The sequence below is a fragment of the Spinacia oleracea genome, chromosome 6 (genome assembly GCF_020520425.1).
Source record: "Spinacia oleracea cultivar Varoflay chromosome 6, BTI_SOV_V1, whole genome shotgun sequence".
NCBI lineage: Eukaryota > Viridiplantae > Streptophyta > Magnoliopsida > Caryophyllales > Amaranthaceae > Spinacia > Spinacia oleracea.
In genome coordinates this window covers 130,358,550-130,430,638 of record NC_079492.1, presented here as the reverse complement: position 1 = coordinate 130,430,638, position 72,089 = coordinate 130,358,550, and the positions used below count along the sequence as shown (strand labels likewise).

The 72,089-nt window shown below is 38.9% G+C and overlaps 3 protein-coding genes across 4 annotated transcripts; 1 reads left to right on the top strand and 2 right to left on the bottom strand.

Moving 5' to 3' along the window:
- Positions 1 to 40,728: 40,728 nt before the first annotated feature.
- On the bottom strand, positions 40,729 to 43,870 carry LOC110796953 (inositol polyphosphate multikinase beta). 2 transcript variants are annotated; one of them, XM_056833155.1, is made up of 3 exons: positions 43,438 to 43,870; positions 42,195 to 42,250; positions 40,729 to 41,873 (listed from the first exon to the last, which is right to left on the bottom strand). In XM_056833155.1, the coding sequence occupies exon 3, from the start codon at positions 41,796 to 41,798 to the stop codon at positions 40,980 to 40,982; it is 819 nt and encodes a 272-aa protein (XP_056689133.1). In that variant the 5' UTR covers positions 41,799 to 41,873; positions 42,195 to 42,250; positions 43,438 to 43,870; the 3' UTR covers positions 40,729 to 40,979. The 2 variants fall into 2 exon arrangements, with proteins under 2 accessions (XP_056689133.1, XP_021857745.1); XM_022002053.2 differs by lacking the exon at positions 42,195 to 42,250 and having other exon boundaries at positions 43,438 to 43,866.
- Positions 43,871 to 50,977: 7,107 nt separating this feature from the next.
- LOC110796938 (guanine nucleotide-binding protein-like NSN1) lies at positions 50,978 to 59,622 on the bottom strand. The gene is made up of 9 exons (XM_022002026.2): positions 59,399 to 59,622; positions 59,065 to 59,309; positions 54,073 to 54,172; positions 53,796 to 53,969; positions 53,084 to 53,307; positions 52,675 to 52,939; positions 52,100 to 52,279; positions 51,792 to 52,009; positions 50,978 to 51,692 (listed from the first exon to the last, which is right to left on the bottom strand). The coding sequence occupies exons 1-9, from the start codon at positions 59,415 to 59,417 to the stop codon at positions 51,321 to 51,323; spliced, it is 1,797 nt and encodes a 598-aa protein (XP_021857718.2). The 5' UTR covers positions 59,418 to 59,622; the 3' UTR covers positions 50,978 to 51,320.
- Positions 59,623 to 64,912: 5,290 nt separating this feature from the next.
- LOC110785121 (uncharacterized) lies at positions 64,913 to 68,440 on the top strand. Its single transcript, XM_056832789.1, has 4 exons — positions 64,913 to 64,972; positions 65,135 to 65,189; positions 65,444 to 68,145; positions 68,236 to 68,440. The coding sequence occupies exons 1-4, from the start codon at positions 64,913 to 64,915 to the stop codon at positions 68,437 to 68,439; spliced, it is 3,021 nt and encodes a 1,006-aa protein (XP_056688767.1). The 3' UTR covers position 68,440.
- Positions 68,441 to 72,089: the final 3,649 nt, after the last annotated feature.

Genomic DNA, 72,089 nt, shown 5'->3' with positions numbered 1-72,089 from the left:
GACATGAATTCAATTGATGGGATCGGGTCTAAAGTTGGCATTATGTGGGCCCGCCCTATCCAAGTTGAGAGTTGGTTCATGTGGGTCTGGCGAAAGCTTGATCTTTATGGGCCCTAAAGTGGAGGGGACCGCGTGAGGCTGGTTTCACAGAGCAACGAAAACCTCCCGCTCTTGTCAGTGGAAGGATAACGGGCTTGCGCCTCTTAGGCCCAATAGTATCCAGTTGAATGATCCTCCATTGGACCGTCATTTTTTATTGACCGGGTTTTATTGTTAAGCCTTTTTTATACTTATTCCTCGAATATTATTAAATTCCTACACTATTACGTAGCTAGAGAGTGGAACTGCAATCTTTCTAATTTGTGGCCCGATTATACACGATATAATTGGATACTGAACCGACTTACCTTTCAAAGATCACCTTTGCAGCAAGAAAAATCGGAACATTGAATGCACATCAAACAAACATTTGTTATTAGGCTCTTTTTTTTCCTGTATGCAGAATTTACTGTGCCAAATAGAAGTATTATCCCACATTGAAATAAAACTGAACTATTTTAATCTTTAAATATCTAAGCAGGCAAGAACTTGTCGTCGAGCTTAGTAACGCGTGCTTGTAACCCGAGTGGGGACACTAAGGTGACGGGACATGAATTCAATTGATGGGATCGGGTCTAAAGTTGGCATTATGTGGGCCCGCCCTATCCAAGTTGAGAGTTGGTTCATGTGGGTCTGGCGAAAGCTTGATCTTTATGGGCCCTAAAGTGGAGGGGACCGCGTGAGGCTGGTTTCACAGAGCAACGAAAACCTCCCGCTCTTGTCAGTGGAAGGATAACGGGCTTGCGCCTCTTAGGCCCAATAGTATCCAGTTGAATGATCCTCCATTGGACCGTCATTTTTTTTTGACCGGGTTTTATTGTTAAGCCTTTTTTATACTTATTCCTCGAATATTATTAAATTCCTACACTATTACGTAGCTAGAGAGTGGAACTGCAATCTTTCTAATCTGTGGCCCGATTATACACGATATAATTGGATACTGAACCGACTTACCTTTCAAAGATCACCTTTGCAGCAAGAAAAATCGGAACATTGAATGCACATCAAACAAACATTTGTTATTAGGCTCTTTTTTTCCTGTATGCAGAATTTACTGTGCCAAATAGAAGTATTATCCCACGTTGAAATAAAACTGAACTATTTTAATCTTTAAATATCTAAGCAGGCAAGAACTTGTCGTCGAGCTTAGTAACGCGTGCTTGTAACCCGAGTGGGGACACTAAGGTGACGGGACAGGAATTCAATTGATTGGATCGGGTCTAAAGTTGGCATTATGTTGGCCCGCCCTATCCAAGTTGAGAGTTGGTTCATGTGGGTCTGGCGAAAGCTTGATCTTTATGGGCCCTAAAGTGGAGGGGACCGCGTGAGGCTGGTTTCACAGAGCAACGAAAACCTCCCGCTCTTGTCAGTGGAACGATAACGGGCTTGCGCCTCTTAGGCCCAATAGTATCCAGTTGAATGATCCTCCATTGGACCGTCATTTTTTTTGACCGGGTTTTATTGTTAAGCCTTTTTTATACTTATTCCTCGAATATTATTAAATTCCTACACTATTACGTAGCTAGAGAGTGGAACTGCAATCTTTCTAATTTGTGGCCCGATTATACACGATATAATTGGATACTGAACCGACTTACCTTTCAAAGATCACCTTTGCAGCAAGAAAAATCGGAACATTGAATGCACATCAAACAAACATTTGTTATTAGGCTCTTTTTTTCCTGTATGCAGAATTTACTGTGCCAAATAGAAGTATTATCCCACGTTGAAATAAAACTGAACTATTTTAATCTTTAAATATCTAAACAGGCAAGAACTTGTCGTCGAGCTTAGTAACGCGTGCTTGTAACCCGAGTGGGGACACTAAGGTGACGGGACAGGAATTCAATTGATTGGATCGGGTCTAAAGTTGGCATTATGTTGGCCCGCCCTATCCAAGTTGAGAGTTGGTTCATGTGGGTCTGGCGAAAGCTTGATCTTTATGGGCCCTAAAGTGGAGGGGACCGCGTGAGGCTGGTTTCACAGAGCAACGAAAACCTCCCGCTCTTGTCAGTGGAAGGATAACGGGCTTGCGCCTCTTAGGCCCAATAGTATCCAAGTGAATGATCCTCCATTAGACCGTCATTTTTTTTTGACCGGGTTTTATTGTTAAGCCTTTTTTATACTTATTCCTCGAATATATTAAATTCCTACACTATTACGTAGCTAGAGAGTGGAACTGCAATCTTTCTAATTTGTGGCCCGATTATACACGATATAATTGGATACTGAACCGACTTACCTTTCAAAGATCACCTTTGCAGCAAGAAAAATCGGAACATTGAATGCACATCAAACAAACATTTGTTATTAGGCTCTTTTTTTCCTGTATGCAGAATTTACTGTGCCAAATAGAAGTATTATCCCACGTTGAAATAAAACTGAACTATTTTAATCTTTAAATATCTAAGCAGGCAAGAACTTGTCGTCGAGCTTAGTAACGCGTGCTTGTAACCCGAGTGGGGACACTAAGGTGACGGGACAGGAATTCAATTGATTGGATCGGGTCTAAAGTTGGCATTATGTTGGCCCGCCCTATCCAAGTTGAGAGTTGGTTCATGTGGGTCTGGCGAAAGCTTGATCTTTATGGGCCCTAAAGTGGAGGGGACCGCGTGAGGCTGGTTTCACAGAGCAACGAAAACCTCCCGCTCTTGTCAGTGGAACGATAACGGGCTTGCGCCTCTTAGGCCCAATAGTATCCAGTTGAATGATCCTCCATTGGACCGTCATTTTTTTTTGACCGGGTTTTATTGTTAAGCCTTTTTTATACTTATTCCTCGAATATTATTAAATTCCTACACTATTACGTAGCTAGAGAGTGGAACTGCAATCTTTCTAATTTGTGGCCCGATTATACACGATATAATTGGATACTGAACCGACTTACCTTTCAAAGATCACCTTTGCAGCAAGAAAAATCGGAACATTGAATGCACATCAAACAAACATTTGTTATTAGGCTCTTTTTTTCCTGTATGCAGAATTTACTGTGCCAAATAGAAGTATTATCCCACGTTGAAATAAAACTGAACTATTTTAATCTTTAAATATCTAAACAGGCAAGGACTTGTCGTCGAGCTTAGTAACGCGTGCTTGTAACCCGAGTGGGGACACTAAGGTGACGGGACAGGAATTCAATTGATTGGATCGGGTCTAAAGTTGGCATTATGTTGGCCCGCCCTATCCAAGTTGAGAGTTGGTTCATGTGGGTCTGGCGAAAGCTTGATCTTTATGGGCCCTAAAGTGGAGGGGACCGCGTGAGGCTGGTTTCACAGAGCAACGAAAACCTCCCGCTCTTGTCAATGGAAGGATAACGGGCTTGCGCCTCTTAGGCCCAATAGTATCCAGTTGAATGATCCTCCATTGGACCGTCATTTTTTTTTGACCGGGTTTTATTGTTAAGCCTTTTTTATACTTATTCCTCGAATATTATTAAATTCCTACACTATTACGTAGCTAGAGAGTGGAACTGCAATCTTTCTAATTTGTGGCCCGATTATACACGATATAATTGGATACTGAACCGACTTACCTTTCAAAGATCACCTTTGCAGCAAGAAAAATCGGAACATTGAATGCACATCAAACAAACATTTGTTATTAGGCTCTTTTTTCCTGTATGCAGAATTTACTGTTCCAAATAGAAGTATTATCCCACGTTGAAATAAAACTGAACTATTTTAATCTTTACATATCTAGGTAGGCAAGAACTTGTCGTCGAGCTTAGTAACGCGTGCTTGTAACCCGAGTGGGGACACTAAGGTGACGGGACATGAATTCAATTGATTGGATCGGGTCTAAAGTTGGAATTATGTTGGCCCGCCCTATCCAAGTTGAGAGTTGGTTCATATGGTTCTGGCGAAAGCTTGATCTTCATGGGCCCTAAAGTGGAGGGGACCGCGTGAGGCTGGTTTCACATAGCAACGAAAACCTCCCGCTCTTTTCAGTGGAAGGATAACGGGCTTGCGCCTCTTAGGCCCAATTGTATCCAGTTGAATGATCCTCCATTGGACCGTCATTTTTTTTGACCGGGTTTTATTGTTAAGCATTTTTAATACTTATTACTCGAATATTATTAAATTCCTACACTATTACGTAGCTAGAGAGTGGAACTGCAATCTTTCTAATTTGTGGCCCGATTATACACGATATAATTGGATACTGGACCGACTTACCTTTCAAAGATCACCTTTGCAGGAAGAAAAATCGGAACATTGAATGCCATCAAACAAACATTTGTTATTAGGTTCTTTTTTCCTGTATGCAGAATTTACTGTGCCAAATAGAAGTATTATCCCACATTGAAATAAAACTGAACTATTTTAATCTTTACATATCTAGGCAGGCAAGAACTTGTCGTCGAGCTTAGTAACGCGTGCTTGTAACCCGAGTGGGGACACTAAGGTGACGGGACAGGAATTCAATTCACTGGATCGGGTCTAAATGTGGCATTATGTTGGCCCGCCCTATCCAAGTTGAGAGTTGGTTCATGTGGGTCTGGCGAAAGCTTGATCTTCATGGGCCCTAAAGTGGAGGGGACCGCGTGAGGCTGGTTTCAGAGAGCAACGAAAACCTCCCGCTCTTGTCAGTGGAAGGATAACGGGCTTGCGCCTCTTAGGCCCAATAGTATCCAAGTGAATGATCCTCCATTAGACCGTCATTTTTTTTTGACCGGGTTTTATTGTTAAGCCTTTTTTATACTTATTCCTCGAATATTATTAAATTCCTACACTATTACGTAGCTAGAGAGTGGAACTGCAATTTTTCTAATTTGTGGCCCGATTATACACGATATAATTGGATACTGAACCGACTTACCTTTCAAAGATCACCTTTGCAGCAAGAAAAATCGGAACATTGAATGCACATCAAACAAACATTTGTTATTAGGATCTTTTTTTCCTGTATGAAGAATTTACTGTGCCAAATAGAAGTATTATCCCACATTGAAATAAAACTGAACTATTTTAATCTTTAAATATCTAAGCAGGCAAGAACTTGTCGTCGAGCTTAGTAACGCGTGCTTGTAACCCGAGTGGGGACACTAAGGTGACGGGACAGGAATTCAATTGATTGGATCGGGTCTAAAGTTGGAATTATGTTGGCCCGCCCTATCCAAGTTGAGAGTTGGTTCATGTGGTTCTGGCGAAAGCTTGATCTTCATGGGCCCTAAAGTGGAGGGGACCGCGAGAGGCTGGTTTCACATAGCAACGAAAACCTCCCGCTCTTTTCAGTGGAAGGATAACGGGCTTGCGCCTCTTAGGCCCAATTGTATCCAGTTGAATGATCCTCCATTGGACCGTCATTTTTTTGGACCGGGTTTTATTGTTAAGCATTTTTAATACTTATTACTCGAATATTATTAAATTCCTACACTATTACGTAGCTAGAGAGTGGAACTGCAATCTTTCTAATTTGTGGCCCGATTATACACGATATAATTGGATACTGGACCGACTTACCTTTCAAAGATCACCTTTGCAGGAAGAAAAATCGGAACATTAAATGCCATCAAACAAACATTTGTTATTAGGTTCTTTTTTCCTGTATGCAGAATTTACTGTGCCAAATAGAAGTATTATCCCACATTGAAATAAAACTGAACAATTTTAATCTTTACATATCTAGGCAGGCAATAACTTGTCGTCGAGCTTAGTAACGCGTGCTTGTAACCCGAGTGGGGACACTAAGGTGACGGGACAGGAATTCAATTCACTGGATCGGGTCTAAATGTGGCATTATGTTGGCCCGCCCTATCCAAGTTGAGAGTTGGTTCATGTGGGTCTGGCGAAAGCTTGATCTTCATGGGCCCTAAAGTGGAGGGGACCGCGTGAGGCTGGTTTCAGAGAGCAACGAAAACCTCCCGCTCTTGTCAGTGGAAGGATAACGGGCTTGCGCCTCTTAGGCCCAATAGTATCCAAGTTAATGATCCTCCATTAGACCGTCATTTTTTTTTGACCGGGTTTTATTGTTAAGCCTTTTTTATACTTATTCCTCGAATATTATTAAATTCCTACACTATTACGTAGCTAGAGAGTGGAACTGCAATTTTTCTAATTTGTGGCCCGATTATACACGATATAATTGGATACTGAACCGACTTACCTTTCAAAGATCACCTTTGCAGCAAGAAAAATCGGAACATTGAATGCACATCAAACAAACATTTGTTATTAGGCTCTTTTTTTCCTGTATGCAGAATTTACTGTGCCAAATAGAAGTATTATCCCACATTGAAATAAAACTGAACTATTTTAATCTTTAAATATCTAAGCAGGCAAGAACTTGTCGTCGAGCTTAGTAACGCGTGCTTGTAACCCGAGTGGGGACACTAAGGTGACGGGACATGAATTCAATTGATGGGATCGGGTCTAAAGTTGGCATTATGTGGGCCCGCCCTATCCAAGTTGAGAGTTGGTTCATGTGGGTCTGGCGAAAGCTTGATCTTTATGGGCCCTAAAGTGGAGGGGACCGCGTGAGGCTGGTTTCACAGAGCAACGAAAACCTCCCGCTCTTGTCAGTGGAAGGATAACGGGCTTGCGCCTCTTAGGCCCAATAGTATCCAGTGGAATGATCCTCCATTGGACCGTCATTTTTTTTTGACCGGGTTTTATTGTTAAGCCTTTTTTATACTTATTCCTCGAATATTATTAAATTCCTACACTATTACGTAGCTAGAGAGTGGAACTGCAATTTTTCTAATTTGTGGCCCGATTATACACGATATAATTGGATACTGAACCGACTTACCTTTCAAAGATCACCTTTGCAGCAAGAAAAATCGGAACATTGAATGCACATCAAACAAACATTTGTTATTAGGCTCTTTTTTCCTGTATGCAGAATTTACTGTTCCAAATAGAAGTATTATCCCACGTTGAAATAAAACTGAACTATTTTAATCTTTACATATCTAGGTAGGCAAGAACTTGTCGTCGAGCTTAGTAACGCGTGCTTGTAACCCAAGTGGGGACACTAAGGTGACGGGACATGAATTCAATTGATTGGATCGGGTCTAAAGTTGGCATTGTGTTGGCCCGCCCTATCCAAGTTGGGAGTTGGTTCATGTGGTCTGGCGAAAGCTTGATCTTCGTGGGCCCTAAAGTGGAGGGGACCGCGTGAGGCTGGTTTCACATAGCAACGAAAACCTCCCGCTCTTTTCAGTGGAAGGATAACGGGCTTGCGCCTCTTAGGCCCAATTGTATCCAGTTGAATGATCCTCCATTGGACCGTCATTTTTTTTGACCGGGTTTTATTGTTAAGCATTTTTAATACTTATTACTCGAATATTATTAAATTCCTACACTATTACGTAGCTAGAGAGTGGAACTGCAATCTTTCTAATTTGTGGCCCGATTATACACGATATAATTGGATACTGGACCGACTTACCTTTCAAAGATCACCTTTGCAGGAAGAAAAATCGGAACATTGAATGCCATCAAACAAACATTTGTTATTAGGTTCTTTTTTCCTGTATGCAGAATTTACTGTGCCAAATAGAAGTATTATCCCACATTGAAATAAAACTGAACTATTTTAATCTTTACATATCTAGGCAGGCAAGAACTTGTCGTCGAGCTTAGTAACGCGTGCTTGTAACCCGAGTGGGGACACTAAGGTGACGGGACAGGAATTCAATTCACTGGATCGGGTCTAAATGTGGCATTATGTTGGCCCGCCCTATCCAAGTTGAGAGTTGGTTCATGTGGGTCTGGCGAAAGCTTGATCTTCATGGGCCCTAAAGTGGAGGGGACCGCGTGAGGCTGGTTTCAGAGAGCAACGAAAACCTCCCGCTCTTGTCAGTGGAAGGATAACGGGCTTGCGCCTCTTAGGCCCAATAGTATCCAAGTGAATGATCCTCCATTAGACCGTCATTTTTTTTTGACCGGGTTTTATTGTTAAGCCTTTTTTATACTTATTCCTCGAATATTATTAAATTCCTACACTATTACGTAGCTAGAGAGTGGAACTGCAATTTTTCTAATTTGTGGCCCGATTATACACGATATAATTGGATACTGAACCGACTTACCTTTCAAAGATCACCTTTGCAGCAAGAAAAATCGGAACATTGAATGCACATCAAACAAACATTTGTTATTAGGCTCTTTTTTTCCTGTATGCAGAATTTACTGTGCCAAATAGAAGTATTATCCCACATTGAAATAAAACTGAACTATTTTAATCTTTAAATATCTAAGCAGGCAAGAACTTGTCGTCGAGCTTAGTAACGCGTGCTTGTAACCCGAGTGGGGACACTAAGGTGACGGGACATGAATTCAATTGATGGGATCGGGTCTAAAGTTGGCATTATGTGGGCCCGCCCTATCCAAGTTGAGAGTTGGTTCATGTGGGTCTGGCGAAAGCTTGATCTTTATGGGCCCTAAAGTGGAGGGGACCGCGTGAGGCTGGTTTCACAGAGCAACGAAAACCTCCCGCTCTTGTCAGTGGAAGGATAACGGGCTTGCGCCTCTTAGGCCCAATAGTATCCAGTTGAATGATCCTCCATTGGACCGTCATTTTTTTTTTGACCGGGTTTTATTGTTAAGCCTTTTTTATACTTATTCCTCGAATATTATTAAATTCCTACACTATTACGTAGCTAGAGAGTGGAACTGCAATCTTTCTAATTTGTGGCCCGATTATACACGATATAATTGGATACTGAACCGACTTACCTTTCAAAGATCTCCTTTGCAGCAAGAAAAATCGGAACATTGAATGCACATCAAACAAACATTTGTTATTAGGCTCTTTTTTTCCTGTATGCAGAATTTACTGTGCCAAATAGAAGTATTATCCCACGTTGAAATAAAACTGAACTATTTTAATCTTTAAATATCTAAACAGGCAAGAACTTGTCGTCGAGCTTAGTAACGCGTGCTTGTAACCCGAGTGGGGACACTAAGGTGACGGGACAGGAATTTAATTGATTGGATCGGGTCTAAAGTTGGCATTATGTTCATAGGCTACAAACCTTCTAGCCCAATCATCAGGGATATTGTTCAGCATGAGACTCATAACCTTTTTGAGATCCGCATCCCAGGCGTAAAATCTCTCAGGGGTCATGTCTCTGGCATAGTAGCTTGGCATGGGATGTGATAGTACATACTCAAGTCCATTGAGTTTGACTATTTCAACTAGCTTAGCTTCCCATTCAAGAAAATTTGTCAGGTTCAGCTTGACCATAAGCTCAGAACCCATGATGATGTTTTGATTGTTGTTTGCCATATTAAAACTACAATTGAAAAGAATAAACAAATAAATAACCATTCACAGTTTCTCTTAATAAACTTAAATTCTAGCATACATGCATAATTCAATGTTTATTAAGCATTTTATTCAAGTTATGTGTTCCGGCAGGTGTGAATAAAATGATTCCAAGATCCTAAAATCATTGAAGAACTAAGCACAGTTTGTCGACTTAATCCTAGAACATCTTAGGTAAGCAAAAGCCTTTTGCTAATAGTCTAGAAACTATTCTTGGTTGATAGGTACGTCTAAGAACTTATTAGGTAAACCTATCGAATTTGCCACGACATAAAAGGACTCCTTACTTATATCGTTGAGTTTCACCAAAACTAACATGTACTCACAATTATTTGTGTACCTTGCCCCTTTAGGACCAATAAGTAACACCTCGCTGAGCGAAAACTATTACTAGATTGATGTAAAGGATATCCAAGCAAGTGTATATTTTGGCATGGCACCTTTTAACTCAATTTTTAAGTTTGGAACTTAAGGCTCTTACTATGTTGGTTAGATTTTAAGTGAACTAAAATCCTTAATCATGCAACATAATCAAGCTTATGATCTCATGCATTTTAAGACATATTTAAAACAATAAATAACTTAAAACATGCATAAGATATTTGTGATCTAGTATGGCCCGACTTCATCTTGAAGCTTTGACTTCAAAGTCCGTCTTGAAAATCTCCGTGGGAGGCACCATTTTCTTCAAATAGGATAAGCTATAACTAATTAAAACTATTTGATGGTTCGCAGACCATATTTGAATTGAAAAATAACTTTGGTACTTTAGACCAATTACATTCAAATTAATGGTACGCAGACCATATTTTCTATCCTATTTGGGCCATACTAGTCACTTCATAACCTGCAAAACAGTACATATACAATATATACCATTCACCCATTCATTATCATGAATGGCCCACATAGCTGGTTAGTAAAACACATTATGCATCACGTAAACATTTGCAGTAATTAATCAAGGTCACCAATAATCTACCAATTATTCAGTCCTTATTAATTCTAATCGAGTTGTTTTAACCTTAAGGATTTGTAGACCTAATCAAGAGTTTATGACTAAAAAGCGCTCCCACTCAAACCAATAAATTCATATGCTTTACTAATTTTAAACATAAAATTGTATTTCTAGTCTAACCGGAAACATACAAATTTAATTAAAATTTAAAGCTCATATAAATTTATAATTGAATCCAAAAATTTAATTTAATTTCAGTCGCATTTAAATTAATTCATGATTTTAATTTTAGTAAAATAATTAGAATAAATTCCATTTATTATAATTATAATATTCAAAATTAAAATCCAAGAAATTAATTCAAATTATTAATTTTAAAATTAATTAAAATTACGTGAACTGAAATTTTCAAATTAAACATTCAAAACGATCTAATCGTAACGCAAACACCCTACGCGTTGCACGCCCATGGGCCGTACGCACACAGCCATTGCTGGCCATGTGCGCGCAGCCCATGCGCTCGTAGCATAGCTGCTGCTGTCCCAACGCAAGCCTCCGCATAGCGCCCATCGCACGCGAGCTATCGCTCGCAGCGCGCGCGCGCGACATCGCTCGCTGGCGCGCGAGATCGCTCGCTGGGCGCGCAAGCTCGCTCGCTGCGCGCGCGAGCCATCGCTCGCTGGGGCGCGAGATCGCTCGCTGGCGCGCGAGATCGCTCGCTGCGCGCGCGCGAGCCATCGCTCGCTGGTGCGCGACATCGCTCGCTGGGCGGGCGACATCGCGCGCTGTGCGCGCGAGTGATGCTGTGCGCAGCGCTCGTGGCACGCGAGCTTGCGCTCGCTGCGCGCGAGGCTGCGCGCACTTGTGCGAGGCAGCGCGCGTTGTGGCGCAGCTCGCTTGCTGCCCACACGCGACTGCCTTGGCTCGCCCCTCGCCCATGCCCATACGTTCATTGCTCGTGGCACACGACACAAGGCAGGGCTGCTGCCTTGTGCTCGTGCACTACGCCCTTGCTCATTGCATTCGTGCCGCACGGGCGACGAGCTCCCTTGCTCGTCGTCGCATGCCCGCATTATACAACACCCCTTAAGGGTAACACGAAGCGTCCATTGCTTCGTGCGTGCAAGTTATTTGAACGAATCGCATAAAAATTTAAAATTTATATTTAAAATTAATGACAAATTAATAAATATTATTAATTTCATAATTTTAGGGCGAAAAAATCGAAAATTTATTATCCAATTGATTTCCGATTGTTATGGATTCAAGTCTAGGTCATAAAAATTTAAAATTTATCGTAAATTTACAATTTTTATGGTGGTTTTTAATCATAGGTTTCTAATTAAATTACAATTAATTATGAAAATCAAATTAATTCTAAATTATTCTAATTTTCAACAAATTAATCATAATTACAAATTAGATTGCATAATTAACAAGACTAGGCATTCAAACTTGTTATAAAACTGAACCTTGAATCGGAACATTGAATGCACATCAAACAAACATTTGTTATTAGGCTCTTTTTTCCTGTATGCAGAATTTACTGTTCCAAATAGAAGTATTATCCCACGTTGAAATAAAACTGAACTATTTTAATCTTTACATATCTAGGTAGGCAAGAACTTGTCGTCGAGCTTAGTAACGCGTGCTTGTAACCCGAGTGGGGACACTAAGGTGACGGGACATGAATTCAATTGATTGGATCGGGTCTAAAGTTGGAATTATGTTGGCCCGCCCTATCCAAGTTGAGAGTTGGTTCATGTGGTTCTGGCGAAAGCTTGATCTTCATGGGCCCTAAAGTGGAGGGGACCGCGTGAGGCTGGTTTCACATAGCAACGAAAACCTCCCGCTCTTTTCAGTGGAAGGATAACGGGCTTGCGCCTCTTAGGCCCAATTGTATCCAGTTGAATGATCCTCCATTGGACCGTCATTTTTTTTGACCGGGTTTTATTGTTAAGCATTTTTAATACTTATTACTCGAATATTATTAAATTCCTACACTATTACGTAGCTAGAGAGTGGAACTGCAATCTTTCTAATTTGTGGCCCGATTATACACGATATAATTGGATACTGGACCGACTTACCTTTCAAAGATCACCTTTGCAGGAAGAAAAATCGGAACATTGAATGCCATCAAACAAACATTTGTTATTAGGTTCTTTTTTCCTGTATGCAGAATTTACTGTGCCAAATAGAAGTATTATCCCACATTGAAATAAAACTGAGCTATTTTAATCTTTACATATCTAGGCAGGCAAGAACTTGTCGTCGAGCTTAGTAACGCGTGCTTGTAACCCGAGTGGGGACACTAAGGTGACGGGACAGGAATTCAATTCACTGGATCGGGTCTAAATGTGGCATTATGTTGGCCCGCCCTATCCAAGTTGAGAGTTGGTTCATGTGGGTCTGGCGAAAGCTTGATCTTCATGGGCCCTAAAGTGGAGGGGACCGCGTGAGGCTGGTTTCAGAGAGCAACGAAAACCTCCCGCTCTTGTCAGTGGAAGGATAACGGGCTTGCGCCTCTTAGGCCCAATAGTATCCAAGTGAATGATCCTCCATTAGACCGTCATTTTTTTTTGACCGGGTTTTATTGTTAAGCCTTTTTTATACTTATTCCTCGAATATTATTAAATTCCTACACTATTACGTAGCTAGAGAGTGGAACTGCAATTTTTCTAATTTGTGGCCCGATTATACACGATATAATTGGATACTGAACCGACTTACCTTTCAAAGATCACCTTTGCAGCAAGAAAAATCGGAACATTGAATGCACATCAAACAAACATTTGTTATTAGGATCTTTTTTTCCTGTATGAAGAATTTACTGTGCCAAATAGAAGTATTATCCCACATTGAAATAAAACTGAACTATTTTTGTTAGGTTATGATACATATGACATTTACATAAATCATGCGGAAACAACCATTAACCCAGGAATCATATTATTTACACATAATCATATAGCATAATTAGATGCATACTCTTTGTTGCGTGCCCTCCCTAGCTGCGCCCGAACCGAACAAGAACAAGTCTTTTAGGACTCCAAATGTCGTCCCTCCGTAGATAGTCCACAGCACGTCCGGATCCGCCTTAAGATTGACCAACTAGAATCGCCCTTAAGGTACTAGAAAATTCGGCACTTTTATGAGCAAGATGTGTTTTAATTTTCTCTCAAAAAACTCACTTTTGAATACTTTGAAACTTGTGTATAAATTATGACCCCTAGGCCTTTATTTATAGAGTTATGGAAAAGGAATCGTAATCCTAGTAGGATGCGAATTAATTGGAATTAGAATCCTACATGAATTCTATTTAATTAATTTATCCAATTAGGAATAGACATTTAATCATACACTGACTCTTGCTGATTCAGGAATCACGCATGAGCACAAACTCACACACACACGGCAGCCACAAGGACTGCCCATGCGTGCGAGCTGCAGCCCACGCAGCAAGGCCCACGCATCCGTGGCCTTGGCGCGCGCTGGGCTTGTGGCGTGCGTGCTTGCTGGGCGACGGCCTGGCTTCGTGCTGGGCCTTCGTCCGGCAGGCCTCGTCCGATGCTAATTCGTACGATACGCTTCCGATTAAATTTCCATTTCCGGAATCTATTTCCGATACGAACAATATTTAATATTTCCGATTCCGGAATTAATTTCCGTTTCGAACAAATATTTAATATTTCCGTTTCCGGAATTATTTTCCGATTCCGGCAATATTTCCGATTCTGACAATATTTCCGTTTCCGGCAATATTTCCGATTCTGGTAATATTTCCATTTCCAATAATATTTTCCGATACGTACCATGTTTCCGTTTCCGGCAACATCTACGACTTGGATAATATTCATATTTCCGATACGATCCATATTTCCGTTTCCGGCAATATCATCGTTTCCGGAGTATTCATTTCTTGCCTGTGACGATCTTAGCTCCCACTGAAACCAAGATCCGTCGGTTCCGAATATTCATAGATGGAGTATTTAATGCCATTAAATACTTGATCCGTTTACGTACTATTTGTGTGACCCTACGGGTTCAGTCAAGAGTAAGCTGTGGATTAATATCATTAATTCCACTTGAACTGAAGCGGCCTCTAGCTAGGCATTCAGCTCACTTGATCTCACTGAATTATTAACTTGTTAATTAATACTGAACCGCATTTATTAGACTTAACATAGAATGCATACTTGGACCAAGGGCATTATTTCCTTCAGTCTCCCACTTGTCCTTAGGGACAAGTGTGCATTTCCTAATTCCTTTGTCGCTCGATGCTTGCTCTTGAACATAAGGTAAGAGTTGTCATCCTTATTATGTCCAGAGGTGTTCCTCGGTTTCAGAGTTCAACTGATCAAATAAACAGATAATCATAGCCTATGATTCATCCGAGCACGGCCATGCATTTCACAGTTTCTAGCTCTCCGAGTGGCCTTGTACAACTTTTAAGCATCTCATCCCGATTTATGGGAGGACAATCCCAATCTTGCGATCTTGAGATTAGACTTCGTTTGATAGGTGATTACCTGAGCGTTGCCTTTATAGCCTCCTTTTACGGTGCGACGGTTGGTCAACGTCAAAGCAACCAGTTCTCAAACAAGTAATCTCAAATCACTCAGGTATTGAGGATTTAGTGTCTAATAATTTAATGAAATTTACTTATGACAGACTTTCATCTCTTACAGTAAAGTTTCATAGGTCTTGTCCGATACTAGTCATCCCAAAGTAAGTATCTATGCAAATGATTATGACATTGCCATGTCCACATAGTTCAAGAAACAGAACTACTAGTCATCTTGCATTCTAATCGTCTAACGTTTTCTATGCGTCCAATTTTATAGAAAACTCCGATTAGGGACCATTTTCAACCTTTGACATTCAAGTTCACTTGATAGACATTTCTTAGTCACAGGACTGGTCCTGACAGTCTATCTTGAATATATCGTCAAGTTGAAGGGACTCATCATTTAATAAACCACAAATTAAATGGAAAAATGAATTTCTTTCATTTATTGTGAATGATTAACCAATAATGTTTTACAAAGATTTAAACTCTAAAACTTTAAAACATTAAACAGAGACATCAAAGCCATTCTCCAATATGCTTGATTCCCATAGCTGCAGTGTGCGAGTTGTGCTTCGCTTGCGGCAGAGGTTTAGTTAATGGATCTGATATGTTGTCATCAGTTCCAATTTTGCTTATCTCGACTTCTTTTCTTTCAACGAACTCTCGTAGAAGGTGAAATCTACGAAGTACATGCTTGACTCTCTGGTGGTGTCTAGGCTCTTTTGCCTGTGCAATAGCTCCGTTATTATCACAATACAGGGCTATTGGTCCTTTAATGGAGGGGACTACACCAAGTTCTCCTATGAACTTCCTTAGCCATATAGCTTCCTTTGCTGCTTCATGTGCAGCAATGTACTCCGCTTCAGTTGTAGAATCCGCAATGGTGCTTTGCTTAGCACTTTTCCAGCTTACTGCTCCTCCGTTGAGGCAGAAGACAAACCCAGACTGTGATCTGAAATCATCTTTGTCGGTTTGGAAACTTGCGTCCGTATAGCCTTTAACAATTAATTCATCATCTCCACCATAGACCAGGAAGTCATCTTTGTGCCTTTTCAGGTACTTCAGAATGTTCTTGGCAGCAGTCCAATGCGCCTCTCCTGGGTCTGACTGGTATCTGCTCGTAGCACTGAGTGCGTACGCAACATCCGGGCGTGTACATATCATAGCATACATTATTGAACCAATCAATGATGCATATGGAATCCCATTCATTCGTCTACGCTCATCAAGTGTTTTTGGGCACTGAGTCTTGCTTAGAGTCATTCCATGAGACATGGGTAGGTAGCCTCGCTTGGAGTCCGCCATCTTGAACCTATCAAGCACCTTATTGATATAAGTGCTTTGACTAAGTCCAATCATCCTTTTAGATCTATCTCTGTAAATCTTGATGCCCAATATGTACTGTGCTTCTCCTAGATCCTTCATCGAAAAACATTTCCCAAGCCAAATCTTGACAGAGTTCAACATAGGAATGTCATTTCCGATAAGCAATATGTCGTCGACATATAATACTAGGAAAGCAATTTTGCTCCCACTGACCTTCTTGTATACACAAGATTCGTCTGCGTTCTTGATGAAACCAAAGTCACTGACCGCTTCATCAAAACGTATATTCCAGCTCCTGGATGCCTGCTTCAATCCGTAGATTGATTTCTTTAGCTTGCATACCTTTTTAGCATTCTTTGGATCCTCAAAACCTTCAGGCTGTGTCATAAACACAGTTTCTGTTAAAACGCCGTTTAAGAAAGCAGTTTTGACATCCATCTGCCATATTTCGTAATCGTAATATGCAGCGATTGCTAACATTATTCGAATAGACTTTAGCATTGCAACTGGTGAAAAGGTTTCATCGTAATCCACACCGTGGACTTGCCTGTAACCTTTTGCAACCAATCTAGCTTTGAAAACTTCAAGTTTCCCATCCTTGTCCTTTTTCAGTTTGAAAACCCATTTGCTTCCAATGGCTTGGTAGCCATCTGGCAAATCGACCAAATCCCATACTTGGTTTTCAGACATGGAGTCTAATTCAGATTGCATGGCTTCTTGCCATTGCTTGGAGCTAGGGCTCGTCATAGCTTGCTTGTAAGTCGCAGGTTCATCACTTTCAAGTAATAGAACGTCATAGCTCTCGTTCGTCAAAATACCTAAGTACCTTTCCGGTTGAGATCTATATCTTTGCGATCTACGCGGGGTAACATTTCTAGATTGACCATGATTCTCACCAGATTCTTCTAAAGATCTCTGAGTTTCATCCTGAATGTCATCTTGAGCATTCTCTAGAGTTTGTTGTTCGACTCGAATTTCTTCGAGGTCTACTTTTCTCCCACTTGTCATTTTGGAAATGTGATCCTTCTCCAAAAAGACACCATCTCGAGCAACAAACACTTTGTTCTCAGATGTATTGTAGAAGTAATACCCCTTTGTTTCCTTTGGATAGCCCACAAGGATACATTTGTCAGATTTTGGATGAAGTTTGTCTGAAATTAATCGTTTGACGTATACTTCACATCCCCAAATCTTAAGAAAAGACACATTTGGAGGCTTTCCAAACCATAATTCGTATGGAGTCTTTTCGACAGCTTTAGACGGAGCTCTATTTATAGTGAGTGCAGCTGTATTTAGTGCATGTCCCCAAAATTCTAATGGAAGTTCGGCCTGACCCATCATTGACCTGACCATGTCTAGCAAGGTTCTGTTCCTCCGTTCTGACACACCGTTCCATTGTGGTGTTCCAGGAGGAGTCAATTCTGATAGAATTCCACATTCTTTCAGATGGTCATCAAATTCATAGCTCAGATATTCACCGCCTCTATCAGACCGCAGTGCCTTGATCTTCTTGCCTAATTGATTCTCTACTTCACTCTGAAATTCCTTGAATTTGTCAAAGGATTCAGACTTATGCTTCATTAGGTAGATATAACCATACCTACTGAAGTCATCAGTGAAAGTGATAAAGTAGCTGAAACCACCTCTAGCATTTGTACTCATTGGTCCACATACATCTGTATGGATTAAACCCAATAGTTCATTTGCTCTTTTTCCAACTTTAGAGAAAGGTTGCTTTGTCATTTTGCCAAGTAAACATGATTCGCATTTACCATAATCCTCTAAGTCAAATGGTTCTAGAATTCCTTCCCTTTGAAGTCTTTCTAAGCGTTTCAAGTTTATATGGCCTAATCGACAATGCCACAGATAGGTGAGATCTGAATCATCCTTTTTGGCCTTTTTGGTATTTATGTTATATACTTGTTTGTCGTGATCTAATAAATAAAGTCCATTGACTAATCTAGCAGATCCATAAAACATCTCTTTAAAATAAAACGAACAACTATTGTCTTTTATTATAAAGGAAAATCCCTTAGCATCTAAGCAAGAAACTGAAATGATGTTTTTAGTAAGACTTGGAACATGGAAACATTCTTCCAGTTCCAAAACTAGCCCGGAGGGCAACGACAAATAGTAAGTTCCTACAGCTAATGCAGCAATCCGTGCTCCATTTCCCACTCGTAGGTCGACTTCACCCTTGCTTAACTTTCTACTTCTTCTTAGTCCCTGTGGATTGGAACATAAGTGTGAGCCACAACCTGTATCTAATACCCAAGAAGTTGAATTAGCAAGTATACAGTCTATAACGAAAATACCTGAAGATGGAACGACTGTTCCGTTCTTCTGATCTTCCTTTAGCTTTGGACATTCTCTTTTGTAATGGCCTATTCCATCACAATAAAGACAGCTTGATGTGGACTTGTCCTGCTTTGATTTAGCATTGCCCTTGGACTTTCCACCTTTCTTGAATGGTCTCTTTCTAGCCTTGAGTAAATCTTTGGCTTCACAGTCCAGTACTATTTCAGCCTTTCTGACAAGGTGAATAAATTCTGCAACTGTTTCTTCTCTTGGTTCACTTAGGTATTGTTGCTTGAAGCGACCAAACCCACTGTGTAGTGAATTGAGCAAGACAGAGACTGCCATCCTTTCGCTTATTGGTGTTCCTAGTAGACTTAGGCGATCAAAATATGAACACATAAGATCCACATGGAACCTCAGTGGGACGCCTACCCTCTGTTTAGTGCGAAGGAGCTGAACATGTGTTTCTTGGACCTCCATCCTATAACACCTGTTGGGAGAACTAACCTTTAGCCCAGACATTGATTCAATCAACTCATGGACGTTCAGGTCCCTGTCCTCCGTACTTCCACGACAGATATCCCTCAGATTCTTGATGAGCGTAAAAGGTTCATAGGCTACAAACCTTCTAGCCCAATCATCAGGGATATTGTTCAGCATGAGACTCATAACCTTTTTGAGATCCGCATCCCAGGCGTAAAATCTCTCAGGGGTCATGTCTCTGGCATAGTAGCTTGGCATGGGATGTGATAGTACATACTCAAGTCCATTGAGTTTGACTATTTCAACTAGCTTAGCTTCCCATTCAAGAAAATTTGTCAGGTTCAGCTTGACCATAAGCTCAGAACCCATGATGATGTTTTGATTGTTGTTTGCCATATTAAAACTACAATTGAAAAGAATAAACAAATAAATAACCATTCACAGTTTCTCTTAATAAACTTAAATTCTAGCATACATGCATAATTCAATGTTTATTAAGCATTTTATTCAAGTTATGTGTTCCGGCAGGTGTGAATAAAATGATTCCAAGATCCTAAAATCATTGAAGAACTAAGCACAGTTTGTCGACTTAATCCTAGAACATCTTAGGTAAGCAAAAGCCTTTTGCTAATAGTCTAGAAACTATTCTTGGTTGATAGGTACGTCTAAGAACTTATTAGGTAAACCTATCGAATTTGCCACGACATAAAAGGACTCCTTACTTATATCGTTGAGTTTCACCAAAACTAACATGTACTCACAATTATTTGTGTACCTTGCCCCTTTAGGACCAATAAGTAACACCTCGCTGAGCGAAAACTATTACTAGATTGATGTAAAGGATATCCAAGCAAGTGTATATTTTGGCATGGCACCTTTTAACTCAATTTTTAAGTTTGGAACTTAAGGCTCTTACTATGTTGGTTAGATTTTAAGTGAACTAAAATCCTTAATCATGCAACATAATCAAGCTTATGATCTCATGCATTTTAAGACATATTTAAAACAATAAATAACTTAAAACATGCATAAGATATTTGTGATCTAGTATGGCCCGACTTCATCTTGAAGCTTTGACTTCAAAGTCCGTCTTGAAAATCTCCGTGGGAGGCACCATTTTCTTCAAATAGGATAAGCTATAACTAATTAAAACTATTTGATGGTTCGCAGACCATATTTGAATTGAAAAATAACTTTGGTACTTTAGACCAATTACATTCAAATTAATGGTACGCAGACCATATTTTCTATCCTATTTGGGCCATACTAGTCACTTCATAACCTGCAAAACAGTACATATACAATATATACCATTCACCCATTCATTATCATGAATGGCCCACATAGCTGGTTAGTAAAACACATTATGCATCACGTAAACATTTGCAGTAATTAATCAAGGTCACCAATAATCTACCAATTATTCAGTCCTTATTAATTCTAATCGAGTTGTTTTAACCTTAAGGATTTGTAGACCTAATCAAGAGTTTATGACTAAAAAGCGCTCCCACTCAAACCAATAAATTCATATGCTTTACTAATTTTAAACATAAAATTGTATTTCTAGTCTAACCGGAAACATACAAATTTAATTAAAATTTAAAGCTCATATAAATTTATAATTGAATCCAAAAATTTAATTTAATTTCAGTCGCATTTAAATTAATTCATGATTTTAATTTTAGTAAAATAATTAGAATAAATTCCATTTATTATAATTATAATATTCAAAATTAAAATCCAAGAAATTAATTCAAATTATTAATTTTAAAATTAATTAAAATTACGTGAACTGAAATTTTCAAATTAAACATTCAAAACGATCTAATCGTAACGCAAACACCCTACGCGTTGCACGCCCATGGGCCGTACGCACACAGCCATTGCTGGCCATGTGCGCGCAGCCCATGCGCTCGTAGCATAGCTGCTGCTGTCCCAACGCAAGCCTCCGCATAGCGCCCATCGCACGCGAGCTATCGCTCGCAGCGCGCGCGCGCGACATCGCTCGCTGGCGCGCGAGATCGCTCGCTGGGCGCGCAAGCTCGCTCGCTGCACGCGCGAGCCATCGCTCGCTGGGGCGCGAGATCGCTCGCTGGCGCGCGAGATCGCTCGCTGCGCGCGCGCGAGCCATCGCTCGCTGGTGCGCGACATCGCTCGCTGGGCGGGCGACATCGCGCGCTGTGCGCGCGAGTGATGCTGTGCGCAGCGCTCGTGGCACGCGAGCTTGCGCTCGCTGCGCGCGAGGCTGCGCGCACTTGTGCGAGGCAGCGCGCGTTGTGGCGCAGCTCGCTTGCTGCCCACACGCGACTGCCTTGGCTCGCCCCTCGCCCATGCCCATACGTTCATTGCTCGTGGCACACGACACAAGGCAGGGCTGCTGCCTTGTGCTCGTGCACTACGCCCTTGCTCATTGCATTCGTGCCGCACGGGCGACGAGCTCCCTTGCTCGTCGTCGCATGCCCGCATTATACAACACCCCTTAAGGGTAACACGAAGCGTCCATTGCTTCGTGCGTGCAAGTTATTTGAACGAATCGCATAAAAATTTAAAATTTATATTTAAAATTAATGACAAATTAATAAATATTATTAATTTCATAATTTTAGGGCGAAAAAATCGAAAATTTATTATCCAATTGATTTCCGATTGTTATGGATTCAAGTCTAGGTCATAAAAATTTAAAATTTATCGTAAATTTACAATTTTTATGGTGGTTTTTAATCATAGGTTTCTAATTAAATTACAATTAATTATGAAAATCAAATTAATTCTAAATTATTCTAATTTTCAACAAATTAATCATAATTACAAATTAGATTGCATAATTAACAAGACTAGGCATTCAAACTTGTTATAAAACTGAACCTTGAATCGGAACATTGAATGCACATCAAACAAACATTTGTTATTAGGCTCTTTTTTCCTGTATGCAGAATTTACTGTTCCAAATAGAAGTATTATCCCACGTTGAAATAAAACTGAACTATTTTAATCTTTACATATCTAGGTAGGCAAGAACTTGTCGTCGAGCTTAGTAACGCGTGCTTGTAACCCGAGTGGGGACACTAAGGTGACGGGACATGAATTCAATTGATTGGATCGGGTCTAAAGTTGGAATTATGTTGGCCCGCCCTATCCAAGTTGAGAGTTGGTTCATGTGGTTCTGGCGAAAGCTTGATCTTCATGGGCCCTAAAGTGGAGGGGACCGCGTGAGGCTGGTTTCACATAGCAACGAAAACCTCCCGCTCTTTTCAGTGGAAGGATAACGGGCTTGCGCCTCTTAGGCCCAATTGTATCCAGTTGAATGATCCTCCATTGGACCGTCATTTTTTTTGACCGGGTTTTATTGTTAAGCATTTTTAATACTTATTACTCGAATATTATTAAATTCCTACACTATTACGTAGCTAGAGAGTGGAACTGCAATCTTTCTAATTTGTGGCCCGATTATACACGATATAATTGGATACTGGACCGACTTACCTTTCAAAGATCACCTTTGCAGGAAGAAAAATCGGAACATTGAATGCCATCAAACAAACATTTGTTATTAGGTTCTTTTTTCCTGTATGCAGAATTTACTGTGCCAAATAGAAGTATTATCCCACATTGAAATAAAACTGAGCTATTTTAATCTTTACATATCTAGGCAGGCAAGAACTTGTCGTCGAGCTTAGTAACGCGTGCTTGTAACCCGAGTGGGGACACTAAGGTGACGGGACAGGAATTCAATTCACTGGATCGGGTCTAAATGTGGCATTATGTTGGCCCGCCCTATCCAAGTTGAGAGTTGGTTCATGTGGGTCTGGCGAAAGCTTGATCTTCATGGGCCCTAAAGTGGAGGGGACCGCGTGAGGCTGGTTTCAGAGAGCAACGAAAACCTCCCGCTCTTGTCAGTGGAAGGATAACGGGCTTGCGCCTCTTAGGCCCAATAGTATCCAAGTGAATGATCCTCCATTAGACCGTCATTTTTTTTTGACCGGGTTTTATTGTTAAGCCTTTTTTATACTTATTCCTCGAATATTATTAAATTCCTACACTATTACGTAGCTAGAGAGTGGAACTGCAATTTTTCTAATTTGTGGCCCGATTATACACGATATAATTGGATACTGAACCGACTTACCTTTCAAAGATCACCTTTGCAGCAAGAAAAATCGGAACATTGAATGCACATCAAACAAACATTTGTTATTAGGATCTTTTTTTCCTGTATGAAGAATTTACTGTGCCAAATAGAAGTATTATCCCACATTGAAATAAAACTGAACTATTTTTGTTAGGTTATGATACATATGACATTTACATAAATCATGCGGAAACAACCATTAACCCAGGAATCATATTATTTACACATAATCATATAGCATAATTAGATGCATACTCTTTGTTGCGTGCCCTCCCTAGCTGCGCCCGAACCGAACAAGAACAAGTCTTTTAGGACTCCAAATGTCGTCCCTCCGTAGATAGTCCACAGCACGTCCGGATCCGCCTTAAGATTGACCAACTAGAATCGCCCTTAAGGTACTAGAAAATTCGGCACTTTTATGAGCAAGATGTGTTTTAATTTTCTCTCAAAAAACTCACTTTTGAATACTTTGAAACTTGTGTATAAATTATGACCCCTAGGCCTTTATTTATAGAGTTATGGAAAAGGAATCGTAATCCTAGTAGGATGCGAATTAATTGGAATTAGAATCCTACATGAATTCTATTTAATTAATTTATCCAATTAGGAATAGACATTTAATCATACACTGACTCTTGCTGATTCAGGAATCACGCATGAGCACAAACTCACACACACACGGCAGCCACAAGGACTGCCCATGCGTGCGAGCTGCAGCCCACGCAGCAAGGCCCACGCATCCGTGGCCTTGGCGCGCGCTGGGCTTGTGGCGTGCGTGCTTGCTGGGCGACGGCCTGGCTTCGTGCTGGGCCTTCGTCCGGCAGGCCTCGTCCGATGCTAATTCGTACGATACGCTTCCGATTAAATTTCCATTTCCGGAATCTATTTCCGATACGAACAATATTTAATATTTCCGATTCCGGAATTAATTTCCGTTTCGAACAAATATTTAATATTTCCGTTTCCGGAATTATTTTCCGATTCCGGCAATATTTCCGATTCTGACAATATTTCCGTTTCCGGCAATATTTCCGATTCTGGTAATATTTCCATTTCCAATAATATTTTCCGATACGTACCATGTTTCCGTTTCCGGCAACATCTACGACTTGGATAATATTCATATTTCCGATACGATCCATATTTCCGTTTCCGGCAATATCATCGTTTCCGGAGTATTCATTTCTTGCCTGTGACGATCTTAGCTCCCACTGAAACCAAGATCCGTCGGTTCCGAATATTCATAGATGGAGTATTTAATGCCATTAAATACTTGATCCGTTTACGTACTATTTGTGTGACCCTACGGGTTCAGTCAAGAGTAAGCTGTGGATTAATATCATTAATTCCACTTGAACTGAAGCGGCCTCTAGCTAGGCATTCAGCTCACTTGATCTCACTGAATTATTAACTTGTTAATTAATACTGAACCGCATTTATTAGACTTAACATAGAATGCATACTTGGACCAAGGGCATTATTTCCTTCAATTTTAATCTTTAAATATCTAAGCAGGCAAGAACTTGTCGTCGAGCTTAGTAACGCGTGCTTGTAACCCGAGTGGGGACACTAAGGTGACGGGACAGGAATTCAATTGATTGGATCGGGTCTAAAGTTGGAATTATGTTGGCCCGCCCTATCCAAGTTGAGAGTTGGTTCATGTGGTTCTGGCGAAAGCTTGATCTTCATGGGCCCTAAAGTGGAGGGGACCGCGTGAGGCTGGTTTCACATAGCAACGAAAACCTCCCGCTCTTTTCAGTGGAAGGATAACGGGCTTGCGCCTCTTAGGCCCAATTGTATCCAGTTGAATGATCCTCCATTGGACCGTCATTTTTTTGGACCGGGTTTTATTGTTAAGCATTTTTAATACTTATTACTCGAATATTATTAAATTCCTACACTATTACGTAGCTAGAGAGTGGAACTGCAATCTTTCTAATTTGTGGCCCGATTATACACGATATAATTGGATACTGGACCGACTTACCTTTCAAAGATCACCTTTGCAGGAAGAAAAATCGGAACATTAAATGCCATCAAACAAACATTTGTTATTAGGTTCTTTTTTCCTGTATGCAGAATTTACTGTGCCAAATAGAAGTATTATCCCACATTGAAATAAAACTGAACAATTTTAATCTTTACATATCTAGGCAGGCAATAACTTGTCGTCGAGCTTAGTAACGCGTGCTTGTAACCCGAGTGGGGACACTAAGGTGACGGGACAGGAATTCAATTCACTGGATCGGGTCTAAATGTGGCATTATGTTGGCCCGCCCTATCCAAGTTGAGAGTTGGTTCATGTGGGTCTGGCGAAAGCTTGATCTTCATGGGCCCTAAAGTGGAGGGGACCGCGTGAGGCTGGTTTCAGAGAGCAACGAAAACCTCCCGCTCTTGTCAGTGGAAGGATAACGGGCTTGCGCCTCTTAGGCCCAATAGTATCCAAGTTAATGATCCTCCATTAGACCGTCATTTTTTTTTGACCGGGTTTTATTGTTAAGCCTTTTTTATACTTATTCCTCGAATATTATTAAATTCCTACACTATTACGTAGCTAGAGAGTGGAACTGCAATTTTTCTAATTTGTGGCCCGATTATACACGATATAATTGGATACTGAACCGACTTACCTTTCAAAGATCACCTTTGCAGCAAGAAAAATCGGAACATTGAATGCACATCAAACAAACATTTGTTATTAGGCTCTTTTTTTCCTGTATGCAGAATTTACTGTGCCAAATAGAAGTATTATCCCACATTGAAATAAAACTGAACTATTTTAATCTTTAAATATCTAAGCAGGCAAGAACTTGTCGTCGAGCTTAGTAACGCGTGCTTGTAACCCGAGTGGGGACACTAAGGTGACGGGACATGAATTCAATTGATGGGATCGGGTCTAAAGTTGGCATTATGTGGGCCCGCCCTATCCAAGTTGAGAGTTGGTTCATGTGGGTCTGGGGAAAGCTTGATCTTTATGGGCCCTAAAGTGGAGGGGACCGCGTGAGGCTGGTTTCACAGAGCAACGAAAACCTCCCGCTCTTGTCAGTGGAAGGATAACGGGCTTGCGCCTCTTAGGCCCAATAGTATCCAGTGGAATGATCCTCCATTGGACCGTCATTTTTTTTTGACCGGGTTTTATTGTTAAGCCTTTTTTATACTTATTCCTCGAATATTATTAAATTCCTACACTATTACGTAGCTAGAGAGTGGAACTGCAATCTTTCTAATTTGTGGCCCGATTATACACGATATAATTGGATACTGAACCGACTTACCTTTCAAAGATCACCTTTGCAGCAAGAAAAATCGGAACATTGAATGCACATCAAACAAACATTTGTTATTAGGCTCTTTTTTTTCCTGTATGCAGAATTTACTGTGCCAAATAGAAGTATTATCCCACATTGAAATAAAACTGAACTATTTTAATCTTTAAATATCTAAGCAGGCAAGAACTTGTCGTCGAGCTTAGTAACGCGTGCTTGTAACCCGAGTGGGGACACTAAGGTGACGGGACATGAATTCAATTGATGGGATCGGGTCTAAAGTTGGCATTATGTTGGCCCGCCCTATCCAAGTTGAGAGTTGGTTCATGTGGGTCTGGCGAAAGCTTGATCTTTATGGGCCCTAAAGTGGAGGGGACCGCGTGAGGCTGGTTTCACAGAGCAACGAAAACCTCCCGCTCTTGTCAGTGGAAGGATAACGGGCTTGCGCCTCTTAGGCCCAATAGTATCCAAGTGAATGATCCTCCATTAGACCGTCATTTTTTTTTGACCGGGTTTTATTGTTAAGCCTTTTTTATACTTATTCCTCGAATATTATTAAATTCCTACACTATTACGTAGCTAGAGAGTGGAACTGCAATCTTTCTAATTTGTGGCCCGATTATACACGATATAATTGGATACTGAACCGACTTACCTTTCAAAGATCACCTTTGCAGCAAGAAAAATCGGAACATTGAATGCACATCAAACAAACATTTGTTATTAGGCTCTTTTTTTCCTGTATGCAGAATTTACTGTGCCAAATAGAAGTATTATCCCACGTTGAAATAAAACTGAACTATTTTAATCTTTAAATATCTAAGCAGGCAAGAACTTGTCGTCGAGCTTAGTAACGCGTGCTTGTAACCCGAGTGGGGACACTAAGGTGACGGGACAGGAATTCAATTGATTGGATCGGGTCTAAAGTTGGCATTATGTTGGCCCGCCCTATCCAAGTTGAGAGTTGGTTCATGTGGGTCTGGCGAAAGCTTGATCTTTATGGGCCCTAAAGTGGAGGGGACCGCGTGAGGCTGGTTTCACAGAGCAACGAAAACCTCCCGCTCTTGTCAGTGGAACGATAACGGGCTTGCGCCTCTTAGGCCCAATAGTATCCAGTTGAATGATCCTCCATTGGACCGTCATTTTTTTTTGACCGGGTTTTATTGTTAAGCCTTTTTTATACTTATTCCTCGAATATTATTAAATTCCTACACTATTACGTAGCTAGAGAGTGGAACTGCAATCTTTCTAATTTGTGGCCCGATTATACACGATATAATTGGATACTGAACCGACTTACCTTTCAAAGATCACCTTTGCAGCAAGAAAAATCGGAACATTGAATGCACATCAAACAAACATTTGTTATTAGGCTCTTTTTTTCCTGTATGCAGAATTTACTGTGCCAAATAGAAGTATTATCCCACGTTGAAATAAAACTGAACTATTTTAATCTTTAAATATCTAAACAGGCAAGAACTTGTCGTCGAGCTTAGTAACGCGTGCTTGTAACCCGAGTGGGGACACTAAGGTGACGGGACAGGAATTCAATTGATTGGATCGGGTCTAAAGTTGGCATTATGTTGGCCCGCCCTATCCAAGTTGAGAGTTGGTACATGTGGGTCTGGCGAAAGCTTGATCTTTATGGGCCCTAAAGTGGAGGGGACCGCGTGAGGCTGGTTTCACAGAGCAACGAAAACCTCCCGCTCTTGTCAATGGAAGGATAACGGGCTTGCGCCTCTTAGGCCCAATAGTATCCAGTTGAATGATCCTCCATTGGACCGTCATTTTTTTTGACCGGGTTTTATTGTTAAGCCTTTTTTATACTTATTCCTCGAATATTATTAAATTCCTACACTATTACGTAGCTAGAGAGTGGAACTGCAATCTTTCTAATTTGTGGCCCGATTTTACACGATATAATTGGATACTGAACCGACTTACCTTTCAAAGATCACCTTTGCAGCAAGAAAAATCGGAACATTGAATGCACATCAAACAAACATTTGTTATTAGGCTCTTTTTTCCTGTATGCAGAATTTACTGTTCCAAATAGAAGTATTATCCCACGTTGAAATAAAACTGAACTATTTTAATCTTTACATATCTAGGTAGGAAAGAACTTGTCGTCGAGCTTAGTAACGCGTGCTTGTAACCCGAGTGGGGACACTAAGGTGACGGGACATGAATTCAATTGATTGGATCGGGTCTAAAGTTGGCATTGTGTTGGCCCGCCCTATCCAAGTTGGGAGTTGGTTCATGTGGTCTGGCGAAAGCTTGATCTTCGTGGGCCCTAAAGTGGAGGAGACCGCGTGAGGCTGGTTTCACAAAGCAACAAAAACCTCCCGCTCTTGTCAGTGGAAGGATAACGGGCTTGCGCCTCTTAGGCCCAATAGTATCCAGTTGAATGATCCTCCATTGGACCGTCATTCTTTTTGACCGGGTTTTATTGTTAAGCCTTTTTTATACTTATTCCTCGAATATTATTAAATTCCTACACTATTACGTAGCTAGAGAGTGGAACTGCAATTTTTCTAATTTGTGGCCCGATTATACACGATATAATTGGATACTGAACCGACTTACCTTTCAAAGATCACCTTTGCAGCAAGAAAAATCGGAACATTGAATGCACATCAAACAAACATTTGTTATTAGGCTCTTTTTTTCCTGTATGAAGAATTTACTGTGCCAAATAGAAGTATTATCCCACGTTGAAATAAAACTGAACTATTTTAATCTTTACATATCTAGGTAGGCAAGAACTTGTCGTCGAGCTTAGTAACGCGTGCTTGTAACCCGAGTGGGGACACTAAGGTGACGGGACATGAATTCAATTGATTGGATCGGGTCTAAAGTTGGCATTGTGTTGGCCCGCCCTATCCAAGTTGGGAGTTGGTTCATGTGGTCTGGCGAAAGCTTGATCTTCGTGGGCCCTAAAGTGGAGGGGACCGCGTGAGGCTGGTTTCACAAAGCAACAAAAACCTCCCGCTCTTGTCAGTGGAAGGATAACGGGCTTGCGCCTCTTAGGCCCAATAGTATCCAGTTGAATGATCCTCCATTGGACCGTCATTTTTTTTTTACCGGGTTTTATTGTTAAGCCTTTTTTATACTTATTCCTCGAATATTATTAAATTCCTACACTATTACGTAGCTAGAGAGTGGAACTGCAATTTTTCTAATTTGTGGCCCGATTATACACGATATAATTGGATACTGAACCGACTTACCTTTCAAAGATCACCTTTGCAGCAAGAAAAATCGGAACATTGAATGCACATCAAACAAACATTTGTTATTAGGCTCTTTTTTTCCTGTATGAAGAATTTACTGTGCCAAATAGAAGTATTATCCCACATTGAAATAAAACTGAACTATTTTAATCTTTAAATATCCAAGCAGGCAAGAACTTGTCGTCGAGCTTAGTAACGCGTGCTTGTAACCCGAGTGGGGACATTAAGGTGACGGGACAGGAATTCAATTGATTGGATCGGGTCTAAAGTTGGAATTATGTTGGCCCGCCCTATCCAAGTTGAGAGTTGGTTCATGTGGTTCTGGCGAAAGCTTGATCTTCATGGGCCCTAAAGTGGAGGGGACCGCGTGAGGCTGGTTTCACATAGCAACGAAAACCTCCCGCTCTTTTCAGTGGAAGGATAACGGGCTTGCGCCTCTTAGGCCCAATTGTATCCAGTTGAATGATCCTCCATTGGACCGTCATTTTTTTTTACCGGGTTTTATTTATAAGCATTTTTAATACTTATTACTCGAATATTATTAAATTCCTACACTATTACGTAGCTAGAGAGTGGAACTGCAATCTTTCTAATTTGTGGCCCGATTATACACGATATAATTGGATACTGGACCGACTTACCTTTCAAAGATCACCTTTGCAGGAAGAAAAATCGGAACATTGAATGCCATCAAACAAACATTTGTTATTAGGTTCTTTTTTCCTGTATGCAGAATTTACTGTGCCAAATAGAAGTATTATCCCACATTGAAATAAAACTGAACTATTTTAATCTTTAAATATCTAAGCAGGCAAGAACTTGTCGTCGAGCTTAGTAACGCGTGCTTGTAACCCGAGTGGGGACACTAAGGTGACGGGACATGAATTCAATTGACTGGATCGGGTCTAAAGTTGGCATTGTGTTGGCCCACCCTATCCAAGTTGGGAGTTGGTTCATGTGGTCTGGCGAAAGCTTGATCTTCATGGGCCCTAAAGTGGAGGGGACCGCGTGAGGCTGGTTTCACAGAGCAACAAAAACCTCCCGCTCTTGTCAGTGGAAGGATAACGGGCTTGCGCCTCTTAGGCCCAATATTATCCAGTTGAATGATCCTCCATTGGACCGTCATTTTTTTTTGACCGGGTTTTATTGTTAAGCCTTTTTTATACTTATTCCTCGAATATTATTAAATTCCTACACTATTACGTAGCTAGAGAGTGGAACTCCAATCTTTCTAATTTGTGGCCCGATTATACACGATATAATTGGATACTGGACCGACTTACCTTTCAAAGATCACCTTTGCAGGAAGAAAAATCGGAACATTGAATGCAAATCAAACAAACATTTGTTATTAGGCTCTTTTTTCCTGTATGCAGAATTTACTGTGCCAAATAGAAGTATTATCCCACATTGAAATAAAACTGAACTATTTTAATCTTTACATATCTAGGCAGGCAAGAACTTGTCGTCGAGCTTAGTAACGCGTGCTTGTAACCCGAGTGGGGACACTAAGGTGACGGGATAGGAATTCAATTGACTGGATCGGGTCTAAAGTTGGCATTATGTTGGCCCGCCCTATCCAAGTTGAGAGTTGGTTAATGTGGGTTTGGCGAAAGCTTGATCTTCATGGGCCCTAAAGTGGAGGGGACCGCGTGAGGCTGGTTTCACAGAGCAACGAAAACGTCCCGCTCTTGTCAGTGGAAGGATAACGGGCTTGCGCCTCTTAGGCCCAATAGTATCCAGTTGAATGATCCTCCATTGGACCGTCATTTTTTTTTGACCGGGTTTTATTGTTAAGCCTTTTTTATACTTATTCCTCGAATATTATTAAATTCCTACACTATTACGTAGCTAGAGAGTGGAACTGCAATTTTTCTAATTTGTGGCCCGATTATACACGATATAATTGGATACTGAACCGACTTACCTTTCAAAGATCACCTTTGCAGCAAGAAAAATCGGAACATTGAATGCACATCAAACAAACATTTGTATTAGGCTCTTTTTTTCCTGTATGCAGAATTTACTATGCCAAATAGAAGTATTATCCCACATTGAAATAAAACTGAACTATTTTAATCTTTATATATCTAGGTAGGCAAGAACATGTCGTCGAGCTCAGTAACACGTGCTTGTAACCCGAGTGGGGACACTAAGGTGACGGGACAGGAATTCAATTGACTGGATCGGGTCTAAAGTTGGTATTATGTTCGCCCTCCCTATCCAAGTTGAGAGTTGGTTCATGTGGGTCTGGCGAAGGCTTGATCTTTATGGGCCCTAAAGTGGAGGGGACCGCGTGAGGCTGGTTTCACAGAGCAACGAAAACCTCCCGCTCTTGTGAGTGGAAGGATAACGGGCTTGCGCCTCTTAGGCCCAATAGTATCTAGTTGAATGATCCTCCATTGGACCGTCATTTTTTTTGACCGGGTTTTATTGTTAAGCCTATTTTATACTTATTCCTCGAATATTATTAAATTCCTACACTATTACGTAGCTAGAGAGTGGAACTGCAATTTTTCTAATTTGTGGCCCGATTATACACGATATAATTGGATACTGAACCGACTTACCTTTCAAAGATCACCTTTGCAGCATGAAAAATCGGAACATTGAATGCACATCAAACAAACATTTGTATTAGGCTCTTTTTTTCCTGTATGCAGAATTTACTATGCCAAATAGAAGTATTATCCCACATTGAAATAAAACTGAACTATTTTAATCTTTATATATCTAGGTAGGCAAGAACATGTCGTCGAGCTCAGTAACACGTGCTTGTAACCCGAGTGGGGACACTAAGGTGACGGGACAGGAATTCAATTGACTGGATCGGGTCTAAAGTTGGCATTATGTTGGCCCGCCCTATCCAAGTTGAGAGTTGGTTCATGTGGGTTTGGAGAAAGCTTGATCTTCATGGGCCCTAAAGTGGAGGGGACCGCGTGAGGCTGGTTTCACAGAGCAACGAAAACGTCCCGCTCTTGTCAGTGGAAGGATAACGGGCTTGCGCCTCTTAGGCCCAATAGTATCCAGTTGAATGATCCTCCATTGGACCGTCATTTTTTTTGACCGGGTTTTATTGTTAAGCCTTTTTTATACTTATTCCTCGAATATTATTAAATTCCTACACTATTACGTAGCTAGAGAGTGGAACTGCAATTTTTCTAATTTGTGGCCCGATTATACACGATATAATTGGATACTAGACCGACTTACCTTTCAAAGATCACCTTTGCAGCAAGAAAAATCGGAACATTGAATGCATATATAACAAACATTTGTTATTAGGCTCTTTTTTCCTGTATTCAGAATTTACTGTGCCAAATAGAAGTATTATCCCACGTTGAAATAAAACTGAACTATTTTAATCTTTACATATCTAGGTAGGCAAGTACTTGTCGTCGAGCTTAGTAACGCGTGCTTGTAACCCGAGTGGGGACACTAAGGTGATGGGACATGAATTCAATTGACTGGATCGGGTCTAAAGTTGGCATTGTGTTGGCCCGCCCTATCCAAGTTGGGAGTTGGTTCATGTGGTCTGGCGAAAGCTTGATCTTCATGGGCCCTAAAGTGGAGGGGACCGCGTGAGGCTGGTTTCACAGAGCAACAAAAACCTCCCGCTCTTGTCAGTGGAAGGATAACGGGCTTGCGCCTCTTAGGCCCAATATTATCCAGTTGAATGATCCTCCATTGGACCGTCATTTTTTTTTGACCGGGTTTTATTGTTAAGCCTTTTTTATACTTATTCCACGAATATTATTAAATTCCTACACTATTACGTAGCTAGAGAGTGGAACTCCAATCTTTCTAATTTGTGGCCCGATTATACACGATATAATTGGATACTGGACCGACTTACCTTTCAAAGATCACCTTTGCAGGAAGAAAAATCGGAACATTGAATGCAAATCAAACAAACATTTGTTATTAGGCTCTTTTTTCCTGTATGCAGAATTTACTGTGCCAAATAGAAGTATTATCCCACATTGAAATAAAACAGAACTATTTTAATCTTTACATATCTAGGTAGGCAAGAACTTGTCGTCGAGCTTAGTAACGCGTGCTTGTAACCCGAGTGGGGACACTAAGGTGACGGGACAGGAATTCAATTGACTGGATCGGGTCTAAAGTTGGCATTATGTTGGCCCGCCCTATCCAAGTTGAGAGTTGGTTCATGTGGGTTTGGAGAAAGCTTGATCTTCATGGGCCCTAAAGTGGAGGGGACCGCGTGAGGCTGGTTTCACAGAGCAACGAAAACGTCCCGCTCTTGTCAGTGGAAGGATAACGGGCTTGCGCCTCTTAGGCCCAATAGTATCCAGTTGAATGATCCTCCATTGGACCGTCATTTTTTTTTGACCGGGTTTTATTGTTAAGCCTTTTTTATACTTATTCCTCGAATATTATTAAATTCCTACACTATTACGTAGCTAGAGAGTGGAACTGCAATTTTTCTAATTTGTGGCCCGATTATACACGATATAATTGGATACTGAACCGACTTACCTTTCAAAGATCACCTTTGCAGCATGAAAAATCGGAACATTGAATGCACATCAAACAAACATTTGTATTAGGCTCTTTTTTTCCTGTATGCAGAATTTACTATGCCAAATAGAAGTATTATCCCACATTGAAATAAAACTGAACTATTTTAATCTTTATATATCTAGGTAGGCAAGAACATGTCGTCGAGCTCAGTAACACGTGCTTGTAACCCGAGTGGGGACACTAAGGTGACGGGACAGGAATTCAATTGACTGGATCGGGTCTAAAGTTGGTATTATGTTCGCCCTCCCTATCCAAGTTGAGAGTTGGTTCATGTGGGTCTGGCGAAGGCTTGATCTTTATGGGCCCTAAAGTGGAGGGGACCGCGTGAGGCTGGTTTCACAGAGCAACAAAAACCTCCCGCTCTTGTCAGTGGAAGGATAACGGGCTTGCGCCTCTTAGGCCCAATAGTATCCAGTTGAATGATCCTCCATTGGACCGTCATTTTTTTTTGACCGGGTTTTATTGTTAAGCCTATTTTATACTTATTCCTCGAATATTATTAAATTCCTACACTATTACGTAGCTAGAGAGTGGAACTGCAATTTTTCTAATTTGTGGCTCGATTATACACGATATAATTGGATACTAGACCGACTTACCTTTCAAAGATCACCTTTGCAGCAAGAAAAATCGGAACATTGAATGCATATATAACAAACATTTGTTATTAGACTCTTTTTTCCTGTATTCAGAATTTACTGTGCCAAATAGAAGTATTATCCCACGTTGAAATAAAACTGAACTATTTTAATCTTTACATATCTAGGTAGGCAAGTACTTGTCGTCGAGCTTAGTAACGCGTGCTTGTAACCCGAGTGGGGACACTAAGGTGATGGGACATGAATTCAATTGACTGGATCGGGTCTAAAGTTGGCATTGTGTTGGCCCGCCCTATCCAAGTTGGGAGTTGGTTCATGTGGTCTGGCGAAAGCTTGATCTTCATGGGCCCTAAAGTGGAGGGGACCGCGTGAGGCTGGTTTCACAGAGCAACAAAAACCTCCCGCTCTTGTCAGTGGAAGGATAACGGGCTTGCGCCTCTTAGGCCCAATAGTATCCAGTTGAATGATCCTCCATTGGACCGTCATTTTTTTTTGACCGGGTTTTATTGTTAAGCCTATTTTATACTTATTCCTCGAATATTATTAAATTCCTACACTATTACGTAGCTAGAGAGTGGAACTGCAATTTTTCTAATTTGTGGCCCGATTATACACGATATAATTGGATACTGAACCGACTTACCTTTCAAAGATCACCTTTGCAGCATGAAAAATCGGAACATTGAATGCACATCAAACAAACATTTGTATTAGGCTCTTTTTTTCCTGTATACAGAATTTACTATGCCAAATAGAAGTATTATCCCACATTGAAATAAAACTGAACTATTTTAATCTTTATATATCTAGGTAGGCAAGAACATGTCGTCGAGCTCAGTAACACGTGCTTGTAACCCGAGTGGGGACACTAAGGTGACGGGACAGGAATTCAATTGACTGGATCGGGTCTAAAGTTGGTATTATGTTCGCCCTCCCTATCCAAGTTGAGAGTTGGTTCATGTGGGTCTGGCGAAGGCTTGATCTTCATGGGCCCTAAAGTGGAGGGGACCGCGTGAGGCTGGTTTCACAGAGCAACGAAAACCTCCCGCTCTTGTCAGTGGAAGGATAACGGGCTTGCGCCTCTTAGGCCCAATAGTATCCAGTTGAATGATCCTCCATTGGACCGTCATTTTTTTTTGACCGGGTTTTATTGTTAAGCCTATTTTTATACTTATTTCTCGAATATTATTAAATTCCTACACTATTACGTAGCTAGAGAGTGGAACTGCAATCTTTCTAATTTGTGGCCCGATTATACACGATATAATTGGATACTAGACCGACTTACCTTTCAAAGATCACCTTTGCAGCAAGAAAAATCGGAACATTGAATGCATATATAACAAACATTTGTTATTAGGCTCTTTTTTCCTGTATTCAGAATTTACTGTGCCAAATAGAAGTATTATCCCACGTTGAAATAAAACTGAACTATTTTAATCTTTACATATCTAGGTAGGCAAGTACTTGTCGTCGAGCTTAGTAACGCGTGCTTGTAACCCGAGTGGGGACACTAAGGTGATGGGACATGAATTCAATTGACTGGATCGGGTCTAAAGTTGGCATTGTGTTGGCCCGCCCTATCCAAGTTGGGAGTTGGTTCATGTGGTCTGGCGAAAGCTTGATCTTCATGGGCCCTAAAGTGGAGGGGACCGCGTGAGGCTGGTTTCACAGAGCAACAAAAACCTCCCGCTCTTGTCAGTGGAAGGATAACGGGCTTGCGCCTCTTAGGCCCAATATTATCCAGTTGAATGATCCTCCATTGGACCGTCATTTTTTTTTGACCGGGTTTTATTGTTAAGCCTTTTTTATACTTATTCCTCGAATATTATTAAATTCCTACACTATTACGTAGCTAGAGAGTGGAACTGCAATCTTTCTAATTTGTGGCCCGATTATACACGATATAATTGGATACTGGACCGACTTATCTTTCAAAGATCACCTTTGCAGGAAGAAAAATCGGAACATTGAATGCAAATCAAACAAACATTTGTTATTAGGCTCTTTTTTCCTGTATGCAGAATTTACTGTGCCAAATAGAAGTATTATCCCACATTGAAATAAAACTGAACTATTTTAATCTTTACATATCTAGGCAGGCAAGAACTTGTCGTCGAGGTTAGTAACGCGTGCTTGTAACCCGAGTGGGGACACTAAGGTGACGGGACATGAATTAATTTGACTGGATCGGGTCTAAAGTTGGCATTGTGTTGGCCCGCCCTATCCAAGTTGGGAGTTGGTTCATGTGGGTTTGGCGAAAGCTTGATCTTCATGGGCCCTAAAGTGGAGGGGACCGCGTGAGGCTGGTTTCACAGAGCAACGAAAACCTCCCGCTCTTGTCAGTGAAAGGATAACGGGCTTGCGCCTCTTAGGCCCAATAGTATCCAGTTGAATGATCCTACATTGGACCGTCATTATTTTTTGACCGGGTATTATTGTTAAGCCTATTTTTATACTTATTCCTCGAATATTATTAAATTCCTATACTATTACGTAGCTAGAGAGTGGAACTGCAATCTCTCTAATTTGTGGCCCGGTTATACACGATATAATTGGATACTGGACCGACTTACCTTTCAAAGATCGCCTTTGCAGCAAGAAAAATCGGAACATTGAATGCACATCAAACAAACATTTGTTATTAGGCTCTTTTTTTCCTGTATGCATAATTTACTGTGTCAAATAGATGTATTATCCCACATTGAAATAAAACTGAACTATTTTAATCTTTATATATCTAGGTAGGCAAGAACTTGTCGTCGAGCTTAGTAACGCGTGCTTGTAACCCGAGTGGGGACACTAAGGTGACGGGACAGGAATTCAATTGACTGGATCGGGTCTAAAGTTGGCATTATGTTGGCCCGCCCTATCCAAGTTGGGAGTTGGTTCATGTGGTCTGGCGAAAGCTTGATCTTCATGGGCCCTAAAGTGGAGGGGACCGCGTGAGGCTGGTTTCACAGAGCAACGAAAACCTCCCGCTCTTGTCAGTGGAAGGATAACGGGCTTGCGCCTCTTAGGCCCAATAGTATCCAGTTGAATGATCCTCCATTGGGCCGTCATTTTTTTTTTGACCGCGTTTTATTCTCAAACCTATTTTTATACTTATTCCTCGAATATTATTAAATTCCTACACTACTACGTAGCTACAGAGTGGAACTGCAATCTTTCTAATTTGTGGCCCGGTTATACACGATATAATTGGATACTAACCCGAGTGGGGACACTAAGGTGACGGGACAGGAATTCAATTGACTGGATCGGGTCTAAAGTTGGCATTGTGTTGGCCCGCCCTATCCAAGTTGGGAGTTGGTTCATGTGGGTCTGGCGAAGGCTTGATCTTCATGGGCCCTAAAGTGGAGGGGACCGCGTGAGGCTGGTTTCACAGAGCAACGAAAACCTCCCGCTCTTGTCAGTGGAAGGATAACGGGCTTGGCCTCTTAGGCCCAATAGTATCCAGTTGAATGATCCTCCATTGGACCGTCATTTTTTTTTTTGACCGTGTTTTATTTTTAAGCCTTTTTTATACTTATTCCTCGAATATTATTAAATTCCTACACTATTACGTAGCTAGAGAGTGGAACTGCAATATCTCTAATTTGTGGCCCGGTTATACACGATATAATTGGATACTGGACCGACTTTCCTTTCAAAGATCACCTTTGCAGCAAGAAAAATCGGAACATTGAATGCACATCAAACAAACATTTGTTATTAGGCTCTTTTTTTCCTGTATGCAGAATTTACTGTGTCAAATAGATGTATTATCCCACATTGAAATAAAACTGAATTATTTTAATCTTTATACATCTAGGTAGGCAAGAACTTGTCGTCGATCTCTGTAACGCGTCCTTGTAACCCGATTGGGGACACTAAGGTGACGGGACAGGAATTGAATTGACTTGATCGGGTCTAAAGTTGGCATTATATTGGCCCGCCCTATCCAAGTTGAGAGTTGGTTCATGTGGGTCTGGCGAAAGCTTGATCTTCATGGGCCCTAAAGTGGAGGGGACCGCGTGAGGCTGGTTTCACAGAGCAAAGAAAACCTCCCGCTCTTGTCAGTGGAAGGATAACGGGCTTGCGCCTCTTAGGCCCAATAGTATCCAGTTGAATGATCCTCCATTGGACCGTCATTTTTTTTGACCGGGTTTTATTGTTAAGCCTATTTTTATACTTATTCCTCGAATATTATTGAATTCCTATACTATTACGTAGCTAGAGAGTGGAACTGCAATCTCTCTAATTTGTGGCCCGGTTATACACGATATAATTGGATACTTGACCGACTTACCTTTCAAAGATCACCTTTGCAGCAAGAAAAATCGGAACATTGAATGCACATCAAACAAACATTTGTTATTAGGCTCTTTTTTTCATGTATGCATAATTTACTGTGTCAAATAGATGTATTATCCCACATTGAAATAAAATTGAACTATTTTAATCTTTATATATCTAGGTAGGCAAGAACTTGTCGTCGAGCTTAGTAACGCATGCTTGTAACCCGAGTGGGGACACTAAGGTGACGGGACAGGAATTCAATTGACTGGATCGGGTCTAAAGTTGGCATTATGTTGGCCTGCCCTATCCAAGTTGGGAGTTGGTTCATGTGGTCTGGCGAAAGCTTGATCTTCATGGGCCCTAAAGTGGAGGGGACCGCGTGAGGCTGGTTTCACAGAGCAACGAAAACCTCCCGCTCTTGTCAGTGGAAGGATAACGGGCTTGCGCCTCTTAAGCCCAATAGTTTCTAGTTGAATGATCCTCCATTGGACCGTCATTTTTTTTTTGACCGCGTTTTATTCTCAAGCCTATTTTTATACTTATTCCTCCAATATTATTAAATTCCTACACTACTACGTAGCTAGAGAGTGGAACTGCAATCTTTCTAATTTGTGGCCCGGTTATACACGATATAATTGGATACTGGACCGACTTACCTTTCAAAGATCACCTTTGCAGCAAGAAAACTCGGAACATTGAATGCACATCAAACAAACATTTGTATTAGGCTCTTTTTTTCCTGTATGCAGAATTTACTGTGCCAAATAGAAGTATTATCCCACATTGAAATAAAACTGAACTATTTTAATCTTTATATATCTAGGTAGGCAAGAACATGTCGTCGAGCTCAGTAACACGTGCTTGTAACCCGAGTGGGGACACTAAGGTGACGGGACAGGAATTCAATTGACTGGATCGGGTCTAAAGTTGGCATTATGTTCGCCCGCCCTATCCAAGTTGAGAGTTGGTTCATGTGGGTCTGGCGAAGGGTTGATCTTTATGGGCCCTAAAGTGGAGGGGACCGCGTGAGGCTGGTTTCACAGAGCAACGAAACCTCCCGCTCTTGTCAGTGGAAGGATAACGGGCTTGCGCCTCTAAGGCCCAATAGTATCCAGTTGAATGATCCTCCATTGGACCGTCATTTTTTTTTGACCGGATTTTATTCTTATGCCTATAAAATCTCTAAAAATTTTTTATCTTGTGGCAAGACTTCGAGACTCATATAAAGCTAATTTTAAAAGATAATAATAAACCTATAAATTCCCTTGCTATTTTAATAAATACCCTAATCTAGATTTAGTCTTAGAAAGAGAATTTTAAGTGCAATTTTAAGAAGATAAAATATTTCTAACACGAGGTCAAAAGTAGCTCATAATCGAGACTATTATAAGCATGATGCACCGAAAGAACATTATGTGCATACATAAAAGAACATGACACTACGACAAAATAACATAATATACTGCGACAATAGTTTATTATTTCACTATTTATTAAAAATATAAATAAAAAAATTATTCATGTTCTTACGTAACCAGATGTTCTTTTAATTATATACTAGTGTTCTTTTGGTGCACCATGCTCACTGTGCACCATAGTCCACCTTCTAAATTGCGCATAATACACACCTCGTTAAAATACTATATTCTGTCAAAAAATAAACAATTGATTACCCTGGTTTCTTTATCGAACCAGACAAAGGGGATTCATTAGTTAGCCAAAACAATGGAAAATATTGTACACAGATAAGAGTATAACAAACAAATGACCAGGAATAACATGACAAAACTGAAACTGTTTAAAATGTGACAATGATGCTTAGTCGATACTACAGCATCAACTCGATAACTCAACACTACAAATCTGAAAAGCATGAGGAACCTAAGCATCGTTAAGCCAGTCGGACCATCCAATCGTTAGGGTTTGGTAGAGTGTATTGCAGGTGTGTCTGAAATAAATTTGATTAAGGAGCAAAGACCACCCAAGAAGTTATGATCAATAACATCATTGCCAGAAAAAACGTGTGCAAAATCAATAAGCTTAATCATAGAATGAGGATTTCCACCTTTGTTTTCAGACTCACCATCATAGATTAACAGGATTGAGCAAGAATAGAAGTGAAAATCTGTTTGATCCTCAAACCATGACTTTAGCTCCAGCAACTGTGGGAAAATTCCACCATAATCAGAATTGCAAACTGATTGGTTGGAAGAAATGAGCTTCCTGAAAACTGATCTGACATCATCAACTGTAAACTTGTGAATTTGGTTCCTGTCAGGCTTCCAGTAACCAGAATTTTCAGCTTGGTATATCTGCAGACCAGATATCCTAAAACCCAAAGAAACAGTGGTTGTTCCTCTATCTTTTCTGAGGCACTTTGCAACATAGTCTTCAGATGCTTGAGGATACCATGTTCTTGATCCAATCTTGATGTCGATGATGCATGGTTTTACATAGTCAGAGACAACATCTTGCAGAACAAGATGAGGATGCAGTCCAGATCCATCAGATGCTTCAATATTTTGAGTACCATAATATGCAGGGAAGAAACGCAGAATTTGTTTCTTCACTTTCGTGTTAGAATGGAGGAGAGCATTATAGAAAGCAGCCTCTCTAGACCCTCGTTCGTCCTGCTGGAGAGGCTTGTAAAACCGCCCTGATTCATCTATTTGCGGGCCTAATTGCCCCCTCAGGGCCTGATGCCCGGCCACCTGATGATCTGGGAATTTCAGCATCTTCTCGTTACTTGATTGATGGAATATTTGAGTTAATTTAATTCTCTACACTTCAACTAAAGCTTGATAACTTTTCTGCACCATAAAAATAATATAAAAAGTCAAGGAAAATATGCCACACAGATTGGTTCCAAACTACTTCCAAATATAAGGAAGCAAGAAACATTGTGATTCAACATAGAAACATAACAACTTATCTTGGTTCATACTAAAAACTACCTCACCATCAAATTTTAAATTTCATTAAAATGTATTTTCCATGGAAATTTATCAAACTTGAAGAAGAAATAAGTTTGAACTTCAAGCGATTAAATACACAATTATTAGACACCAATAAGAAAAAGTTCCCCTGGCTGTTTAATATGTTCATCTATAGCACTATAGAAGTTGGCTTACATTATATACACTACGTAAAAGGCAGTTGGTTCAGACAAGTTGATTCAACCTTCCTCCTACAAAGTAAAAACAGGGACTCTGTAAGTTGTAATATAATTACTACTACAACGACCATTGCACTTCTACCTCAAGTCGCCATTACCTCTTGTAAACTAATAACACAAATTCTTATTTACAATGGGTGTACGATAAATATTGTACACCAAAGTAAAAGTTAACCCAAAATGCTTAAAAGTTAAGCTTATATATGTAAAAGTTATCTATTTTTAAGTGATAAATTTTTTCATTTTAGTAAAACTTATTTCTTCAAAATCACTAATAATGTATAAATTAATCATTTAACCATTTAAAATATTTATCTATCAATTTTTTTTTACTAATATAAAAGTTAATCAAAACTAGGTTAAAGTTACAAAGAAAAGGGTTAAAGTTATCTTGGTGTACAATAAATTTATTGTACACCTTGTGCGCGCAAGACCTTTTGAACTAATAATTATCAAGTGAACCTAGAGCGTTGAGGCCGTTTTCATATTTGTTCTAACCATTTCCACCAACATTGCACAAGCTCTCACAACAACAGCTTTCCTCAAATTACAACTCAAAACCAATCCATCTTTCCAAAATTACATGACCCTATAACTAGATCGAGTAAATGGCAAAATTGACATAGAAACATCCTAAGATTATTAGGATATCCACAAATTTGAGTTCCAACTCAAATCTACAACATTACCAAAATATTCTTTAAATAACTCAATATCCATAAATTTGAGCTCCAACTCGTCTCTGAGAGTTCATCAAATAACCTTAAGTTTCAGCCAACAATCAAGTTGCTTACTTGCATCAAACAAGCCCACAATGGAGCAAAATTAGATATTTTATTTTTCAATCATACAAAAGGGCATGTGAAAATCAAAGGACTTATTTAATTAATTGCCATCAATTAACAAGAATAAATTAAATTACAAAATTTCCCAAAAAAATAGAATCTTTCAACTTCTTGAACTAATGCAGAAAACATCCTCTTCTAAGTTCTAACAATAAAAATCAATCTTAATTGAGACAATTCATCAAACAACTTGTGGGCAATAAAACACAAACATGCAAAATATAATGAATGAACAACTCTCCAATTAACAAACATAGCTTCCAATTCACCAAACTATAGCATAATAGCAATAGTAATTAGCTACTTAAACAATATTAAAAGGAGATTACAGATGAGAGAGAAAAAGTGAAAAACCTTAATTAGTGTTCCTTGACAGATTTGGTATATCGACAATGAATCAGCATGCCATTGTTGGGTAGTCATGCATTTTAAAGAGGTTTCAGCTTCGTGGGGGTTTCGTTTCTCACAACTCACAAGTGTATGAAGTCTAAAACTTCCAAATTTGGAACCAACTCTAAATCTCTAATATACATATTGATAACATGAGTAACATGAAAGTGATGACACCCACATGTCACATGTGACAGGTCCTCTCCTCGACCTCGAGCTTCTACATGTACATAATACACCCCTTGTATACAAATTTATTTTATTTATGTGTCTGTAGTTTTCGAGATAAGTTAACAATTTTAACCAAAGAAATAATAAATTCACAGTATTAAAAAGTTTCAGATATTGTTAATTTCTTGTGGAATATGAGAAATTATACTACTCCGTCTCGTGAAAGTGGTTTGGAATGCTCTCCTATGGGATTGATGGCGGATTTTGAGCAGTTTTAAGAGAAGATCAATAGATAAAATTGTTCCGGTGTTGAAACAATGGGCTTCGAATGAAGGTCTTTGCTTGAATGATGTTGACAGCAAGCATGCTAGTAATATCAATAAGGAAGCTTCCTAGTACTAATCATCAAAAAAGGAGAATCAACATGTAAATTTGTGCACATGACAGTTTTGTCATCTTGTGTGTGCTGTCCTATGAGGTGTACTAGGTTAGAATATTTGATCAATGATTGTAAGGAATGAGCCGCACTATTTAAGAAGTGCTGCAAGCAACATTGAAGGCAGATTGAATGAAATGAAATCACTGCTTATTCTTCCCTACAATTCTGCTGTCTTTCTTCTTGTCTTTACTCATTCACAGTAAGCTTGTCTTCATGGTATCAGAGCTATGGCTCAGAAGACTGCAGAATATGTAGAAGCAAACGATTCATATATTCAATCATAAACACACAAACACATTTCTGAATCTCTTCTCTTCTCTTCTTTTCTTCTATCTTGAAAGCTTAAGCCTTTATCTGAAAAATGGCTGCAATAGATGTTAACAGTCCTTTGTACCTTCATCCATCTGAAGGTTCTCACTCAATAAATGTGGGAAAACTGACTGGACCATCAGATTACAGAACATGGAAAAGATCCATGGAAGTAACCCTCTCTTCCAAGAGAAAGCTTGGATTTTTGAAGGGAACTGTGATCAGAGAACCAGCAAAGGCAGAACAATGGGATACCTGCAATGACATGGTAATCTCCTGGATTTTTGCTTCTGTTTCTGATAATATAAAAAAGTCTATTATGTTCCTTAGCACTGCAAGAGAAATGTGGGTTAATCTGGAACAAAGGTTCTCTGTTGTGAATGGATCTAGAAAATACAAGTTGAGTAGAGATTTGTATGAATGTAAACAAAATGGCATGCTTATTAATGACTATTTCACTAGTATGAGTGTGATATGGGAAGAACTGGAATCCTTGAACAACTTGCCTAAATTTACAGTGTATAATGCTGAAATCAATGCCTTTTTGAAAGCCTTGGATGCTCAAAAACAAGAGCAAAAACTGTTTCAATTCCTTAATGGTATAGATGAGGAATATGGGCCACAGAGAAGCCAACTGTTGCTAATGAGTCCACTACCCACAGCAGATGTAGCTTGTGCATCTTTGCAGCAAGAAGAACAAAAAAGACATGTTCTGAAACACACTAAATTAGACATTGAGTCTGCAGCAATGTGTAGTAAACACACTGAAACATCTGCTATGTACAGCAAAAACAGTAGTGACAGTTGCACTGCTTGTGGTGTAACAGGTCACATAGCTGAGAAATGTTGGACCATTGTTGGTTATCCAGCATGGCATCCAAAATCTAAAAAATCCCAAAGGGGAAGGGGAGGTGGAAGATTCTCTAGTAATAGAGGTGGCAACTCAGGTCCATATAGTAAGTGGCCAAAGGGAAAGCACAATACAAGGTCAAACATGGCTCAGAATAGTCAAGGAAGTAGTGACAATGGAGCTATGACAAGTCAACAACTTCACCAGCTTGAACAACTTATCAAGTTGCTCCCAATTACTTCAAGAAACACAACCCAAGGTGGATCTGAAACTGAAGATGAAATTGATCACAACTATGCAGGAATGGTATCCTGTTATCTAGCAACATCAGTAATGAGTGAGTGGATCATTGACTCTGGTGCATCTTATCACATGATCAGTGACTTTGGAAAGTTGGATGATCCAGTGATGGCAAGAAACAGTCCAAAAATCAACTTGCCTAATGGTGAAACCTCTACCATTAGTCACACTGGAAATGTAACTCTCAGCAATGGGTTGAAGTTGAAAGATGTTCTCTATGTACCAGAATTCAAACACAATCTCCTATCAGTTAACAAGCTAGTATCTGAGGGTGATTGTAAAGTACAGTTCACACCATCAGCATGCATCATTCAGGATACAACTAGTGAAAAAGTGATAGGAATTGGAAAGGCACTACATGGTCTCTATTATCTGATAAATGAACCCTTGAGCTGTATTGTTGAGAAGATCAGATCTCAAGTGAAATACAAAGCTGATGATGAATTGAAGAGACAAACTCAAGCTAACAATGTAAACCTGAAGCTGGGAATTTCAAGTGTTGCTCCAAACACAGCTAAACCCTCAAAATCAGTGTTATGGCATCACAGACTTGGTCATGCACCATTGGAAAGGATCAAGCATGTGATCACTATTGACAAAAAGGATGCTCAAAACAATGGAATCTGTGTTACTTGCCCTCTAGCAAAGTTCAATAAACTGCCATATAAGGAAAGCAAGTCTCAAGCTGAGAATCCATTTCAGCTCATTCACCTGGACACATGGGGTCCATACAAAGTAACAACAAGAAGAGGACACAGATACTTCTTGACCATTGTGGATGATTGTACCAGAACAACCTGGGTTCATCTGCTGAAACTCAAATCAGAATTCTTGGAAGCTTTGCAAGAATTTGTGAACTTTGCTGAAAAACACTTTAACAGGAAGGTGAAAATTGTGAGAACAGATAATGCTCTAGAGATGGATGATGAAAAATGCAGAGAATTTTTCAAAGAAAAAGGGATCTTGCATCAGACCAGTTGTGTTGACAGGCCACAACAAAATGGAAGAGCAGAAAGAAAACATAAGAACATTCTGGAGATGTCTAGAGCTCTAAGATTTCAGGCAGGACTGCCATTGAGTTTTTGGGGGGATTGTGTGCTTGCAGCAGTGCATATCACCAACAGATTACCATCTGTAGTTCTGAACAATCAAACACCTTATGAGAGATTGTTCAATGCCAAACCTGACTACACTCAGTTGAAAACATTTGGTTGCTTGGCTTTTGCATACAATCCAGAGAAACACAGGACAAATTCAAAGCTAGAGGAGTACCTTGTGTCTTCTTAGGATATCCTATCAAACAGAAGGGATATAGAGTTCTAAATCTGATGAATAATCAGATGTTTGTGTCCAGGGATGTGAAATTTCATGAGCACATATTTCCATATGGTCTCACTGGTGATCAAATCAACAGCTTGCTACCTCAACAAAACATCAATGACACTGAGTGCAATACAGAACAAAGAAGAGATTGGGTTGACATTGATACTATTGATGATATGAATGGTACAAATAATGATGAAAATATTGAAGTGGAACCTGATACAGCAATACCAATCACTCAGAGTAGCACAGCTGCTCCTATTGTGAGAAAATCCTCTAGAAATACTAGAAAACCTGGTTGGATGGATAACTATGAGATCAACTATGCCTCCAAAATTGATCAAGTAGCAGAAACTCCAGCTAAACAATCTTACTTTTTCTTCTTGGCAAGAATCACTCAGGAAGACAAGAAACCTGATCCATATTACTTTAAACATGCTGTAAAGTCAGATCACTGGATACAAGCTATGAATGAAGAACTTGAAGCTCTTGAAGCTAATGGAACATGGGAAATCACTGATCTGCCCAAAGGAAAGAAAGCCATAGGAAGCAAATGGCTGTACAGAACAAAGTACACAAGAGATGGAGACACTGAAAGATATAAATCTAGATTGGTTGCTCTTGGCAACAATCAAAGATATGGGCTTGATTATGATCAGACCTTTGCCCCTGTAGCAAAACTTACCACTGTGAGATCTCTTCTTGCTGTTGCAGCAATGGAAGGTTGGTATGTAGATCAGATGGATGTAAAGAATGCATTTTTGAATGGAGACATTAAAGAGGTTGTGTATATGAAGTTCCCTCAGGGATATAGAGGGCCAGGTAAAAAGATAATCTCAAATCAGGGGGAGCATGTCAGCTATTGTGAGAAGAATCCCACTAAGGTATTCAAACTCAAGAAGTCTCTCTATGGGCTTAAACAAGCTCCTAGGCAATGGTTTGCCAAATTATCCTCAGCTTTGCAAAGCTTTGGATTTGATCAATCAAAAACAGACTACTCATTGTTCACCAAGTATACTGATGGTCACTTTGTTGCTATTTTGGTCTATGTTAATGACCTAATCCTGGCTGGAACATCACAGGAAGCTATTGATAATGCAAAGTCTCTTCTATCAGCTCAATTCAGCATGAAAGATCTTGGTGAACTCAAGTACTTCTTGGGAATAGAAGTAGACAGAACTCAACATGGGATATTCTTGTCTCAAAAGAAATACACCATAGACCTTCTGAAAGACTTCAATGCATTGCATCTGAAGCCATTGAAACTCCCTATGCAGACTCATCAGAAACTTCTAAAGGATTCTGGTGAACCACTCCTTAACCCAGAAATCTATCAGAGGTTGGTTGGCAAGCTAATCTACCTCACTCTTACTAGACCAGACATTGCATATACTGTGCATGTACTGAGTCAATTCATGCACTCACCAACTGTAACTCACTATCAAGCTGCAAGGAGAGTCCTAAGATATCTAGTGAGTTGTCCAGGTCAAGGAATACTTCTTGCTGCAAACAACAACACCATTCTATCTGCTTATTGTGACAGTGATTGGGCTGGATGTCCAGTTACAAGAAGATCCACTACTGGATTCTGTGTTCTGCTTGGCTCTTCCCCTATATCCTGGAAGTCTAAAAGGCAAACAGTGGTGGCAAGATCATCTGCAGAAACAGAATACAGGTCAATGGCTGTTACAACTTGTGAAGTTCTGTGGATTTGTGAGCTGTTGAAAGAACTAGGACTGAAGTGTCTAACTCCCACTATTCTCAAGTGTGATAACAAAGCTGCAATTTCTATAGCTGCAAACCCTGTTATGCATGAGAAAACTAAGCATGTGGAAATTGATTGTCACTTTGTGAGAGAGAAGCAACAATCTGGGCAGATACAACCAGAATATATCTCTTCTAAGGAGCAAGTTGCAGATGTTCTGACCAAAATCCTACCAGTTCATCAGCATAACTACCTTTTGCACAAGCTTGGAGTTATGCCTAAACCTCCACTCCAAGCTTGAGGGGGAGTGTTGACAGCAAGCATGCTAGTAATATCAATAAGGAAGCTTCCTAGTACTAATCATCAAAAAAGGAGAATCAACATGTAAATTTGTGCACATGACAGTTTTGTCATCTTGTGTGTGCTGTCCTATGAGGTGTACTAGGTTAGAATATTTGATCAATGATTGTAAGGAATGAGCCGCACTATTTAAGAAGTGCTGCAAGCAACATTGAAGGCAGATTGAATGAAATGAAATCACTGCTTATTCTTCCCTACAATTCTGCTGTCTTTCTTCTTCTCTTTACTCATTCACAGTAAGCTTGTCTTCAAATGAGTTGTGTCCGAATTTGCCTGCACAATGACAAAGTCACTAGTCTCGGGGGTGTTTCCGAGGAAAGCCTCTCCGATACCTAAGTAAGAACAATGCTCAAATTCTAGACAGAAGTTCTCTAGGGGGAGTATTAAGGCAGTAAATTGGACGTACCTTGAGGTGTGAGCCTCGGCGGCTTATTTATAGTGTTTGTGTAATAAATGCCCATAGGTCATTTATTGCCATTGGGCCTTGGGCCTTTGTTGGTAGCTGACTAGCCATGTTGAATAGAAATGGGTTTGATGTTGTTGTATTGAGCCATTGGGCTTTGGACTTAGTGGCCCAATTGGTATCCAATTGGGAGCCCAAACAAAAATTAGATAGTATATGGAGTAGTACATAATTTATACAATTATACACAAATTTAAAGGGACGTAACTAAAAATATACTGCCAATTTTTTCGCCCAAGAGGCGGACCACCCTAAGCCTAACTAACATCTGCTACTGTGTGGGATGACGTTCATGGAAAACTATTATGTGTACGGTTTACCTGCGACTTGTGTGATTGTGTCCATATATGACACGTGTGTCGACGTGTGAGGTACATAGGCCTTAATACGGCAGGAGTAACATGGTTTTTTCTCCCTGATACATAGTACAAGTTAAAGCACACGATTGAGTGAGCATTTTTGACAAATATAGAGAAGAAATTTCAAAAGCAACATTCTTGGATTAATTTAATGGAAAAAGACCAAATAACAATACAATTTGCAATAATTTTTTATAAAAGAATGTTGTGATTAGCAAGTGCTGAAATGAACTGATTCTTCATGTTTGAATTTATAAATAACCAAAAGTACAAAGTACTGAAGTAGTGATGTGATGTATTATGGAATCAGAATCATTATAAAATGTCAATGTTCTTCACTCGAAGATTACATTCATCCTAAAACCAATGTACTTACTACTACTGTACTACTCCATTTAGAATCTAAAAGAATTTGGCTGTCATAATTGAAGCACTATACAGGTCTGCAAGATCCTCCTTCGCAATAAACTAAGCGTTGAGGGCCGCCCATGTAAGCTCAAAATAATGTAAATTCGTTAAACGGTTACAAAAGCACCGGAATAAAATTTTCTATTGACGATCTTACAAATGTTAAGATAAAGCACTTTATTTTATTGAACATATCTCAACTTATTTCAATAAAGAAACAAATAAAAAAAAAAAAAAAAAAGTTTACTTCGTATAAGTTCAAATAAATTTTAGATATTACTCCTTCCGTATTTTTTTAAGAGATACACTTGTCTTTTCCGGCCGTATTTATTTAAGAGATACACTTGCCATTTTTAGCAACTTATCAACCCCACCATCTAATTAAATAATACATCTAATATACCCTATCACCCACCATCCTATTAAACAAATATTTTCATAAACTCACCCCACCCTCCACCCACCAAAATGACATAGTCCCCACATATTTAATTATTAAAATATCTATCCAACCCCACTTGCTTTATTATTTTATTTCATTCAATTATTCTTCTTAATACCCGTGCCCGGCCAAGTGTATCTCTTAAAAAAATACGGAGGGAGTAGCATCAATTAGTTCACGAACAAGCTCAACTCATTAACACTCCTCAAGTACCTAACCTTGTACCATGAAGCAAAGGAAGTGCCAAACAGCAACTTCTCTCATAGCAGTAATCTTTCGAAAAGATTTTCAATTTACTAAGAAAAACGAGGAGACTGCGGTGTCAAATGTTGAATGCGGAAAGTATTAACAAAGACTCAATATACATATCAGAAATTCACAACAAATAAATATGCATATCAACTTTGAATAATTTGCATTCTTTGTCTAAAGCAATTTCCTAACATAATTTTAAAACTACCAAAACTTTAGGATGAGCTAGACCTGATCAAAATATGGGCCAGGCCGGGTCAGGCCTTAAACATTCTGCCCAGTAGGCCGGCCGAGCCAACATATAACTAAAAATTCAATTTTGAGTTGCCCAAACTCCCACCAACAAAATTTTAAAATTAGACCGGGCCTAAAAAATCTGCCCAAAATCAGCTAATTAACGGGCCTGGCTCATGATGATCAGGTCTAGGATGAGCCAATGAATCAAAGAAACTGGACATGTGTGTTATCACTCATCGTCAAATTTTATGCCAGCCATTGGCACCTCAGCTTTGATTTCATCCTCATCGTCGTCTTCATCAATGTTCATAGATGATTTTCCTCGCTTGTAATCAACCTTAAAATCATAATCACCATCAGCATCCATTGCATCCTCTGAAGAAGCTTGCTTGCTGGCCTTTTTCCGTTTTTTCTTATCCGCTCGCTGCTTTTTTGTGTTGAGCATTCCTTCTGCATCATAAAGCTTTTCATTTTGCTTGCTTGATGTATTTTTTACCTTGGTCTTTCCTGTTTCCTCTTCATCAGCATCCATGATTTCATCCTCGCCATTTTCATCCAAATTATTACCCTCCTTGGTTGGTGATGACGGTTGTGGATCTTCCTGTTTGGTGAAAATGAGAAATATAGTTAAATGTCATACTTTTTCTAGAGAGAAAATAGCACTACTATATACAGAATACAGAATGAGAAAAGAGCAAACCTCGAGCATCTGTTTATCAAAATTCAATGGGCAATTTGGTGGAACCTCGACAGGCTGGAAATCATCGACTGACTTCAAGCTTCCAATGAACGTAGATTCAGTTCCATAGACCTCGTCTATATTGAACTCCTTACCAAGTTCTGAAACAATCTTTGTTTCGGAATCAGGTACTTCTCCTTGGTTCCTCAGTGGAGGCATAGTATAATAAGGAATTTTTCCTGAAAATTAACAAACGCAATCACAACTCTACCCTTCACAGATTGCTTTTACTTAGCGATGACCTAAAGTCATTTATTACGCAAGCATACCTTCATTCCAATCATGAAGAACAATCCTTGCAGCTGCATCAACATCTACAATGCCACCTTTCTTAAGTCTTCCCCTAACAGTTGCCACCTTGAATAGGAAATCATCCACTGTATCGAAGGTAGGGACCTTGTATAATGTGACTAGTACTTCGGCAGGGCAAAGGTTTAGTATTTCCTTCACTGCATGGGGGAAGATCGTGAATACAATTAATATCAAAATTCCAAAAACAAAAATTAACCTGTAACCAAAGAAGGGATGTTGGAACCTAATATCTTAAATATCAGACAGTACTTTCTTCCACAGCAAAATAAACAAAAACAATCATATCAAGTATTATTCACTTTAAGCATTAAGGGAGTATCCATTTCACATAAAACTTTTCAGACATTGCAGTATATTGGAGAGAATCGACGCCATGAGAATGGAGTTTTCTCTTGGGTGAATCCAAGATTGATTGGGACAGTCTTGTGGCTCAGTTTCAGAAACAGTAAGTAGAGTATTTTAGGCTATCATGTAACTTTGCATCAATAACAGAAAATATCAAGTGAAGACTGAAGATAGGTAATAGTATTACCTGGAGCAATCGGGTCTTCAAGCTTTTCAATTCTTTTGCAATTTCGAAGAGCTACAGAAGCATCACTCTGCCCAGATTTAAGCATAACAACCCCAGGGCAGTCCATCAACTTTACATTCTTATCCAACTGAACTTCTTGCAGTGACCTAGTTAATCCAGGAGTGGCACCAACATTAGCTACGTGGCTTCTCTTCAAACTATTGATGAGACTACTCTTGCCAACATTGGGAAGCCCCACAATGCCAACAGTGATTGACTTTTTGATCTGCACAGATCCCAAATCAACAAAGAACAGACAGTGATTATATGTTTTGATGACTTGTCAAAGAAAATACAACAATTACGTAGTTTAACATCAACTGATAGACATTGGTGGCTGGAAGCCTTTTCCTTTAATGGGCATTCTTACATCATGACTCCTTGAGTAATTTTTAAGCAACTTGATTAGTGTGTCTGCTCCAAGGCAGTCACTGGTCTGCAGAATGGTACTAGGTTTTGCAGTCTTTGAGGACTTTGAGGACTTCCACCCCAAATTTGATCTTTGCTCTTGGGTGCTGCATTTGAAGGCCACTGCTGGTAGTTCTTCTCTAAGATATTTTAGCCACTTTTCAACTGCTTCACGAGGTACAAGATCTGATATATAGGCAATAATTTAGAATACAGCACATGGATAACATGAGCAAATAATAGCTTTTTTCTGTATTAAATAACTCAGAGTTGAGGGAACACAAGGAGCAAAAATCTATCATCCAAATATTCTCAGGTAAATTGTACTGTAGTAAAATGACAGCATGACACCAACAGGGGTGTCACCCATTCATAAAACGAGAATTACTGAGCAAGGGACAAACTGAAGCTCCTCAGCCTCAAAGGCAAGCAGAAAGAGTCTGAATAAATCCAATATGAAATTCATAACATTGGCATCCAGCTTAGTTCATGTTTATGAGCATCTACCAACAAATTCACATGCTCCCAAAACCAAGACCATTAGACTAAAAGAAACATCTCAATATGCATGAACTTTTCATAGCATCCAACTATGATAAAGGAAGCAAACATTGACTACATATTCGACAGCTAGTATTACAACAAAACACCTGGAAGCCAAAAGAAAGACAAACCTATTTTATTCAAGAGCAAAACAAGCTTCTTATTGGGACCCGAGTTAAGGACCAATTTCTCCATGTCTACACATCTGGTACCAAGAGGATCACGGGCATCTAGAACTTCCAAAATAACATCAGATGCTTCGATGACCTTGACTAACTCCTTGTAAAAGGCTTTGTCAGAATTATCTGCAAAAAATTTAAACTATCACCACAGGAAAAAAAAAAGTAACGGAAAAGTTGTAGCATTGATGCAAATTTAAAGGTAGCAAACTCTCATATCTTTGCATACCTCGGCTTTTAATGAATTCTTTGGATGGATCAGCTCCCTTTTCCTCCTCAAGAGGTGTATCCTCAGTGTCTCCAAGTTTTCCTAACTTTTTTAGCCGGGCCTAAGAATACATTATGAAGCATTTGAGCATATCAGCTTAGGAATACATGATTAAGGTTCATTCTTGCAAAAGAGAGACAATACTTAAATGGAAAAATTACTTTAAATAATCCAACCTTTTGACCATTATCCGTTAATAATCCAACCTATCGATTATTATCTAATAATCCAACCTTTGCACCCCATTAATTTTTATTGCACCTAGCCGGTTACCAAACCGATACATCAGGTAAACTGTATACGTGTCAAGTAATCATTTGTTTATAAGTTTTTTTTTTTTTTAATATTATTTATTTTCCTTCTTCTTCCTTATGATTAACACCTTCATCACCTTCATCCGCCTAGCTTCATGGGGGCAATTTCTCATCCTTCCTCCTCCCTCCACTAATTATCAAAGTATATAACTTTTACCTCTTCATCATCTTCATCCTTCACAATCACATTTTCTATTTTAGAGGAAAACAATTTCTAATTAATTTTTGAATTTTGGGGAAAGTTAATGGGTTAATGGGAAAATTTTACTCTCAATTGGAGTGCAATTAATTGTGGGTTTTGGGTTTAAATTTTGTGGTTGGGATCATTGATGTTGGGCAGCTGAGATGTATGCGAAGGAGAGAGAAAAGAGAGGCAGAGAGGGGGAGAGGGGGAGGAGGAGAAAGCAAGATGAGATTTTTCATCAATTAGTTAGGGCAATTTAAACCGAACACCGCCTCCCTCTGCCGGCGTTCTATTGGCGACGATCACCACGATCCTACAACTTGATTCTACACGTCGACCAACACCTTCCCTTGCGTCGGCGCCCTACGAATGATTCCCTCTACTTCGTGAAAACCACCAAAACGCAAGTTCTGATTTTGGGAACTCCTCTCCCACTTAGACTAATTCCCAAAAGCTTTGACCCAATATATATTTTGGGTAAGTTGTATTGTTTTCCTCTTTTAGGTTTTATTATGGACATTTTGAGTTTAAAGCCATTGATGTAAGCTTGAAAAGCAAGAGCAGCAGTGTATTTGGGAAGAAGGACGAGTAGTTGTTTTTTTTTTTTTTTTAAATAAAAAAAAATCCGTTAGACCTGTTTTGCCGGTTGCAAGTCACTTGAGTGTAATAAAAGTTAATGGGGTGCAAAGGTTGGATTATTAGATAATAATCGATAGGTTGGGTTATTAACGGAAAATGGTCAAAAGGTTGGATTATTTAAAGTAATTTTTCCTACTTAAATTGGAAAATGCATTTTTATGAAGATAAATCAATCAACAAACCATTCTATACCACACTATCCTGGGGAAGGGATGAGTTAGAAAGTTCTGCCAGCATATTGAAGGAAATTAAACCTGCAATACCATCAAATGAGCCTTTCACACACCAACTTTTTCATTATTTTATTTTCAATGGCAGATTTCACATTCTCCCACATACACACTTCTGTATTGTTTGCATGGATGCTCTCAAAATCTTGTTTACCCTGTGAGCTTTTCTTTCTTCCTTCTCCTCACTTCTGTATTTCTATTCCTGCATGAGCCCATAATCCTTTGGTCATGAGTTTTTCTGAGTGAAAAACAGTTAAATGTGTCTGGACCTGACGACAGGAAACCTTGCAGGGACCAGTGCTACCTCCTGGTACATCTCCTTGATTCTGAGTTTCTGACCTGTCTTTTCAAGTTCCAAACTTCCTAACACATATAGAAAACAATGGGTTTCTTTTAACTTTTGAAATTGGTTGTGTAAAATCATTTTGGAACTATCAATAATTTGAATGATGGATGGGACACTTTAGGTGTTTTTCTTGCTATAGGTTTTGTTAAAGTGGCAGCGAGTTTGTTATGGCAGGGTGTTGGTTAGTAATAATTAGCAGTATTAGTTTTGCAACATTGTTGCGTGACAAAGTATCTATCCTGATTGTGGTTGAAGACTTGCAGCGTGGCAGTTGGCATGTAAGAAATGAAACTCAAAGGTTTCAGTTATAGCTTGTGTTAATCATTTGATGGCGGAGTCAATGATCTGATGTAGTTGCCAGTAGTAGAGAAATGATTGAACTATTATGAATTCAAATTGATGTGCACGTTGATTTTAGAGATGCTTGCCAATTTTTGCACGTTTATGAAAATGATTATGTAAATAAGGGCAAGGCTATGTACATTTGGACCTTCCCCAAACCCTGCACTAAATAGCGGGAGCCTTGTGCACTGGATACGAGTATAGGACCTTTATTATGTAAGTAAGATGGTCATGGTTGATGTTGTTTCTGGGTTGGGCTGTGGCAATGTACGTGTTTCCCTTGAAGTACAGTGTGGCTTGTACTTCCTCCGTTCCGCAATAGATGCATCGTTTCTCTTTTGGACACTATTCATTAACTAACTTTGACAATTATTCTTTCACATTATGTAAAAACAAACATAGTCAAGTGAGATCTTGTTAAATTCGTATCTATGTGAGAATTCCAAATGTCAATTTTTTATAATTTTTACTTACACGCAATTAGAGATATTAATATTCAAAGAAACATGTTGGGATACGTGAAAAAAGAAATGACGCATCTATTACGAAACGGAGGAAGTATGTTAGTCACAATGACTGGTAATCCTCAACCCTGCGGTAGCTAGAGCCACAGCTTTTGATTTATGATACGTTTGTAGTACACAGAATATTAATAATAACATGAACTCATTTGTCTCTCTGACTTATTGTTCTTTCCCTAGGAAACCTTTACTATGTTTTAACTAACTGAACAGCAACTGCAACTATTGATCTGTATACCGTGCATTTTTCTTCTGCTTTGATTGTACAAAGCTTGGATAGTGTAGTTAAATTTTGTCAAACCTGTCAGGTTAGACGAACCACCGAAGAATTGGTGGAATGCTCAGATACTTCTTCATTACATCACCAGGACCATGTTATTTTGAAAGGGAAAAAAGGCACTCTAGTGTTTTAATTTTGAAGTGAATGGAGTCAGTGCAGATGTTGGCGTAGGCTGTAGTTCGAAGTCTGTTTCTGGGGAAGGTTCTACTGCACGAGTCCTATCTGCTTCAACCGTTGTGCCTATAGTTCATACAAATGTGGCAAAGTGAAAGATCACTGATAACATTGATAAAGAATTAGTGGAATCTGATAATTACGGAAATTTCGTTGGTAAGAAGCTGATGAAAATTCAAGCAATTGAACCGACAAGGCGACAAGTGTCTGTGGTTAAACTGTACCACCAAGTGAAATTTCATCCGGCAAAATCCATAAACTGAGTGTTGAGGCGTTTCAATATGCGGATCATCAACTAACATGCAAAAGTCCTGTGGATGGGCGGACTTCAAGCATTTTAAGTGATTTTAACTCACAGAAAACTTCAAGTTCCCACACAAGTGACATTGTTGGAGGTAAAGTTCATGACAATAATAGGAGGGTTGAACTAAAGCAGCCAAATAATTTTGAAAGACAGAGGAGAACATTGTTGAGTAGCTGTGAGTGGCAGACCCAGGAGAAAGATCTATATGTGAAAGGATTAGAGATATTTGGCAGAAACAGGGTTAGTGTGCATTTACTTTGGCCATTTCACTTTTGTTTTCTTTCTTTAGTATTCTTGTAGGCCACACCCGGTGACCAGACGAGACTTTTTGCATCACAAAGTTAAGAATTTTACGACATTATTTTTGAGATTTCAGACTTTTAACTTTAGCGTTAGTGAAATACTCTTTTTTTTATATGCAAAGAAGACTACTCTTGGAGCCTTCTAACATTACAATACAGACCATTATAAGTATGAAGGCTTCTCTATTTTCTTCTTTTTTTTGTAAACAGTTTGTTAAGTCATTTTGGTAATCCTGTACTTGTGACTTTAATGGCCATGTCTTGTAATTCATATGTGCTTTATGGTAGAATTGTCTGTTTCAGTAGTCTGAGCTTGTGTTTTGTTGGATCATGAAACATGCCCATCTACACTTAAGTTCCTGGTAGTTACAATCTACATGCTCTGGCAAAAGAAGAGGATGAGAATTTTTCCGAGTCGTTCTCTTAGTATTGATGGTATTCTTAGACAAATCCAATATGTAATTTACCCAAAAAACGTGAGCGCCCCTGAGCGAGCCTTATTTGTACAATACTCCATATGAAGAAAGAAATAAGGGTCGAAGTTTTAGAAAGTTCTGCCAGCCTATTGAAGGAAATTAAACCTACAATACCATCAAATGAGCCTTTCACACACCAACTTTTTCGGTTTTTTTTTTTTCAATGGAAGATCTCACATTCTCCCACACACACACACACTTCACCTTATGTACAAAGCTTCTCTTTTCTTACTCCAAATTCATCAATCACAACTCTTCACCAAGATTAACTCTATCAGGATAAAATAACCACTCTCAGGCAGCTAAGCTAATCAACTAGGCACACCCAAAACACAAAAGGCAGCCATTCATACGTAGCCAAACTAATCGAACAAATTTACCAAACAACCAACACCTACCCAATTGGCCAATTACCAAATTCACCCAAATGATCCCAATAAAGCCTAAAAACAAACAATTTTTATACTAACATCACTTCTTATCAATACAAACCTATGTCACCCGGAGCCATGGTGGTACACGCCCAAGTGTCAAACATGGGCGTCTGATGAAATATTTTTTGCATGATTTTGAACCAAAATGAAATGTCTAAATCTCATACCATTGACAATGAGTCAATTTCAGTGAATTGAAGAGTCCAAGACTCTGAGTCTCTGACTAACGTAAACATTAGAATACAAACTAACATTTTCCAGCATAATACACTACAATATCATGCCCAGATCTAAATTACAGAGTTAATTACCAAAAGTAATCCATTTCAATTCTAAACCAAACAATATAACAAAAACCTCTACAACCCATAAATCAAAATCATTAAAACCAAAATAAAATGACATACCTTTTCTTTACGGGCCACTTTCTTCTTCTCTATTTCGTCGAGCTCACGAGCGCGGCGAACCTCAAGAGCTTTAAGCTCCTGCTCCTTGAAAGGCCAATCATTAGGAATACCAGGGTCTTTTTCAACCTTGGTCTTTTTGTGGAGTCCAAGTTTCTTTGCTTCCTTGGCTTTCTTCTTGTGATGCTCCTTCACTTTCCGTATAATCTTGTGCTTCTGCTTCAATGTAACCCTCTTACTTTTGCTCTCTGCAATTAAATAAAAACAAAATCAAAAGTTAGAAAATTCGAACGACCCATGAAAATTGAGGGGCTTATGGTTGGCTGGTTAATCTTACTTTTGCTTTTCTTCACCATTGGGTTTGATTGAGAGGTTGAAGATGGAGAACGGAGGAAGGAAGTGGTGAAGACTGAAGAGTTATTTGTAGGGGTTTGGCGGTCGACAGAGAGTGAGAGAGGGGTTATGGTTTAAGGATTCACACAACTCACAAGTAGGGGAGGTTTTGGTGAGGAGAGAGAAATGGCCCCGTTTGCCAATACGGGTCCAAAAAGTATTTGACGAAGGAGAAATCCAATATTGGATTTTGAGAAGCGTTTAATTCGGGTTCCTTTCGAGTCTATTCAGGTTAAAATGAGATTTTTTTTTTATTTTATATTTCAACACTAGAATAGAAGCCCGTGCGATGCACGGATTAATATTATTAAACTATCAATAATTGTAAATCTTTTTAGAGGGAAAGATAGAGTAGGTTATCAATAATTTTACTTAACAAACATGCACCGCATAGGATATAAATGTATCATAGTTTTTATTATTATAGAAGTCTATATTTTAAGTTAATTTATTAAGCAACTCCGTTATCTTAATGAAAAATGACGATGATAGTTTATCACCTTCAAAGTTAGGTCCTACGTACTGGGCTCCATTTAATCATTTTTGTTGATCTCCATTTAATCTTATTTTGTTGTAATTTGGTGTTTGCTTCCTATAACGTGTTTGGCTTTAGTTTGACAATAGTCCAATCAAGATTACCCCTTCTAATAAGGTAAAGTAATGCTAATAATTACAGAGTACTCCGTATTAATTAGATGTTTATGATTAGCTAGAGTTTTTTCTAAAAATATTTGTTAGAAAAATAGAATATGGTCATATGCTAAGATCTTCACCTGTATGGCTGTATTAATATTGACGCCCTTAATTCATACGATGGTAGGTCACATATTCAAATTCCCCTAATTCATTCGAACCTTTTAAAAAGTACGCACCAAAAAAATAATCTACAGTCCTATGATAAAGAATATTACTACAAACCAACTAAGATAATTTCAAAAGTTCAAGAACAATAGTTAATAGCGTAGGGGAAATTCTTCTTAAAACTCTATTGCAATACATTTTCTTAATCCCACAGTCACACACTAATATCAACATGATTTAACATAATTAGAAATTTATAATACACAATTAAATAGTATTAAAAAAATGTACATAATTATGAATAGAAATTAAATATAGGGATATTTTTATTATGACACAACATATTGTCATATACTCCGTATGAATTACGTGTTACAAGCAAAACAATTCGCTGCACAAGGCAGACAAATTCGTAGGAACTATTATACCCCTTGAAGCACCACGAACCATTGCATTTACACGCGCAACATAATCAAGCAAGAGTATACAATTGTCCACCTTCAAGTATACCTTTGATTTACATGCCATGACACCACACATGGATGCAAATCCACAAAAACCCACATCAAATTTGATGTTCAACCAAGTATTAAGGAAGGGGATTGTTTGTTGACTGCCATCTTTTAAGAAAGCATTACCTCGGAACCCACTTGTAACTGTGCAGCAAGCTCAGCCACGGCAATCTGACTGCATTCATGAAGTCTTTCATTGATTTCTTCAGCCATAGCATCCCAATAAGAATTTGATATAATTTCCCCTTGAATTAACATAAGGGCGGGATCATCGGAAACTCAAACTTGTGTTTGTCTCTCTACATACCCATAGTTGATTATAGCCTGATGAATTTATAAGAGAATTAGATACGTTTAATCACAATCCTTAACTTATCCGAGCATCGTTTGATAACATTTGAAATTCTATCTTATTTTTAAAACCGGATAATTAAATCTTTTTTCTCTTATTATCTTTTACTTAACACTAATTTATCTTTTTAATTACTTCTAACAAAATTTATCTCTTATTATTTATTTTATTTTATTTTAAAAATCTGAAATATATTATTCTTTGATGACGTGGAAATCCTACATGGCGCTCCAAATGCTCTCCAAAAAACTCCCCTTATAATATATATACTAGTGTTGAAGCTCGTGCGATGCACGAGTTTTTCAATGTGTTCTTAATATTTAAAATGTTTATGTAGAGCAACATCAGCACCAAGTCTTAAGACTTAAAATCTTGAAAAACTAAGACTCAACTTAAGACTCAATGTGTGAGTTAAATAATTAAAAACTTAAGATATTGTTTATTTTAGATGTTTTAAATGAGTTTGAGGGGTGAAGATCTAAATTTGGATGAGTTTGGAGAAGTCTTTACAAAATTTAATTAATTAAATATTAGTGAAAAGCTGACATGGCATATGAGAAAAGTCTTAAGATAACATTCCATTGATGTTGCTCTTAGCCATTCATAGGAAAACCGAGTTATGAAATTGTTAGTTCAATAATGGTAAAACTCGAGTTAGTTATTCATGTATTCTGTTTAATGCAAGTAGAATTCTAATGTAAATAAAATTCTATTACAAATTTCTTTCGTGGTTGCAAATTCAAGCTAATTATATAAATCCTATTCGTAAACTAATTAGACTCGTAATCACTTTTCAATTCCTTTACGCCCTAAGATAGAAATTGGGAAGTTATGGTCCTTAACTACTTATGGACTTGGCCTATATACTTGGCCTATATACTTGGCCCACGTGAGAAACCTAATGCTACCCAAAGTCAACAAACCCACACCCACGTGGCCCAATGCTTGGTGTCTTTGGGTTTTGGTTTTGGGGTTTAAGTTTATTCTATCACGAATATGCATATCTATGTAATTGTATAGAATGATTACGAATATGCGTATGTTGTTCTATCTATTCTTCTTCTTTGATTATTCTATTCACTCCCTATGATATTTTGCATTTGAGAAAACTCACTATTGTAATTCTATCTTATTTATTTATTATTTAAAAGGGGATAATTGTATCTTTTTCCGTGTTCTATCTAATTTTCTTCTTTGACTATTATATCCACTCCATATGGTATTTATCTATTTATCTTTTTTGATTATTCTATCCACTCCATTTATGGTATTTTGCATTTGAGAAAACTCAATCTTGTAATCCTATCTTATTTTTTAAAAGGGGATAATTGTATTTTTTTCTGTGTTTATTCTATTTTTCTTCTTTGACTATTCTATCCACTCCATATGTTAATCGTATCTATTTTTATTGTAATTTGAACCTTTAGAATACTCGCTATTGTAACTTGTACTCTTACGTAATTTGAACTTTTTGTAATTGGTTAAACCTTATGGATATACATGCACACAAAAGTGAAAAAAAATAAACAATTAAAACTATGTGTTTTGGTACCATGTTAAAAAGAAAATTAAAGAACACACCTAGCTATGGAGTATTGGAGTACGTATCTCATTCCTACAAATAAAACCTGCAAAAATCAATACAATATATAATCGACCGAGTATAGTTAGTGAACATATTATAGTTAGTAATATAAAAGAAATGAAGGATTAGATGGAAGTCTCAAAGGACTATATAAACCAACATACATAATTAAATTATATAAACAAACAAAAGAGATGATGTTGTTAATCAACTATACATTTATATATCATCTTGTTAATTTGATACAAAGTACAATCCCGTTAAATAGCCTTTTGTAAAATTATGTTGGAGCTTTGGAGGTGTAGGTTGATACACACCACTGCTTTTAAGCAATACGTGATAAACCAGTACGATATAATCGACCGAGTATAGTTAGTGAACATATTATAGTTAGTAATATAAAAGAAATGAAGGATTAGATGGAAGTCTCAAAGGACTATATAAACCAACATACATAATTAAATTATATAAACAAACAAAAGAGATGATGTTGTTAATCAACTATACATTTATATATCATCTTGTTAATTTGATACAAAGTACAATCCCGTTAAATAGCCTTTTGTAAAATTATGTTGGAGCTTTGGAGGTGTAGGTTGATACACACCACTGCTTTTAAGCAATACGTGATAAACCAGTACTATATTTCTCTCAAAACTCTATCTATCGATTTTTTTATCTTAAAATATTATGAAATAAATTTTATCTTTTTACCATATTTATCTATTTACTATTTTTTGAAAAAATAATTGATATTCGATTTTATGACTGGACTTTCTTACGTGGCGCTCCGAAATCTCTTTAAAAAACTCCCCTTTATATATATATATTAGATTTCGAATGTACGGAGTATTTTTCCAAAATGATTTTTGACCGGTTGATATCGAGTAAACTGTACTGAAGGTCCCTAAACTTTGCCAAAAGGAGCAGTTAGGTCCCTCAAGTTTCAAAAGGAGCATTTAGGTCCCTCAAAATGGATGGAAAACGCTGTTTTTTTGTTTTCCGTCACTAACGTCCGTTAAAATGCATTTAATAATATTAAAAATTATTAAAATAAAAGGAGAATTAATATACACGTAGATTAATGATTGAAAACAGATGATTTTGATGAAAATAAGCGTTTTCCAATCACTTAGCCTTTTCAACTTACTTTTTCAATGTGTACACGTGGAAACCCTTCCAACTTCCCTCGTTTTTTCTGGTTCCTTCCTAATAATGTTTTGGCGGTAATTTTTTACTGTTCCCAATCCTATTTCCCCCCTTTTCACTTCCTATTTATATGGTCCCCCCCCCCATTTTCACTCTCAGTTGTCTTTTTGCCATTTACTCACTCAAACACTTAAGAGAATTAGAAGTTATTACTCTGAGTTTTCTGCAAAAAAATGGGTTCTTGCGTATCAAACAAAAGGTCTGCTGATTCCAAGTGGGAAGCTCTCACCAGGAAGAGAACAAGAACAAGAATATCCAGATGGGACGAAGGTATTTTCATTCAATTTGTCGGTTTTTTCAATAAATGTTTGCAGTTGAGCCATGATAAATTAGGGCTTTTTTGTTAAGTAACTTTTTCCCAAAATTGGTGCATGCATGTTCTTGATCGTGGTGTTTTATATGTTAATTTAAACAATCGTGGGCTGATTTCGCATAATTTATCAATTGAAGTTGGAATTAGGGTTTCGTCCGTTTTTACTTTCCAATATTTAATTCGAATTGATGCTTGCATGTTCTTGAAAATGGTGTTTAATATGTTAAATTATACAATTGTTGCCTAACTTGGAATTAATTTAAACTAGATTTTGTAGTAATTAGGGTTTCACTTACTGTTTTTGATTCACTTAAATAAAAAACAAAGTTTGATTAATTCGAATTGATGCTTGCATTTTCTTGAAAATGGTGTTTCTTTAAACTATTGTTTCTTAATTTAGAAGTATTTTAATCTAGATTCCGTATAATAATTATGGTTTACTTACTGTTTTATTGACTTTGGCCGTTACTTTGACTTTAGGAGCCCATGCTTTAAGGGAGGCACACCCCCTTTGCCATCATCAGGACATTCTAATCACCCAGATCTTCCCCAGGCTGGACTGGGAGGGGCAGTCTGCTGTGCAGAGTGTGTGCAAGCAGTGGCGTCGGTGGGCCAAGCTGCAGTACCGCCTCCCATACCACTACCCTCAAGGATGCTACCGTGCATGGCTGCGTGAGTGGGTCATCATGGACATCATTGACAATGATGGTCGTGACTTCCACGCCTGGTTGGACAAGGACATGACCGTCTACTTTGAAGGCTTCCCCCTCCTTTTCAAGGAAGAGGAGGAGTAGCTGGTGGTGGAGGCCATGCAGGGTGGGTGGTGGTGGCGCTGGTGGTGGCCCCTCTTTTGTCAAGCTTTTGTTGATCCAGCTTGTTTATAGCTTTTTTAATTTTTAATTTTCAAGGACAATTACATTACTACTGTCATTGCAATGTTGGTTTTTGTGGAAGGTGACAAATGTTGGTTTTTGGTATTTGTCACTGCTATGACAGTAGTTTATACTTAACCGTAGGCTTCTCCCTCAATAGTGGATTGAGGTTGTAATGTAAGGGTTGAAGCCTACCCTTTTGTAAATTCAAATGGAATGATCATGATGAATGAATGAAGATAACTGTTTCCTTTTGTTATCTCTTGTGTTGTTATTCAAGCTTTCATTTGGTTTGGTTTCTTAAAGTTTTGTTCTTTTAATTGATATTGTTTTAACTTTGATCAGATGATGTTGATGATTTGACTTTGAACCCTTGCATATATGTGCATCATGGTGGTGAATGGGTTGTGCAAGGTGATATGGTTTATAGTGGGGGGAGGGTGGATGTCTTTGATTACATCCATGAGAATGCAGATGGCAAATATGTTAAGGAATTAGTGGATAGTTTAGGTTATAATGATATAGAGAAAGTACATTTCTGGGACCCTAGGAAAGAATTCAAGAATGGGGTTAGGTTTTTAGGTTTTGATAGTAGTACTTGTGACCCTTTCTTAGCTTTACTCTTTGAATACAAAAGCATTCATATATACATTGAACATAAAATCAAACCCACCTACAACTTTAACCTAAACAGGAGTGCAGGATGGGGAGGAGGGAGAGGTAGCTTCCTTGAGTTGTTGAATACTGATGTGGTTGACTTAAATTCTGATTATGTGGAACCACCTTTTACAGTACTCCCACCCAAACAAACTGAAACTCAACCTGAAACTCAACCTGAACCTCATATTCAACCTCAAAATGTGCCTCAACCTGAAATTGATTATGATTCAGAGGGTACAGATGAAGATGATGATGAGTTAGCCACTGCTAGGTCTAAGATATCTGATGATATGAGAAGGGAAAAGGCTTATTTTGAGGAGTTAGTAATGCTGAAAAAACTAGCAGAAAGTAAAGTAGAAGGTGGTCTGAATTTGGGGGATGACTTTGATGGATACAGTGACTTAGACAGCCCTAGTGAGTCAGAAGATGAGGATGATGTTGGTTACTTAGTTGCACCACAACACCATAAGAGGGGGAGAGGGAAACAGAATCAAAACGACACTGAAACTGAAGAGAGGGAAGCCACTTTTTATGTTGGGCAACAGTTTGAGAATCCAAAGACATTTAGGAAAGCAATCATAGATTATTCAATTGATAAAGGAAGAAACATTCCATTTTCTAAAAATGATTCCACTAGGGTTTGTGCAGAGTGTGAGCACAAAGATAAAGGTTGTAAATGGAGAATTTGGGCTTCATGGGAGAGAGGAAGAAGGTCATTTACAGTGAAAACATTTGTCAGTGAGCACACTTGTGGTAGGACACCTATCATTAAGAAGATGACTTCACATTGGATTGCAGAACACTACCAGAATCTGTTTAAGGTTAACCCTTACATGAGAGTGCAAGATATTCAGGAAACCATTTGGTTAGAAAATGGTATAAGGGTGAGCAAAGACAAGGCTGCCAGGGCTAGGAGAAGGGGTCAAGCACTCATTGTTGGTGAATACAAAGAGCAGTATGCATTACTCCCAAGGTATGCAGCTGAGATACTAAGAAGCAATCCAGGGAACACAGTGAAGTTGAAGTTGGATGCAAATGTGTTTGACAGACTGTATTTGTGTTTTGAGGCACTTAGGAAAGGGTTCTTGGCAGGATGCAGACCTTTCATATCACTTGATGGATGTTTCTTAAAGGGACCATTTGGGGGTCAATTGTTAGTAGCAGTAGGGAGGGATGGAAACAATCAAATGTTCCCTTTGGCTTGGGCTGTTTGTGAGGTTGAGAGCACTGACACATGGAGTTGGTTTCTAGAACTTCTAGCTACTGATTTAGGCACTAGTGAAGGAGCAGGGTACACTTTCATGTCTGACCAACAAAAGGGTTTACTTGCTGCTGTGTCAAATGTGTTTCCACAAGCTGAAAGTAGGGTGTGTGCAAGGCATGTGTACTGTAACTTTAGGGGAGTGTTTGGAGGTGGTTTAGAGTACAGAAAACAATTTTGGACTATTGCAAAAAGCAACACAGTAAATCACTTCAATGAAAACATTGAAGTAATGAGGGGTATTTCACATGAAGCTGCTGAAGACCTACTGAAAAGGAACTACAAGAAATGGTGTAGGGCATTCTACACTCCATTATCTTGTTGTGACAGTGTAGACAACAACATGAGTGAGGTGTTTAATCCATACATCTTGAGTGCAAGGCACAAGCCTATTATTACCATGTTGGAAGATATCAGAGAGGGTTTGATGGAAAGACTGCATAAGAAAAGAGATTTCATTGGGAAAAAGGAGATAATGTTGTGTCCTAGGATCCAAATTCAGTTAGAGAAACACAAAATTTGGGCTAGGGGTTGGAATGCATACTGGGATGGTGGGTTTTGCTATGGAGTAAGAGAAGGTGCAACACAGGTTAAGTATGTGGTGGATCTGAACCAACATACTTGCAGTTGCAATGCATGGCAGGTGAGTGGGATTCCATGCAAACATGCAATTGTTGCTATATGGAATAAAGTAGACCACCCAGAACAATATGTCAATGCATATTTCTGCAAACAGACCTACATGAAGGCATATGAATTTTTGTTAGAGCCTTTAAATGGTCCTCAAGAGTGGCCTACTTCTGATAGCATTGTTGTGGCTCCAAAGGTGAAAAAGGTCAATGGAAGACCTAAAACAAAGAGGAGATATGGTGTTGGAGAGGTAACTGCATCTGGTAAGCTGAAGAGAACAGGTTGTTCTATGAAATGCAGCTTATGTGGTGTGATAGGCCACAACAAAAGGGGTTGCAAGAATGCCCCTAAGCAACAACAACACAGCAACAATCATGCTACTGCAGAGCAGACCACACCACAGCAACAACACCCAAGAACCAGTTCAGCTATACCAATGCACAATAGGGGTGTGGGTATTTATACCTACCCAAATGGGTATCAAAGAATAGCTACTGTAAGTCATTCAATATACTCAAATTCTTTCTTACATGTTACTTTACTGTACTGAAGCCAACTTGTTCCTAATTTGTTTTAATTAATGCAGCCTATATCACAACACTTCCCCACACCACAGAGGCAAAGACCTCCTGCAGCTTTCTATTCTGATCATGGGGGTGAGCAAACCATCTACTCCTTCCCTGCACATGACTTCCCATTGTCACAGACTCAACCAAGTCAAGGACACACAATATCAAGCCAAGCATTGCAGGATCTTGCAATGGCTAGAAGATTAGAAAAAAGACCATGAGGTTAGATTTTATTGAATTTAAAGTCTTCATTACATTTCATTAGTGCAGATCATTACATTTTACCTACCCACTTAACCCACTTAACTTAAAACAAACCAGATAAAAAAACCCCAGAACCACTAGGATTACAACCCACACTTCACATTTCACACTAATAGGTCTTCTCATCTTGCTCATCACATAGTCTGCCTCCCTCTTCCTTGCATAATTGTTAGCTTCACTAAGTTTTGTCCTAAAACTATCAACTTCAGCAGCAAGGCTTTGTTTATCTTGCATTAACCCTAGTATGACAATTGTTTGCCAAGTTGTTGGTTCTTGTTCATCAATCCATCTAAAAAAAATGCAACCCCTTCTGTTTGTTTCAACATCATAATCTGGACAAGCAATGAACCTCCTTCCAGGATTTTCTTTTGTCCATGCCTTTTGAATGGATACTGTGAATCCACAGTAGCACCTCTTAGGGTGTTCATTATCACCATTGTTGAACAAAGAGATAGCCCTGTTCATCATTCTGCAAATAAATTACGTTTTAATAATTTATTCCTAAATATGTTTAATTATTGTTAAAATAAGCTAACTTAAGATTTACAAAAAAATGGCAGAAAAATACCTTTTTATGTTGAGAAGAGTCAGCTATGGTGGAGCAACAGAGAAAAAACACAGAGCAGAAGATGGAGAAGAAAGAATTTTTTTTTTTTAAGTGTTTTGTTGTTGTTTTGATGTGCATGGAATGTTAAATACTCTGTTTTTTGAGAGCCTCAACGGCTATATTTTTGTAAAAAGCTAACTGAAATGAATTTCCCTTTATTTAATTATCGGTAAATGGTAAATGTAACTGTTTTTTTGTCGTTTAGTGCCTTTTATTTAGTTTCCTTTTAATTTAAATGCATTTTAACGGACGTTAGTGACGGAAAACAAAAAGCAGCGGATTCCATCCAAACGCAGGGACCTAAATGCTCCTTTTGAAACTTGAGGGACCTAACTGCTCCTTTTGGCAAAGTTTAGGGACCTGCAGATCTATTTACTCGGTTGATATCAGTAGTATATCAGGTAAATTATGTTTACAAATTCTTATAAAAGACGGTTTAACGGTTAGACCACGTTTATGCACTGGAACCAATTATTATGCACTTGAACTAATTAGTTAACCACTGAAACCAATTAGTAAATCTGAAATTCATTTAGTTATGCAACCGAATCAATTAGTTAAGCACTGAACCAATTAGTTGAACAATAAAACTGATTAGTTAAGCAATGAGATCAATTAGTAAAGATTTTATAAGTTTTAGTTAATAATAAGTTTGATGAAAAATAATAACTATTCGACTCATAAATTTAACTATTTGTTTTTATACCTTACCTTTTTTTATTCAATTAGTTATGATTTTATTACTTTTAGTTATATTTTACATTAGTTTAGTTAATACCAAAAAAGTGGTCTAACCGTTAGGTGGTCTTACACAAAAGTTTTTGAACTACGTTTGGTGTCGATTTTTAATTGATTTACTTTTTAAATTTTTAATTAATTAAAAAAAACCTCCCCCTCCTTCTCTCTCCTCCGGTCCTCCCTTTCTATTTTATTTTTTTACCATTTTTCCCTTTCCTCACCATACATCATTGTTGTTCCTCTAACTTCCCCCTCTTCCTCAATCTCAGTTAAAGACACAACCAAAGATCCGATATCAATAAAAACTTAAACCCGATTTTCTCTCCTTGTTTTTTGAGAGGTTTACGGTTTCTTTACCCCCATTACACAATAACAATTCAAAGTAAAAATCCTCTACTAAGATGACAAGTGAAAGTAGTAGGAAGGTTGTGGATGCGTCGCCGCCTCGCCGGCAATCGAGGTGGCAAAAAAAGCAAAACAACTAGATTATGCGAGTTCCACCCTCAAAAAGTCCTATGCAGTGTATTTTTTATTTTCCCTTTTGATTTTTAGCCCAGATTTTTAATTTTTATGTTTTTTTATTTGAATTAGCCTTTTTTGGGGGGTTACCTTTGATTGATTTGTTGAACTGGGTGTTGCTTAAATTGATATGGATGTATTCGTTATGTATATACTAGTCTCGTAACCCGTGCAAGGCACGGCTTTGCATAAGTTTAAGAATTTTATAAGTAATAAATAGCATTATACTAAATGTTACATCAAAATTGATTTACAAGGGAACTGTATAATCATACTTAGTAATTTAACACTTTGCAACTAATATGAAACAACTACTCCAAAATTATAATTTTACACATCGGCAAATTAAAAATTAGCATAAATACTCTAATTTTTATTTAGAAAACTCATCAAAAGGAGATTGATTCAATAAGTAAGAAGTAGCTATATTCAAAATCCGACTCGGGAAATCATCCTCCCAAACTCTTTGACTAATCTCATGAGATTGCAAGTGAACCAACTCATGACTACCTTATTTCTACTATGCTTGACAAAAGTGAAAAGACCAAGAAACATTAACAAAGCTAGACTTTAGTTTTAAAATATCTTGTATAGATAAGAATCACTACTTCCGCTGGTGTTGTTTTTCGAAGCTTGAACCACCAACAAACCTCCACTCCCCATCACAAAAATACTCACCCGTGCTTCTATTGCCAACTTCAAATTCAAACCCCAAAAATTGGCCTTTGCTTTTATCACACTCGACTCCCACTTTTCAATGCACTTAATCACACATGCTCCACCACCTCACCGTCACTATTTTGTACCACGATACTCAACCCCGAGCCAACGTCCATGATCACCCAATAGCCCGACATCAACCATCACCTTTAAATACCCCGCACCATGTGTCTCCCAAGTCAAAGGGTTAACAACAAAATGTGAAGCTTTCTCGTTAGTATCCCGACTGTAAAATAACACCTTGCTCAGTCCATCCGGCGACGACAGTTGAAATTTGTTGGATAGTTATTCTGTGATGAAATAGAAATCAACAACCTACTTATCTATCCAGGAACTTCAAGAGTTTAATGGCTTGAGACAATGAAAGAAACATAGTCAAAGTGAAAATGAATGAAGTCACCTTCTTCAACCTCCAGCAATCCTCCTCTCCTCTGCATTATTAACCTCTTGATAAATAAATAGCTCACACTCCATAAATATATCATATCCCTAAGAATTAAGCTTCAAATTGTACAAAACTCAACATACAAGCATGATAATTTGGGCCCTCCCCATTAGAAATCCAAGCGCAAAAGAATATTTGAATTCAACAATATAATTAACAGAATACGTAATATGAGCACCATTTGGAGAGTACATAGATTTTTATATGAAGAACAATAAACAAAAAATCCACACATCAATAAGAAAACCTAAAAAAAGTGGAAATCTATACCCATTAACAAACAATACAAGAATTCTAAACTGTAAATTAAAACAATTAAACCAATGAAACCAACTAGCTTCTCCTTCATCTTCAAGCTTGTCTCCCTAGCTCCCAACACTATATCCTTTGGTTGCTTACGCACCTGGATATTTAACTCTCTCTTCAGTTTTATTGCCTAGGTACCACAAGGAAGGACTCCAAATGCTTGATTTTGAAGAGTGACGAAAGGACATCCCAGGATGAGTCTGCCACACTGCCAACAGGACTATTTCATCAAATTCTACTGTGTTCGAATCAGCCATCTTATACTTGTATCC

Bases quoted from the DNA above. Each gene is read 5' to 3' on its own strand.
- LOC110796953 (XM_056833155.1), bottom strand. From the start codon at position 41,798: ATGCTGAAATTCCCAGATCATCAGGTGGCCGGGCATCAGGCCCTGAGG.
- LOC110796938 (XM_022002026.2), bottom strand. The intron at 54,173-59,064 runs GTATGTCATTTT...ATGTATTCTTAG, and splicing joins AAGTGGCCCGTAAAGAAAAG to GCCCGGCTAAAAAAGTTAGG. The intron at 52,940-53,083 runs GTAAGAATGCCC...GGATCTGTGCAG, and splicing joins ATTACTCAAGGAGTCATGAT to ATCAAAAAGTCAATCACTGT.
- LOC110785121 (XM_056832789.1), top strand. From the start codon at position 64,913: ATGGACATCATTGACAATGATGGTCGTGACTTCCACGCCTGGTTGGAC. The intron at 64,973-65,134 runs GTCTACTTTGAA...TTAATTTTCAAG, and splicing joins GGTTGGACAAGGACATGACC to GACAATTACATTACTACTGT. The intron at 68,146-68,235 runs GTAAGTCATTCA...TAATTAATGCAG, and splicing joins GGTATCAAAGAATAGCTACT to CCTATATCACAACACTTCCC.